The sequence below is a fragment of the Anolis carolinensis genome, chromosome 3 (genome assembly GCF_035594765.1).
Source record: "Anolis carolinensis isolate JA03-04 chromosome 3, rAnoCar3.1.pri, whole genome shotgun sequence".
Taxonomy (NCBI): Eukaryota; Metazoa; Chordata; class Lepidosauria; order Squamata; family Dactyloidae; genus Anolis; species Anolis carolinensis.
Window position 1 is genome coordinate 139,151,463 of NC_085843.1, and position 72,089 is coordinate 139,223,551.

General features: G+C 40.0%; 2 protein-coding genes across 2 annotated transcripts; both read right to left on the reverse strand.

The window, feature by feature from the left end:
• Window positions 1-10,291: 10,291 nt before the first annotated feature.
• Window positions 10,292-11,364, reverse strand: oxgr1 (oxoglutarate receptor 1). Its single transcript, XM_003218670.4, has one exon. It carries the CDS (start codon window positions 11,342-11,344, stop codon window positions 10,385-10,387), a length of 960 nt encoding a protein of 319 aa, XP_003218718.3. The 5' UTR covers window positions 11,345-11,364; the 3' UTR covers window positions 10,292-10,384.
• A 24,119-nt stretch (window positions 11,365-35,483) lies between these two features.
• On the reverse strand, window positions 35,484-37,431 carry LOC100559920 (2-oxoglutarate receptor 1). The gene has a single exon (XM_003218671.4). It carries the CDS (start codon window positions 37,429-37,431, stop codon window positions 36,391-36,393), a length of 1,041 nt encoding a protein of 346 aa, XP_003218719.1. The 3' UTR covers window positions 35,484-36,390.
• Window positions 37,432-72,089: the final 34,658 nt, after the last annotated feature.

Genomic DNA, 72,089 nt, shown 5'->3' on the forward strand with positions numbered 1-72,089 from the left:
GTAATAGATCGTGGTTTATGGAACTGCACTGTTGCTTGCTCCAGTCATTTATCATGCATCAGAGATCTCATCATATATGAACTATAAGACAAATAATTGATACTCTGTTAGGAACTCTTTCTGACATTTACTGTTCCTAGTTGTAGTTATATATCTAATTTGTTTCTTTGATGTTCAGTGCAATACTTCAAAATATTGTACTTCTACATGAGTGTGGTTTACTGAAACTGCTTTGCCTAGCCCTATACAATATATTCTGTTGCTACAGCCAAAGGGCTGGGCTGTGGCACAGCTGGTTAGTAGCCATTTGCAATAAATCACTACTGACCGAGAGGTCATGAGTTCAAAGCCAGCCCGGGTCGGATTGAGTGCCTGACCATCACAATACTCCTAGACTAGGTAGTAAGTAATATGTACCAAAAACAAACCATCACAATACTCCTAGACTGGTAAAGGTTTTCCCCTGACGTTAAGTCCAGTCATGTCTGACTCTGGGGGTTGGTGCTCATCTCCATTTCTAAGCCGAAGAGCCGGCGTTGTCAGTAGACACCTCCAAGGTAATGTGGCCGGCATGACTGCATGGAGCGCCGTTACATTCCCGCCGAAGCGGTACCTATTGATCTACACACATTGGCATGTTTTCGAACTGCTACCGTGTTTCCCCGAAAATAAGACAGTGTCTTATATTAATTTTTGCTCCCAAAGATGCACTAGGTCTTATTTTCAGGGGATGTCTCATTTTTCCATGAAGAAGAATTCACATTTATTGTTGAACCAAAAAATGAACATTTATTATATACTGTACAGTAGTTGTCATCACAAACCAGCATGATCAGACAAACTGTGAATCCTATATAGAATTTCTTGTTACTACCAATATTTCCATGTACAACACTCTATGGTACGTACATTTACCGATCCTGCATGCTCTGGTGTTCTGTTTGATGGACATGTTTCCAAACTTTGCTAGGTCTTACTTTCGGGGGAGGCCTTATATTTAGCAATTCAGCAAAACCTCTACTAGGTCTTATTTTCTGGGGATGTCTTATTTTAGGGGAAACAGGGTAGGTTGGCAGAAGCTGGAGCTAACAGCGGGCGCTCACTCCGCTCCCGGGATTTGAACCTGCGACCTTTCGGTCTGCAAGTTCAGCAGCTCAGTGCTTTAATACACTTCACCACCAGGGCTCCATAGACGAGGTAGTAAGTAAAATGTACCAAAAACAACCCGCGCTAAACTGTTACTTTTAAAAAAATACTCTCCAAACTTTGATCTGATGGATTGCATGCTCAGCAATTAATTCTAAAATAGGATTGGCTTTGGCTTTGGGCTTCTGTGGCTTGTTTGAGACTTCAGTGCCTTTTAAAAGGTAGCTTGAGATCAGTTCTGTGATAGAAAATGCTTTTTAAATGTAACTTTGAAGATTATTCTCTGACTGACCTTTACTACAACAGCTTCCATCCCTTGCATTTTAACCAGACCAATAATAACAAGCGGAGACTAGCCCAGGCATTGGACAAATGTGATATTTGCAGGGGATGTAAAATGGCAAGTTTTCAGATGTCCTCTTCCTTTCCCAACCTGTCTTTCCAATTAAACTCAAAAATATGGTGATGGGGGATAAAACATGAGTAGTCCTTATAGGAGAAAAGGAGATAAATTAGGAGTTTCCTAATAACAGAGGCCTTTTCCACACTGCCCTATATCTCAGAATCCGATCCCAGATTATCTTCTTCAACCTAGACAATATGAATCTCCACTGCCACATAATCTGGGATAATCAAATATCTGGGATCAGGTTAGAATATAGGGGCAGTATGGAAGGGGCTTAAAACTAGCCTTTATCTGTATAGGAAATATGAGTCAAAAATATGAAATCCTGCAAGACCTGCAGGGAAAATGAAGGTAACGGAATTCTCTGCTTTTTTCCCAGATTATCTCTCAATAGGGAGGGTACAGTGAAGATTCACCTTTACCACAAACTAGAGCATTGAAAGAATAATCACAATTATTTCATTCTCAACAAAAAAGGATGCATCAGCATAGATGAGTCTCAACATATATTTGAGGCACTTTCTCCCACTGTCATGATAATTTTCTCAGTTTAGGAAATTCTTTTGCAAGATAGCTTGTGCAAAAATCTTGGTGTTTGGAGGTGGGGGTGGTAAAAATGGACGATCACAAAATAAGTATGCACTCCACAAAATATACTGTTTTCTGTGCAAATGAACTGAAGGGTACACAAAACACAATTTTTGCCCAATTATATTTTTCAAAAAAAAAAGTCCTCAAATACGAACATCATTTTAAAATATGTGAAAATCCTTCAGTAATTTTGTCCAGCAAGAAAACTTTTGAAATTGTTGGTTCTTCCATGTGGCAAGCAAGACCCTTCCCACCACCACCAAAACTCACAGGGATGCCAAAAGCGATAGAGCACACATGATCCATCCAGAAGAAATATCATTTCTCTTAAGGGAATGTGCTAATTCATATGTATTCATCCTGGTTGTCTTGGAATAGACGAAGTCCAAGTCTTTGAACAGCTCTCAAAGCAATTTATTTTTCCAGCTGAGGTTGGATTGGAGGTTGCTCTTTCTTCTTTCTTTGTTGTTGTTGTTTTTATAACACAAATGTTTATTCAAATGACAGCCTGCAGGTTGCAAGGTGAAGATGAATGGCTGTGTGACAGCTTTAACGTGGTTTGGCCAACCACATCACCATCCAGGATTGTGTAAACAGGATCCCAAAGGAGTCCATTTGTATGAAGTCATAATTGGGGTGGACGCGGAAATATGCTGTTGAGAGATGTGCTTACAAAAGGAAACTCGACAAGTGACTATGTTTGGGTCAAACCGTCTGTGAGATAAAAGAGTCTCTTTGCAAATATACATTTCAGGCTCAGCACCTCCTTTCCAAATTGTTATTCAGACATGAACGAGCAATAGTTTTCAGATCCTCTTCTTCGTACCTTTTAATGCTCTAGTCTTCTTAGCAGGGGGTTGGACTAGATGGCCCATGTGGTCTCTTCCAACTCTACTATTCTATGATTCTATGATTCTAGTCTGCAGAAAAATCACCACATTTACATCTCAACGTATTAAGTTTTTTCCAGTCACAATATTGTGTGGCACCCTTAACAATATTTTGTGGAACTGTAGTTGAGAAAACCCACTTTAATCTGTATTCTTCCAAGGTCTGCAATGCAATTTTCCAAAAAAGAAAAAGATAATTGAGTGGAGAAGCTCTTCTAAAAATGGGAAAAGTCCACACAAAACAGCAGTCATTTGATTTGGGGTGAACAAAAATGCATCATTTTTGAAAAATATTCTAAACTTCAGAAAAATGTCCCCTTATTCTGTGAGAGGTTTTGTTAAAAACAATATTATTTAAAAGGTTGCATAAAATGAGGACATTTTAATACCAAAATCATGCAAAATTCATACATTTTGGTAAAAATTGGCTTTTTTTTTCATGTCAGGAGCAACTTGAGTCACTTCTGGAGTGAGAGAATTGGCCGTCTGCAAGGATGTTGCCCAGGGGACGCCCGGATGTTTTTGATGTTTTTACCATCCTTGTGGAAGGCTTCTCTCATGTCCCCACATGGAGCTGGAGCTGATAGAGGGAGCTCATCCACACTCTCCCTGGGTGGGATTCAAACCTGGCAGCTTTCAGGTCAGAAACCCAACCTTCAAGGCACTTAGTCCACTATGCCATCTGGGGCTCCAAATCATATACTTTTCTATGCAGATTGAGGGGGGAAATTTCATTTTGGTGCAGAAAAAGAATGGAATGAACTTAAGCGTGGAAAAGCAAAGAAGTGAGTAAAATCAAGCTTAACAGATGTGCCCATTCCCTGGCTAAACTGATGCTATTTTATGCTTTCATAGCTCAAAAACAGAAGAGACTTGTAAGGAATAATGAATTAATAGAACCATAGACTAATAGAGTTAAAAGAGACCACATGAGCTTGTTCATCCCCCTGCTACACAGGAAAAACACATTCAAAGTATCCCTGACAGATGGCCATCCAGCCTCTGCTTAAAAACCTCCAAGGAAAGAGCTTCCACCACACTCCGAGGAAGAGAATTGCACTGTCGAACAGCTTGTATGGTGAGAAAGTTCTTCCTGATGTTCAAGTACAATCTCCTTGCCTGTAATTTGAACCCATTGCTCCGAGTCCTAGTTTCAAGGGCAGCAGAAAACAAGCCTGCTCCCTTTTCCTTATGGCACACCATCACATATTTATACATGGCTTTCATGTCTCCTCTCAACCTTCTCTTCTTCAGGCTAAACATACCCAGTTCTTTAAGACACTCGTCATAGGACATGATCTCCAGACCTTTCATCGTTTTAGTTGGCTTCTTCTGGACACCTTCCAGTTTGTCAATTGTTTAAAATAGAGTGGACACCGCCTGTGGAAATCAGCAAGCAAACTTGTACATATATATTAGATGTTGTACAATTGTTTATTTATCTTTTTAACATCTATATCAGGCAACCCCCCCCCCCCCGCAATCTGACAGTATGCTGTGAGATCTCCCGGTGAGGCATGAATGATGTAATGATTTGATCCTAGCGTCTCTGTATCTGTCTCCAAAATCTCTTTCATGCTACCTAAGCTTTTTGGCTAATACATCATCAGCTTAAAATAATCAGATGTAACATTTCTTGCCCATCTTTCCAGTGGGCTCACAATGTTTTATCATACCTTTCAGGCAAATTTAGACAATCAAATCCTTACATAAACTAAAGGATTTGTGTACATACACACCATCCATTTTTAGTCTACAGTATTAACATTGGACCGTATAGGCAAATGAAAAGCATTTCCATGAATGCACTATGATCCCTCTAGGCAGATGTTAACCAATATTTTAATATGCCTAAACAAATAAGAGCAACCAAAAAATAAATATCCAGGGGCAGCTGTGTTGGCCATGCAGCAAAATAAAACAAAATCCAAAGTACACATTGTGGTTATACCTGTATTGGGCTAATCAAACGGCATAAAAGATATTGCAGTGTAGCTCATTGTCTTCTTCATCAGGTGTTGAATATGATATAGGATAAGAAAGGAGGCAATGTCCACAAGAGAGCAAAGGAGTGTTATTTGTAGCTGTTAGACATGTTATTATATGTCTATGATTAGGATTAAGTGCACAGGATCTTTGAGATGGCTTTGTTATTTAGGTGTACTCAGGACTATTACAAAACCAATGCCAGCTCTTTTGAGATGGACATAAGGAGTACATTTTTAACCATTTGTTTTGTTTGGGACAAATAACTTTACATGTGTGAACAGGCAATCTTTGATTGTGGGCAAGTTGGCAAAAATTATTGGCTAGTCTACGGGTAAAGGAAAGATCTAGCCGCACCCTGTCCTTTCCTCTCACTGTATGAAACTCAGGCCCCTTCCCCACTGTCCTTATAGCCCAGGATTCTCTCTCTGTCTGTCCTCTTTGCCCCATCCGTCTTGTGTATGAAGCCATGCTCACTGCTGTTCCTTAGGTTTTGTTTATGTAAATCTGTCACCAACCAGCGCATGGGGCTAATGCCCAATCTGCTTGTTTAGTGCTGCAAGGATCTGTGGTGCCAATGAATTTGTGTGCAATAATAGCCATATATTTGCATGGAAATCATTCTTTTATGTGCCTTATTGACACTAGCCCTTTGCAAATATTGTGTTCTGAAACAACTCTACAGTATTTATCTGTAGTTCTGGTTGATTAGGATAGTATACAGAAAGTTTACAAGCCTTTGGAGGTTTTCTTTAACCTCACAAAAGAATGTATGCATTTTCTCGCTGAAACCTAGCAGTTAGTTCCTATTAGAGTAGATCTATTGAATATATCTAATCTCAGTAGGTCAACACTTATATAACTTCCACTGGTTCAAGGAGTTCATTCTATTTGGGAATAACAAGTGTATATTGATTGGCTTCTGAAAAGTTTCATGGGTTTGTGTATCCCTAGGAGGGTATCAACCTTCTTATGTCTGTGCATACTCATTTCAGGGCTAGCTAGACAGTTGCCCACAACCCATGAGTTATTTCAGGGATGCTGCACATACCCATCTGATTTAGTTCCATTTGGAAAGAAGTAACTGCAGACTTGTTGCCATTTTATCTAACATAATGTTTCTTTGGACCTTAGAATCATAGAATCAGAGTTGGAATAGACCTCACAGGCCATCCAGTCCAACCTCCTGCCAAGAAGCAGGAAAATCACATTCAAAACATCCCCGAGAGATGACCATCCAGCCTCTGCTTAAAAGCCTTCAAAAAGGAGCCTGCACCACACTCCGGGCCAGAGAGTTCCACTGCTGAACAACTCACACAGTCAGGAAGTTCTTCCCAATGTTCAGGTAGAATCTCCTTTCCTGTAGTTTGAAGCCATTGTTCTGCATCCTAGTCTCTAGGGCAGCAGAAAACAAGCTTGCTCCCTCCTCCCCTATGACTTCTCCTTACATATTTATACATGGCTATCATGTCTCCTCTCAGCCTTCTCTTCTACAGGCTAAACATGCCCAGTTCTTTAAGCCGCTCCTCATAGGGCTTGTTCTCCAGACCCTTAATCATTTTAGTCACCCTCCTCTGGACACCTTCCAGCTTATCAACATCTCCTTTCAATTGCGGTGCCCAGAACTGAGCACAGTATTCCAGGTGTGATCTGATTAAGACGGAACAGAGGGGTAGCACGGCTTCCCTGGATCTAGACACTGTACTCCTATTGATGCAGACCAAAATCCCATTGGCTTTTTTTGTCACCACATCACATTAACTTATAACTTCTGTTATATATCTCTGCGTTACTCCCCCCCGAACATCTATCCTCTAAACTGCCCCACTCTCATATGTCCCTGTCCACATTGGAGTACCCCTCTGTCCCTCTCACTCCGGGTTTTATCTTTGTGTTCATGCGGCCTGCTCTTGTCTTACTGTTTCTTGATTTCTTGATGTGATGTCTATTATGATCTATTGTATTACTTTTAATTATGTTATGATATGCTGTTTTATATTTTACTAGCTGTGCCCGGCCACACGTTGCTGTGGCGAAGTATGGTGGTATGGGAAATAAAGTATTGAGGAATTGGTGGTAGTTAAGGTCAAGGGTAAAGGTTTTCCCCAGACATTAAGTCCAGTCGTGTCTTACTCTGGAGGTTGGTGCTCATCTCCATTTCTAAGCCGAAGAGCCGGCGTTGTCCGTAGACTCCTCCAAGGTCATGTAGGATGACTACATGGAGCGGCGTTACCTTCCCGCCGGAGCAGTACCTATTGATGCACTCACATTTGCATGTTTTCGAACTTCTGGGTTGGCAGAAGCTGGGGCTAACAGTGGGGGCTCTCTCCGCTCCCCCAATTCAAACCTGTGGCCTTTCGGTCCAGAAGTTCAGCAGCTCAGCGCTTTAACACGCTGCGCCATCAGGGGATATTATTTCCTAAAGGTTGTGAATATACAATATTTCTGATTGGTTTTTGTTTGTTTGTTGGAGGCAAGTATGAATGCTGCAATTAGGAAAAATGATTAGGATGTAATGGCCTTGCAGCTTTAAAGCCTGGCTGTTTCCTCCCTGAGTGAATTTTTTTGTTGGGAGGTGTTAGCTGGCCCTGATTGTTTCCTGTCTGGAATTCCCTTGTTTTCAGAGTGGTGTTGTTTGCGATATTTTATGTGCTTCTACTGTCTGTGGCCCTGAGAAAACAGAGGATTTTCCAGACTTTGATGATGGGAATACTTTGTTGGGAGGTGTTAGCTGGCCCTGATTGTTTCCTGTGTAGAATTCCCCTGTTTATTTACTGTCCTGGTTTTAGAGATTATATTGTTCTACATTATTCTATCCCAGTAATTATTTCATATTAAAGAAGAATCTCACTTATCCAACATTCGCTTATACAATGTTCTGGATTATCCAACGCAGTCTGCCTTTTCATAATCAATGTTTTTGTAGTCAGTGTTTTAAATTCATTGTGATATTTTAGTGGTAAATTTGTAAATACAGTACAGTAGAGTCTCACTTATCCAACATAAATGGGCCGGCAGAACGTTGGATAAGCAAATATGTTGGATAATGAGGAATTAAGGATAACCCTATTAAACATCAAATAAAGTTATGATTTTACAAATTAAGCACCAAAACATCATGTTAGACAACAAATTTGTCAGAAAAAGTAGTTCAGTACACAGTAATGCTATATAGTAATTACTGTATTTATGAATTTAGCACCAAAATATCACGATATATTGAAAGCATTGAATACAAAAATGCGTTGGATAATCCAGAACGTTGGATAAGCGAGTGTTGGATAAGTGAGACTCTACTGTAAATGCTACATAGCATTACTGCGCATGGAACTACTTTTTCTGTCAAATTTGTTGTATAATATTATGTTTTGGTGCTTAATTTGTATAACGATTACCTAATTTGATGTTTAATTGGCTTTTCCTGAATACCTTCTAATTATCCAACATATTCACTTATCCTGCCGGCCTGTTTACGTTGGATAAGTGAGACTCTACTGTATATTTCTAATCTTATATTGTCTGCTCAGAACTGGATTATATGAGGCTCCTTCTTCACAGCTGTATAAAATGCACACTGAAGTGGATTATATGGTAGTGTGGAGTCAAGATAATCCAGTGCAAAGCAGATAATATAAGATTATAAATGGGTTATATAGCTGTGTTGAAGGGCCTTGAGTCTACACTGCCATATAATCCAGTGCAAATTAGATAATCTGTGGAAGAAGTCTAAGTGAGGCCTAAATCTGCCTGTCCCCTAACTGAAACCTGGCTGTCACTTGGTTGCTAGGCAACCAAGTGGGCAGAGATTAGCCCTCTAAACTGGCAGCAATTGGATAAAAAAAATTATTGCTCTCCCTCTAATTAGGACTTTATTTTTCTTTTCTTTTTGTTGTATCAACCTTGAGGCGTGGATGATGGGTTGTGTTGTCAAATTTTGAGGTTGGGGGGCCTGTACTTTTGTTGTTTTGTGAATCGCCGTGATGCCATCACTCTTTTATATATATAGATTATATTGTATTGCTTTGGGCATGGCCCCATGTTAGCCGCCCCGAGTCCCCGCTGGGGAGATGGTGGCGGGGTATAAATAAAGTTTATTATTATTATTATTATTATTATTATTATTATTATTATTATTATTATTAGCTCATGTTTAACTTGTCCACAAGGACTCCAAGGTCTTTTTCACACGTAATACTGTCGAGCCAGGCATCTCACATTCTGTATCTTTGCATTTCATTTTTTCTACCTTATCAGAAAGTCCAATGGATTCACCATGCATTGTGGAAAATTGTGATCCTGGTGGGGGGCGTGGAGGACGCATCGGCATGGAGCCCAGCCAGAACTACACGTGCATCATTTAGAGGGCTCCGTGCTGAAAGAGGAGAACAAGTGGTGTACGACAGCAGCCCATCTGATGAGGTCAACAATGGGCAGGATGAATAGAGGTGACATATTTTATATAAAGCACATTACAATCAATGTCTAGAGCCCTTTGATAATATCTCAGCTCCCCAGGAACACAACCCACATATTACTCTGCTGTTCCCTTACAACATATATGGGTAAATTTCAGTCTGTGTTTGAGCCTTGGCTGACCTCAACACAGCTGGCAGGTCCCATTCCCCACTTCCTATCTGAGCCCAATCCCATTGCTCTTTGATGGAGAGGGTCTAGAGCTGAGAAGTTACTGAAACTCTTGATCCCAAGACACCTTCCTACCACTGTCCACTTATGAGTGACTTCAGCATGTCATTTTATTTCCTTTTTTAAAAAGTACCTCTCCAAGCTCTACTCTTCTCCAGCCTCATGCTATTCCCAGAGAACTGCGTGTGGCTGGCAAAAGAGAAACCCAGTCTTGTCCCCGGGCCACAGGGAAGGCCTTTGCGGGCCACATTTGCCTTCTGAATTGTATATTGTGCAGGCCTGCTCTAGATATTCAGGAATTGATCAGTCAGCAGTAAAGAGGGTGCGAGATCATGAGAGAAAGAGACAGTTTTTCCATGTTTGAGTGTAACAGAAAACATGCAAAGGGGAGTTATAATTTAACATAGCCTTTAGCCTTCTCTGCCTCACCAAACTACAAATCCCAGGATTTCATGGCATGGAGACATGGTAATTAAAGTAGTGTCAAAAAGCTATAATTCTGCAATGTAGATGCATTCTATGTCAGGAGAATAGGAAAAAAAAACCAATATGATGAATGTCAAGAACCTAATGCAATGTAACACATTTGACATCTTGAGAAACAAAAACAAAAAAAGGAGAGGTTAAAATTTATTTCTAGGAACACCTGAAAATGACAGACATATGCATGAAGCCACATATATAACCCTTCTTAGGCAAGCAACGCCATTTTACTCCAGATCTATTTCTTATGTGATTTTATGAGCAATTTACAGATTGAAAGAATGGCCTGTTGGAAATTATCCCCAAGCACAACATAAAGGAGTAAATTGCCAAAGGTATTTAATGATGCTAAGGATGTAGTCACAATAAACATGTCACGAACAAGCTTCATTGTGCTGCAGTCTACAGGATGGAGCTTTAACTCAATACGAACTCCTCGAAATATGTGAAAAGGCAAGAAACACACATAGAAGACAGCCAGAAGGACAATGGCTAGCATACGGGCCTTTTGCTTGTGATTGGTGCCTGTGTGGGGCCCTTGGGCCAATGTGTAGATAATCACAGCATAGCAAAGAGTCACAGCTATTAAAGGCAAGAAGAAGCCAAATATGGTTAGGATCCAATTAAACCACCTTGCAGAGTTCAGGGGTTCAGAATTGGTTAGATCTGTGCAAATTAACCTGTTAAAGCTTTGTTTTGTTGTGACCAAGAAGGTCATTGGGCTGACAGCCAACAACGAAAGGACCCAGACTGCAGTGCAGGCCGCAATGGCCCATCTCCGCTTCTGAATGGAAAAGCAACTCATGGGATAGACGATGACAACAAAGCGGAAAAGGCTGAAACAAGTGAGAAAGTAGATGCTGCTGTAGGTGTTGAAGTAGAAGTTGAATCGGATGAACTTGCACATGAAGTTTCCAAAGATCCAATCTTCTCCATTGATGGCATAATGGACTAGGAATGGAAGACAACAGACGTACAGCAGGTCAGTGACAGCCAAATTGAACATAATGATTGTGCTGCTTCTCCAAGGCCTCATTTTGAAGACATATACAGAAATCACAAAAATGTTCCCAGGAAAGCACACGACGAAGAGAGCAATATAAATAAAAGACAAGTAGGTGTTCTGGAAAGAGCTCATTTCATCACTGCAGTTTCTAAAAGTATTTGTAAGGTTTTGGAAAGTGGAGAAATTGGCCATGTCTTCATATTTGGTATCCACCGGTGCCATATTTAATCCTTTGAGAGGGAAAGGAAAAGCAGTGGTTAAATTGTACATTACATGGTGATGCAAATGCACTCGAATCTTCTCTATATAATTATAGCAGCTGTACTCTATTAGTGGATGGCCATCTGATGTCCAGCCAGAGCTTGGAAATGTTCTTTTCTGGGACTACAACATCTGGAATCACCCAACCATGAAAACAGAATATACCTTTAAAAACCCTACATTTAACCTAGTCAAATGTCATAAAGTAGATTACATGGCTTGCATAAGATGTGTAATGTTGGGAGAAGATTTTTTTTTATATGTTAACAGGATTAGGTACAAAGGTATTCATAATGAATTTTCTTGTCATTTAGGGTCAGCTTTTCTCAGAATTCCCAGATCTCAAGGCTCAAACTCTATTCTCTAAACTTCAGGATGAACTGGGGAGAGGGGAACAAAGCCAGGGCAGGAGGGGTGTATTGAAGCTATGTGTTTCGTAGGTTGTTGTTTATTTGTTCAGTCGCTTTCAACTCTTCATGACCTCATGGGCCAGCCCATGTCAGAGCTCCCTTCAGCCATCAGCACTCCCAGATCCTTCAAGGTCAAGCCAGTCACTTCAAGGATTGCCCTTGGTCGGCCCCTCTTCCTTTTCCCTTCCATTTCCCCCCAGCATTATTATCTTCTCGAGGCTTTCCTGTCTTCTGTATTTTGTGTACTCTTGGTGTTCATATTTGTATGTAAACCCATTGCAGCTATGGCTGATGCTTAATGCATCATTCTTCAGTATAGCACAAGTATGTGTTCCTTGTAACATCACCCTTATGGCATTATCAAGACCTGTTCCTTGTAATATCTCGGGGGTGTGGTTGTCTGGTCTTGGACCCCAAATCTTAGGGCCTGGAAACCCTAACCTTTTAAACTGTTGTAAGCTGAGCTTGTTAAATCTGTTCCACAGATAAATTTGATTTTGCCTTTCTCTCTAGTTGGGAAGCAGGAAGGTTTACAAGGAAGAGGTTCAGAATCTGCGCCAAGGATTGGTCTTAAAATCACCAAAGGAAAGCAGGGATTCTGTACTGTGCTACCCTATTTCAGAAAGTCATGCATTCACATGCTCCTATCCTCCCCTTTCCATTTTATCTTTCTTGTTCCATTCTTTTTTCTTTATAATCATACATTTAAAATCTAGCAAAAGATGGCTAAGATCCTATATTTGAAGCATTGCAGACACACACACACACACACACCGGTCACAGCCAATTCTGAAACACCAAAAAATGGGCATTGAGTAGTATTGGTGTATCCAGCCAGCTCTGGCTATGGGGTGTACTGAAACACAGAGCTGAATTCCCCGTAAGTTTCTGAAGAATACTTGGGAATGGCTGTGCAACTTCAGAGGTAGGATTTGGGGGGGGGGGGGGGGTTGTCTTACAATACTGTAAGTACCGAAAAGATTCCAGCCTAATTATTTTAATGACTGCGTAAAAGACCCCCAGAATACGCTCTTAATTTTGCCAGATGGAGAATATGCACCGATTGAAATGTCCTCTGTTAATTCAAGAGCCCTTTCCTTATTTGCATGTGGTTGCTCAGTCTGAGTATGAGCTTGACAAATTTCCATTCAAATTTCAATTCAGCCACACACTCGGCTTTACTGCTTAAAAAACAAATACAAAAACCAAGCCTCCTGCTTTTAACAGGAGCATGGATCACAAAGTAGGTAAGTGAAGCTTTTCCTTGCCTGAAGAAAACAATGAAAAAAAAAGTGCCTTTTTGATTTACTGTTAGAGGAGTGTTTACCTGAGCTCTCAAACATATTTCCAGGGCATATTATAATAAGGGAAAGAACTAGTGATTTCTATTTTCACATGCTCACTGAATGCTGTATCTGTTCAGAAATATCCAGATCTATTTATTTGTTTACAGTATTTATATTCTGCCCTTCTCATCCCGAAGGGGACTCAGGATGGATCACATTATATACATATAGGGCAAACATTCAATGCCCATATATACATAGAACCGAGACAGAGACAGACACAGAGGCAATGTAACCTTCTCCTGAGGGGATGTTCGATTATGGCCACAGAGGGGAGCAGCTGCTTCATCATCCACTGTGACGGCACTTCCTCATTCCAACGTCGTAAATTAGTTAAATTTGCCTCCCCACTTTATAAGTGATACCTTATTTCTTACTTGATAGATGCAACTATCTTTCGGGTTGCTAGGTCAGCAACGTGCAGGAGCTATTCTTTATTTTTTAATTGACGGGTGCTCACCCCGCCATGGGCTGGCCTCGAACTCATGACCTCATGGTCTGAGTGATTTATTGCAGCAGGCTGCTCACCAGCCTGAGCCACAGTCCGGCCTCTAGTTCTAGTTCTAAGCCAAGGCATAGTGTGAGCAACAGCAGACCCACCAAATCACTGAGAATGCCTGAGTCTACCAAAGGGTTCTAACCCCTGGCTCAATAGGTCCTGAAGGTTGTGATCTTCCTTAGAGGAAGGTGTTGTTCCCCTGAAATTCATGATTACTTGAAGACAGCCACTATGCTCTTATCTCTCTTTCGATCAGCCCCAACAATCAAGCACAGTTTGAAGTTACAGGAAGATCAACTATACATCCTTCTATTCTGGTGATCCCTTGGTATCTCATGGTCAAGAAAGCGATAAGCATTCACGCGAAATCCCAGGCATTTCACCGTCTCATTGCAGTTGGTTTCAGAGGCTTTGAATAAAATATAGTCAATAGTACCATTGAAGTCACTGGAATTTTAGAAACTTAAAATGAAATAAATCTCACGGATTTAACTATATTTAAAAATTGCTTCTCCTATGACACTTCCACTTTACTTGAGGCATGGAGCACGCTGCCTCCCATCATACAACATCGATGTACTTCTGGTGGGGTTTGTGCTTCAAGTGAAGTGGAAGTGTTGCAGCACGTGGTGGCAGCAACACGGGAGGCTTGCCATGTTGCATAGGAAACAATGGGGGGAAACTGGGCAGCAACACTTCGCCTGATGGGATGAGATGATGGGGAAGGTAGGGGATTCAATGTGATGGGTTTCCCACGAACCACACCCATCCCCGCCGTATTTGACACAATGTGTGGCGAATCCCAGCCTTAATTTGATGAGATTCCTAGTCAGAGGTTTGACATTTGTTTTTTAGCATAAAGCTCAGGTAGTGCCCTAGCCAGTGGTCACACTGGTTGTGGGTTCTGGATTTCGTAGTTCAAAATTTAACTTTCTGCTCTACCTTTAGTTTATGGGGACATTTGGTATAAACAGTCTTTCCAGAATTTTGACCTTATTCGACGCAGAATTTCCCTCCCCCTCCCAGGTTTCTACACAATTTAAAACCAGTTTAAAGATGGAGTCTTATGGAGCCCATTATACCATACAAAACTACTTCCAGATGTTTCCTGTGGACACCATCTTAAAAATGTGCTTAAAATGTGTAGAAACTGAGGTTTTAAGAATTGGGTAGCAATCATCTTCAGAGCTCCCGGATCGCTCAGAAATGGGTAAGGACACTTATTTATATGTGGGATGAGAACTATCAGATTCCCCCATGTTCAGTCATTTTAGTGATGCCAAAGAATGGGTGTTCCTGTGGGCGGTCTCTAAATGAGCACCAATGCTCCTTTTCTCACCAATAGTCTTCTTGCACAAAACTTTTACAGTAATTTTCTTTAAAAAAATTCTTCAAGAATTGTGCATTTTTGATATGTCACCACTTCACTGTGGCTACGTTTCCCCATTTTAAGACCTAGGTTTCAGATTTCTGTAATTGCAAAGTTTCCTTTTGTTATGGTATGTAGATAATTCCTCCCACTTTCCCCGCTTCATGGCTTGAGGTCCTAGAAAATGGACATCAATGCACCGCTGTAGTGGGATATGATCATAATCCTAGTCCCATATATAAAACTGTGTCCTGAAGTAATGACAATTTGTGTCCCATTTTCAAACATCTGTGGTCCCTTCTCTATGTAAGAGAGGGATTACATACAAGCATACCCATTGTTTACAGTTCTGCCTGGTGCATAGTCTGTGTATTTCTCCTGCAAGAAACATGAATTTACCATTTTCTGCCAAGTAGTTCCTCTGGTGCCTCTGACCAACTACAACAGGATGTTGCCTTGGCAGTTAAAGTGAACTATAATACTGTAATAATACCAAAAGGTGCCAGGTTCAAATCCCGGGAGCGGAATGAGCGCCCGCTGTTAGCCCCAGCTCCTGCCAACCTGTTCGGAAACATGCCAATGTGAGTAGATCAATAGGTACCGCTTCGGTGGGAAGGTAACGGTGCTCCATGCAGGCATGCCGGCCACATGTCCTTGGAAGTGTCTATGGACAACGCCGGCTCTTCGGCTTAGAAATGGAGATGAGCACCAACCCCCAGAGTCGGTCACGACTGGACTTAACATCAGGGGAAAACCTTTACCTTTTTATAATACTGTAACAGACTATGACAACACGTCAAAGGCAAAGGGGTAAAGCCTATTCCCTTGTGCACTCTAGTGTCAGTTTGTTTCACATCCTTCACTATGACCCTTGAGCCCATTATTTATAGTGACCCCCTTGGTATATGATGGGCTTTGGTTCCAAGAATCCCCGTTGATACCAAAATCTGTGGTTGCCAAAATTCCATTATATACAGTAGCATTGTAAAATGGTGTCCTTTAATTAAAATGGCAAAATCAAGGTTTGCTTTGAGGAATTTTTAAATATCTGCAAGCCACAGCCGGTTGAATCTGTGGATCCAGAATCTGTGGCTATGGAGGGCCAGCTGTATGTTTAAATTCAGCTTTGCAAGGGCCTCCAAATCTGAGAAAGCTTTGAGAAGGGAGGAAAATCCTAAAGGGGTGTTACTTTAATAAGGACAAGCAACACAAAATAGGCACCCTTATTAGTAAACAGGATAAGAATAGAAAAGAGTTTCATTTCAGAATTTTTCAAAATTCAAGATTTTAACAAAGTTTAGAAAATTGAATTGTGGGAGAAAGCAAAACTGACAGTAAAAGTATATAAGGAAATCACTCCTCTCTCTGTTTTTCATTTATTAAGCAGGAATGGGTTCCTACATGCTTGTTGAAGAAAACTTTAAACAAGCAACTTGCTATGGAGTTAGTCACTTTGAAATTAATGGGCTTTCCTTTAGATCAAATGCTTAAAAGCATGCTATGGATAAATGAATTTGATTCTGGAGTCCTTACACTGTTATATATATATATTTTTAAAAAATCAAATACTTCTTTTTTAGCTTGCTTTTAAGAAGCAGAACTGCTAAATCAAAAGAAATATGCTCTTTTCCATAAGACCATAAATTTGCTTTGTTAAAAAGGTAGTATTTCCAAGTTACTTTGAACCAAATTAAGACTTATGTGAAAAGCAAAATTGTTCTTTTTCTCTCTAGCTTCTTCTTGTTCCTGACACGTATTATAAGTAGAACCTAGGAAACATTACCCTTTCAGACCCCAGAATTGTTTCCTGTCTGCTATATATATCTATCTCATTAACACTCTAAGCTCTTCACGGTCGTACATTATAAATACCAGACATTAGAAACAGAGAAAGAGACTAGTTACCTGGATATCCATAATGATTTTTCTTTAAACATCCATTCTTTTAGCAAGATATTATCAACCACAAAAGTTTGATAACTCATGCAATCACAGGGGTTTTGCTACCAGCCATAATCACAATGTACTGACCAAGATGCCTGTAAAACGAGAGCTCACAAAAGCCCTGTTTGCATGTAGCTTAGGGTTATAAATCAACACCTAGCCCTGCCCATTCTTTGCATGTTTTCTGCCATCTAACTCTCTGCCACCTTCAAGTTCAGAGGCATTGGCTGCTGATTCCTAAAGGCTGAGAAGGAAACATGTGAAAAAATAATGCCTTCACAACTTATTTCTGTGCTTTCCAGAGACATCTATTTGATGATCCCTGTGAAAAACAGGACATTGGATAAGACTGGATCTTTCCCATCATTTAAAATGCCTCTTTTTTTGGACTGTCACTCCAAAAGTCCCATAGCTGCCATAGCCAGTGGGGAGTTCTTCAATGTACAAAGTATAATTTCCATCCCATATTTATTTTCCCTACCTGCTTTGTCTATTTGATGTATGTTCTGTTTCTATACAGACACTCTTTTTTATCAGTTTGATTTTTTGACCGTTTATGTCCATATTGGACCTTTTAATGCTGTGGATGATTGTTTATATTTCCTGCTCTTAATTATGACCTTAATTATGACCTGTTTAATTTGTTTTTAAATGTGATGCTTGTTGTTTTAACTGTTTGATTTTATGATGTTATGTGATTTGTATTGGGCTTTCCCCGTGTGAGCCGCTCCGAGTCCCCGTTGGGGAGATGGAGGCGGCATACAAAAATAAAGTTGTTATTGTTGTTGTTGTTGTTGTTGTTTTATTTTATGACACAGCAAACAAGATAGATATGCTGGATTTCGTTTCACAAAATCACAAGTCGAACACTTCCCAAGTGTCTAGGACTGTATGATGTATTTTCGGATGATGTGCGCAGATCCCAGTAGGGTGGCCTTTTGCAGTTGGCAGATCGTAATTTTGTCAATGTCTATTGTTTCCAAATGCCGGCTAAGATCTTTTGGCACAGCACCCAGTGTGCCAATCACCACCGGGACCACCTGAACTGGTTTCTGCCAGAGTCTTTGAAGTTCAATCTTGAGGTCCTGGTAGCGACTGAGTTTTTCCTGTTGTTTTTCATCAATGCGACTGTCACCTGGGATGACAACATCAATGAGCCAAACCTTTTTCTTTTCCACAACTGTGATGTCTGATGTGTTGTGTTCCAGAAGTTTGTCAGTCTAGATTCGGAAATCCCACAGTATCTTTGCGTGTTCATTTTCCAATACTTTTGCAGGTTTGTGATCCCAACAGTTCTTTACTGCAGGGAGGTGGTACTTGAGGCATAAGTTCCAATGAATCATTTGGGCCACATAGTTGTGCCTCTGTTTGTAGTCTGTCTGTGCGATTTTCTTACAGCAGCTGAGGATATGATCAATGGTTTCGTCAGCTTCCTTGCACAGTCTGCATTTATTATTATTATTATTATTATTATTATTATTATTATTATTATTATTATTACTTTATTTTTGTACCCCTCCTCCTTTTCCCCAAAGAGACCCGGGACGGCTTACATATGGCACAAGGTGCCTAAAGCAAAGCCTAAAATAAACAGACAATACAATACAAAATAAAACCATGAGTATATAAAACAACAATTTGAACTCAGAACAGTGCCCAATAGCATATAGTGTCATCTGTCATAAAACATGGCCAACTGTAAACATAAGAAAGGAAAGAGATAGTAGCTAAGGAACAAGGGAATGGGATAAAAATGCTGTGCTGTATCATAATTGCAGACCATTGGGTTAGACATTCTCAAAGGCTTGTCTAAACATCCAAGTCTTCCATTCCCTCCAGAAGGGAGATAGGGTGGGGGCTCCCTGGGGAGGGTGTTGCAAAGCCAGGGGTCCACCGCCGGGAAGGCCCTCTCCCTCGTCCCCACCAACCGTGCTTGTGACGGTGGCGGGACTGTGAGAGCTCTTAATGCTCATGCAGGTACATTGGGGGGGGGGGGGGGAGGAATGCGGCCGTGAAGATAAGCAGAGCCCAAACCTATATTTTCCAAATCTTGCCTTGTTCACTCTTAAAATTAAGAACATCAAGCAACCCTCTGGCCCATAGCAATCCCAGCATTGTAATGAGCAGTTAGGAATCATTTTCAAATATTGAAAATTGGCATATGTCCATGCTGCTTTTCAGCAGAGACAGGATACATCATGCCTTATCATTGGTTATACTGACTGTACCTGAAGTGGATGTAATTCAAAAACAACTGAAGCTGCCCATGCTTGCTTAATATTCCATTAGATGGAACCTTGGCAATAAATGTGGCATCCAACTGCTGTTAATAATTGTTTCTAGTTAATTGCTGTTGAGTTGACTTTGACTTATGGAGCCATTATGAATGAGAGACCTTTGGCTCACACTGATATCAACAACCCTACTCAAATCTTGTGAATTCAGAGCCTTTACCTCTTTCAGTGAGTTTATCCATCTGCAGTGTGGTCTTTCTTATTTCCTGCTGCCCTTTTCCTTACCAAGCACTACAGGCAGTCCCAAGTTACAAACAAGATAGGTTCTGTAGGTTTGTTCTTAAATTGAATTAGTATGTAAGTTGGAAAAAGTATATTTTTAAGTATAACTCCAGGAAAATATATATTATTTACCTTTGGATAGCATAGGGAAGGGTTAATGCCCATGTGGTGTTTGTTTTGCTGTATGCGCCCCATTCAGAAAATTTCCCCTCATATTCTGTCCATATGATAATTGGATTTTGAAAAATGTGGCTTGTTGTGGAAACAAGGATTGGTGATAAAGCTTCAGTGGAGATACTTTTCCCCCATGATAGCTCTTTAAGGAGTGGATTTCCCTTCCTAGGAGTACATTTCGCCTCACATTCTGTTGTTTCACCCCATTCTTAACTATGAGTCATTTGTAAATTGGATGTTTGTAACTTGGAGACTGCATGTATTGTCTTTTCTACTGAATCATGTCTTCTCATAACATGGGAAGTTGGACAGTTTCAGCATAGTCACCTTGGCTTCTATGGAGAGTTCAAACTTGATTTGCTCTAGAACCCATTTATATACTTTTTTGCGAGTCCATGCTATCCACAGAACTCTTCTCCAGCACCACATTTCAAAGGAGTTTATTTTCTTCCTATCCTATTTTTTCACTCTCTAGATTTCAAAACTATACATGGAAATTAAAAATATGATGACACAGACAATCATGACTTTATTATTCAAAAGATTTATCTTGGCACTTCTGAATCTTGTCTAGATCCTTCGTAGTTGCCCTTCTATACCCTGCTCATCTTCAGATTTGTTGACCACAGTCTCCATTTTGATTAATAAACATGCCATAGTATGTAAAATCTTTCAACTATTTCAATGTCTTCGTTGTCTACTTTAAAGATATGCAAATCATCTGTGGTCATTCTTTTTTTGCTTTCTTAATATTCAAATGTAAACCAGTCTTTGCACTTTCATCCTTGACTTTGCTTGATAATGATCCCAAAATTTTGCTGTTTTGTGCAAAGAGTCTAAATATCATACATTTTTGGTATTCCTGCCTCCTATTGTCTGTTACGCCTCCTTTCTTTGAGTCTAATTCAGTTTCAGATAAGAGTCCATATGCAAATTAAACAAATACAGAAATAAAATGCAGCCTTGACTGGCCTCTTACAAATTAGAAATCATTTTGTTTCCCCATATTCTGCCTTGACAGTGGCCTTTTATCCTACATTCAGGTTACATATCAGGATAATCAAATATTGTTGCACATCTACTACATAGTCAGTAGAATCCTTTAAAGCAGCGGTTCTCAAAGTGTGCTCCAGGGAGCCCTTGGGACTCTGTGAAACGTACACTTTCCTCCTCCCTCTCCAAGCTTTCCCTCCTCTTTCTTGCTCCTCCCCCTGCCTCCCTCACCCACAAAAGCCTTTCTTTCTTGCTCCCAAGATCCTTTCCTCCTCACCTTGCTTGCTTATTTCTCTCCCACCGCTCAGAGGATGCTTCGATTGTGCTTTTCCTGCATGGCAGAATGGGGTTGGGCTGGATGGCTTCTGCAGCCTTCCACTGAAATCATGTTAAGTTCATGTTGATTAAAATTGTTCTTCATTTAAAATATTTTATTGTTCTTTCTTTTTTTCTCACTACAAACAAGATATGTGTATTGTGCATATGAATTTGTTCATTTTTTTCAATTATTTCACACAAACAGTCTCCATCCATCTGCCACTGGCCCAGCCTGTCTGTCAAATTTTTAAAACACAATGTGTCCAAAAGTTTGGCCATGTCTGATACATACATATACACACACACACACACACACACACACACACACATTAAAGTGCTTGTCATTATCTATAATCCCTAAATGGTTCAGACCCGGACAGGTTTCGAAGTCCACATCTATATATACAAACCAGCTCAAGCACTGCGGTCGATGGGGGAGGCCCTGCTCTCGGCCCTGCCCCCTTCTCAAGCACGGTTGGTGGGGACGAGAGAGGGAACCTTCTCTGTGCTCACCCCTTTCCTCTGGAACTCCCTCCCTAAAGAAATAAAAATGGCCTTCATCATCCTCTCCTTTAAAAAACATTTAAACATTCATTTATGCACCTTATACTTATGGAGGGGAGGAAGACTAGCACACCTTTATATATTTTCTCGCATAGATATTGGATACCTACTTCAGCCTGTGGAAATTGTGTGTGATGGGTCATATTAGGTTTAAGTTCAATTACATATTATTTTTTATTTAGTTTTATAAATTTATTTTGAGATTGTTTTATTCACTGTTTTGATTTGATTTATCATTGTTTGTTTTCGGCATTGAATATTTGCCATTTTGTTACTTTTGTTAGAAACTGCCCTGAGTCCCCTTGGGGAAAAAGGGCAGGGTACAAATAAATTATTATTATTATTATTATTATTATTATTATTATTATTATTATTATTATTATTATTATTATTATTAAACATTTCTTGGAGATCCACAAGAAAATTTTGCTTCAAAAAGGGCTTCATGGCTGAAAAGGGTTGAGAACCCCTGCTTTAAAGCAAGGACTGGGTTTCATTTAGATTTCTTTGTTATGCTACTTTAGTTAATGTATGCTTTCAATAAGGTCTCTAGTGCTGCTTCCTTTTCATAACCTATCTTAGACATCTGGCATTTTTGGCTCTGTATAAGGTGAAAGGTTTTTTTTTTTGGTTTTTTTTTTTTTTGGTAAAAATTAGAATCACCTTGCCTTCATGAGAGATTAAGGCAAAGATCTGGTGATTGCTGCAATCTCTGGTGTTCCCTTTCTTGGGAATTGGAACGTATTTTGACAATTTCCAGATGGTGGGCCATTGGTTTTTTTCCCCCATATTTGTTGGCAGATTTCAATTAGAACTTGAATGATTTATGTCTCTGTAGCTTGAGCCTACTTTATTAGGCTATAATAGTAGTAGACCAGTGTTCCTGATGATTTATTTCTCTGAAGTGAATTGAGTGCAGCCTCTACTCACTTTCTCAAATTGTAGGTTCATTTTCAAATGGTTTCTCTTTGAATAAATCTGTTTCTCTTTGAATAAATCCTCATCTCCTTTATATATTCATTGTATTATTTCCATTATTTAGTTGTGTATTTTCCTGTTGGTTGTATAGCACCCCCACTCCTACATAGGTTTATTAATGGAATGTATATGTAGACTGTGTTGGGGAAGTAGTGCTGGATTATCTGAAGCCACTTTTGCTGTGAGGACTCCATTGAACATAATCCTGAGATTTGTAGCTCAGTGAAATGTCTTGCCCTTTTCTGCATGACAACATTGCTAGGCCTATTTAGAAGAGCAAAGTCCATCAACAAAGTCCCTCAACCTGTAAATCCCAGGATTCTGTGCCATGGACCCATGACAGTTAAAATGGTATCAAGTTTGTATAACTATGTAGTGTGGATACACCTTGTATTCTGGAAGAAAGTGGAAGATGTTGAAAGGGAGGACTGTAAGAAACGAATCACAAGATAAGATAAAATTGGAAAAGGCAGTAGCAGTTGTTGTTATTGCTTGCTTCTTGTTGTTGAGTCTCTTTATAATCCTAAACTTCAGGATTACTAATCTTGTATTTAAATCCAGAGCCGGTGCTGGCTTCTTAGCTATGCATTCTTCCTGTTATATTATGGGAGTGGGGGAAAGTGAAATCCCATGTTTCAGAGTGAAACAAAAAAAACCCTTGTTATAATTTTTAAATTCTCATTAAGTGAAAGATCAAGCTTAGGAATATCATTCTTAGCATAGCAGGTACAAGACATACTATCTCGATTATTGCAAATACCTATTACAGTATATTCAGAATTCCAAAAAAGCCAACATCGCCCTTGTTAGCCTCCAATTAAGGTTAGCTTTTGTCTATATGCCCTCTGCATTGCAGTTGATAACTTAATGAGGCAACTAAACAACTAACACTTCTGCCATCATGACAGAAGGTTCTCTGATTGTTGGTTGCTTAATTGCCAAATTAGTTGACTTTTGCAGAGATGCAGCACTCCTGGAACATCTAATTAAAGCAAATCATGCCTGAACAAGAATATAATGTCCTTAAATTTGAACTCCTAAGGAAAGAAAAACTTCAGTGAAATGACAAGATAAACAACCATCACACAACAACTTCCAGGTGAGTTCCTTTTGCCACAAAGACAGTTGGTATCTCAGAGATTTACTGTTTTTTGTGGACTTCAGTCTATTTCACCATAAAATCATAGCGTTGGAAGAGACCAACTGGATGAGCCATCCAGTTCAACCCCTGTCATGCAGGAAAAGCACAATGAAAGCACCCCCAACAGATGGCCATCCAACCTCTGTTTAAAAGCCTCCAAAAAAGGAGCCTCCACCACACTCCGAGGCAGGGTGTTCTGCTGTTGAATAGCTCTTGCGATCAGGAAGTTATTCTTAATGTTCAGATGGAATCTCTTTTTTTTCCTGTAATTTGAACCATTGCTCTGAGTTCTAGTCAGGGCAGCAGAAAACAAGCCTTCTCCTTTTTCTTTGTGACATCCTTTCAAATGTTTAAACATGGTGATCATGTCTTCTCTCAACCTTCTCTTTTGCAGGCTAGATATACCCAGTAATTTAAGCCTCTCTTCATAAGGCATGGTCTCCAGGACTTTTAGTCACTCTCCTCTGGACACATTCCAATTGTCACATTCTCTTGAAATTGTGGTTCCTAGAATTGGACAAAGTGTGATTTAAGGTGAGGTCTGACCAAAGCAGAATAGAGGGGCACCATTGCATCCTTTGATGTAGACACCATACTTCTTTTGAAACAGCCCAAAATGTCATTGGCTTTTTTAGCTGCCACGTCACACTGTTGGCTCATGTTCAACTTGTTTTCCATTAAGACACCCAAGATCTCTTTCACATTTTGTCACCCATCCCATATCTTTGCAATTCATTTTTTTCTGCCTAAGTGTAGTATCTTACATTTCTCCTTGTTCAAATTCATTTTGTGAATTTTGGCCCACGTCTGTAATCTGTTTGTTGTAGAGCCACAACACCCCCTCCCCAAAGTTTGATAAAGCCATAAAGAGATTCCATGGGGCCCCGGTGGCACAGTGTGTTAAAGTGCTGAGCTGCTGAACACAAGGGCCAAGAGGTCACAGGTTCCAATCTGGGGAATGGAGTGAGCGCCCGCTGTTAGCCCCAGCTTCTGCCAACCTATTTATTTATTTATTTATTTATTTGCAACATTTATACCCCGCCCTTCTCACCCGAGGGGACTCAGAGCGGCTTACAAAGTTTATTTATTTATTTATTTATTTCAAACCTAGCAGTTTGAAAACATGCAAATGTGAGTAGGTCAATAGGTACCGCTCCGGCGGGAAGGTAACAGCGCTCCATGCAGTCATGCCGGCCACGTGACCTTGGAGGTGTCTATGGACAATGCCGGCTCTTCGTCTTGGAAATGGAGATGAGCACCAATCCCCAGAGTCGGATATGACTGGACTTAACGCCAGGGGAAACCTTTACCTTTACTAAAAAGACTCCAAGCAAAATTTATGATGTGTTGTCAAAGGCTTTCATGGCCGGGATCACAGCGTTGTTGTATGTCTTTTGGGCTGTGAGGCCATGTTCCAGAAGTATTCTCTCCTGACATTTCGCCCACATCTATGGCAGGCATCCTCAGAGGTTGTGAGGATGCCTACCATAGATGTGGGCGAAACGTCAGGAGAGAATACTTCTGGAACATGGCCACACAGCCCGAAAGACATACAACACAAAATATATGATTTTTCTTTATTTTAAAAACGTTTTCCACAGCTCCAAAGTTGTGAAATGGCAAAGGCTCCAGGATGGACTTAACAGCTGCTGCACTCTAAAAAACTCTGTCAAACCTAACCCTTTAATAAAATGGATCAATTTGATGATTTATGTATAACTTTTATCATTGATATTTTGTGTCAATTTTTAAATATATAAACTGTATCAAATGTATGTATCAAAATGAATGCCTTCAATTTACATAATCCCTTAGGACTCCCTTTTCTTCCCTTGAGAAAAGGAGGGAACATGTCCAGACTGCATTTCATTCCAACTATGTCTCTAGAGGCAATGTCAATGCTGCCTCTATCAATTTCTCCCTACACTTAAAAAAAAACTAAGAGGTCATTAAACCTTTTGTTGTGCCATCTAAAACGGCATTCACTAACACTTCACAAAAATACGGTAATTGCTCTGAATCCATCCATTTGATGTATTTTAAAATATCACTAAACTTTCTAAACTAAATAGTTTTTTAAAAACCTACTGTATTCCACATTCAGGCATAATGGAAAACTCTGTTTTGCTGAAAATTTAAAGTAGATGTATGTTGATCTCCTGTGGATTGAGAAAGAAAAGGGGACACAGGGGCACAAGGGTTACTGAGGCATGTAATAAGAAATTGTTGTTTCCAGATACATCATAACCAACCCTGTCTAAGTTTAGAGTGTAGGTGTAGTATAGGTTTCATCGATAGAAAGTACAGAAAGACAATTTATCAATTCACAATGGCAAAAAGTTGCCATAGGAAATCATGTTTTGGGTTGTTTTATCAGCTTCCTAAGGTGATTCTTTGCTGCCATCTTCTGGCTTACAGAAATATTGCATGTACTAGAAAAAATATCTGGGTAATGAATACAACAAGCTCTAAGGCCCCTTCTGCATTGCCATATAATCCAGATATCAAAGCAGATAATCTGGATTTTATGTGACAGTGTAGTAGGGGCCTCAGTATCTTGTTTACGGTGAGCTTTCCAGGATATATAGCCATGTTCCAGAAGCATTCTCTCCTGACGTTTCACCTGCATCTATGGCAGGCATTCTCAGAGGTTGTGAGGTCTGTTGGAAACTAGGCAAGTGGGGTTTATATATCTGTGGAATGTCTAGTGTTGGAGAAAGAACTCTTGCCTGAGGCAAGTGTGAAAATTGCAATTGGCCACCTTGATTAGCATTGAATAGCATTTCAGCTTCAAGATCTGGCTGCTTACTGCCTCGGGGAATCCTTTGTTGGAAGGTTGGAATATTTTTAAAAGATGTTCATTTCTGATTATTGGAAGAGTCAGGAATAAAAATAAAAGTTTTGGTAGGACATTCATTTTTATTATTGCAATTCTGCCTAGTAGTGATATATTTAAATATTTCCATTTGTCTAAGTCCTTTCATATACAATTCCATTCCTGTTTGTAATGATTTTTTAATAGTGTAGTATTGTCAAAGGCAAAGAGATAATGTATTCAAATAGACTTAAGAACTGAACAAACAATTGGAACCGAAGAGAAGAAAAGGGGACAGGTTAAGTAGGACTGACTAAAGGAAGATGAAAAATAAAACAACACAAAGACGAAGAATGGAAGCCAAAAATTCCCCCCTCCTACCTTTTTTTCTTTTCTCTCTCTTTTCCCCTGTCTTTTAAATTTTTCTTCCCTCTTTTTACCCATCTTCATGCCCCCTTTTTCTCATCATTTAACTCCCCACTGCTTTCCCTATACTATTTAGATATTTTATTCACTATGGAAAAAATTCAATAAAATTATTATTTAAAAAAACCTCTAACCCCATCTACAGTGCTATATAAAATCTGGATTATCTGCTTTGAGCTAGATTATATGGCAGTATAGACTCATATAGGTAAAGGTAAAGGTTTTCCCCTGACGTTAAATCCAGTTGTGACTGACTCTGGGGGTTGGTGCTCATCTCCATTTCTAAGACAAAGAGCTGGCATTGTCCGTAGACATCTCCAAGGTCATGTGGCCGGCATGACTGCATTGGAGCGCCTTACCTTCCTGCCGGAGCGGTACCTATTGATCTACTCACATTTGCATATTTTTGAACTGCTAGGTTGGCAGAAGCTGGAACTAACAGCAGGTGCTCACTCCGCTCTCCGAATTTGAACCTGGAACCTTTCGGTCTGCAAGTTCAGCAGCTCAGCACTTTAACACACTGTACCACCAGAGGCTCCACAGACTCATATAATCCCGTTCAAATCATATGATGTGGATTCTCTGCTTTGATAATCTGGATTATATGGCAGTGTAGATCCAGCCTGTATCTTGTTGTGGGCTTCAGAACTGAAATATTCCGGACTTTACTTCTTGCTCTTTAAAAACTGAAACCAGAGTTTTCTTTTTCTCTTCTTTGTAAATCTAAGAACACTGATGCTATCCATCTTGCAAAGATATCATTCCCTGGGGAGTGTTTTTGGTATTGGAGATAGCGGCTGTTGTGGAAACATGGCTTTTGGAACGAGATTGGAAGAGATAACTGCCTTTCAACTCACCTTTAGAGCCTCGGTGAATGCAGATTTCAAAGCAGGTTGTGGGTGCTTCTGCTCAATATTCCCACGTTGTCATTCACAGGGAGTCAAAACTGTGAAACTTTTTGTTCAGAGCAGTATGTTGCAGATGGCTTTATATATCTTCATATGCATTCTTCTCAAAAGTAACCTCCCAAGCTCTAGTTTTTGTTATGTTTTTCTTGTAATGAACAAACGCCATTTGCTTAAACACACCAAAACAGTTAAGCAGATGCCTATGGGAAGTCAGCACACACACCTGAATGCTACAACACTCTTGCTTACGTTCTCCAGCAAATGGTACTCAAAGGCATATTGCATCTGACACTGGAAGTGATGAATTACCATTATGACTTTTCAATGTATGCTGTATCCACACTGCAGAGTTTGTGGCCATTTTACACACTTTAACTGCCACGACTCCATCCTATGGGATCCTGGCATTTCTACTTTGTTGTGGCAATAGAGATCTCTGATGGAGAAGGGTAAATATCTCACAAAACTACAAATTCCAGAATTCCATAGCACTGAGCCAAGGCATTCAATGTGATATCAAACTGTTCCAAATCTGTAGTGTAGATACAGCTGAAGGTAGGCTTAAACCTCCATTAATTTGCCTAGCACCATCTTTTAAATCCACTCAAGTTCTCTACCATTGCAATGGCCCCAGCTGTATAAAATCTACATTGAACTGGATCATATGGCAATGTGGATTGAGATAACCCAGTTCAAAGCAGATATTGTGGATTATATGGCTGTGTAAAAGGGTCCAATCTCGTGTGGTAGTGAATTCTACCATTCAGTTATGCAATATATGAAGAAGTACTTCCTTTTATCTACCAGTCAGGCATGTAGCCCGGGGGGGGGGGGGCGCTTGAGGGGCTTCACACCCCCCCCCCCCAAATTCTCAGGGTGGTCCACGAGAAGGCCTTACTTTTGTGCAGAGGAAGAGTTGCCTCTTAGAGGAGATGTAGACAGTGGTCCTCTCTCCTTGGAAAAACCTTCCAAAAAAGATGGGAAAATTCGAGCCTTACTACGATTTAGAGCATGTTCTGGAGACGAAAATCTGAGACATGTTATTAACTGCGGCAAAAATGCTACATACATAAGTCCCAAATACAGAATGAGATAATTTCAATCAGTTTCGGTTTAGTGACAGAAGAGATTGTTGCTAGAGTCAACAAGTCTGATTGCTTCTCCATTCTGGCTGATGAAACTATGGATGTATTAGCAACAGAGCAGCTTTCGTTATTTCTTCGCTATGTAGATTTAAAGGAAAAATTACCAGTCATCCGAGAAGATTTTATAGGATTTATACCCATATACGACCAATCGGCAGAAAATGTCACTAAAGTTATCCTATAAAAGTGCAACATATTGAAATTGGACATGAACAAGTGTGTCGGGCAGTGCTATGATGGAGTTGCCACCAAGGCTGGCCATCTAACTGGAGTTCAAACAAGAATTCGAGAAACATACCCCAAAGCAAGATATTTTCATTGTGCAAGTCATCGACTGAACCTTGCATTGAGTGATACATTTTCAAACTCTTCTGTCAGAAATTGTCTTAGAACAATAAAAGAAATAACAAATTTCTTCAGAAAGAGTTCAAGTGCTAACAATATTTTGCAGATTAATATTAGCGTTCATGTGCCAAAAACAAAGAAAAAAAGACTGACATGTTCAAGTGAGATTCGTTTCATTGAGAGGCATGACAGTGTATTGACATTTGTTGAACTATTTAAGCCAATTGTAGTTGCCTTAGAATAAATCTCAGAGAAACCATGGAAAATCTCTTCTTCAGCTTCAAACTTTTTGACTGCAATTGAAAAAAGTGATTTCATTGTTAGCTTGTTTGTTTGTGAAAACTCTTCAGCCTTACTTTGCTCCTATCCATTTTTCTTCAGGAAAAATGTCTTGATATGGCATCTGCCATAAACCACACTAAGGCACTATTAAAGTCTTTAGAAATTTTGAGAGCAGATGCAAAAGATCATTTTGTAAAACTCTTTGACTTAGCTAGAACAACATCTGAAAAAATATTTAAAAGCAACTTGATTCTTCCAAGGCAAAGTTCAAGACAGGTACATGGGGCAAATCCAGGGATTAATTCTGTAGAAGATTATTTCAGAGTTGCGGTGTTCATACTATGTGTCGATTCACTCATACAGAACATTACTGAAAGGTTCATGTCAAATGAAGACATTTTAACCAGTTTCCAGGTTCTCCTCCCTGGGTTTTCAGGTCTAGACAAAAGTTCACCATATGGAACAACTGTCAGAATACTTTGAAAATGATGCAGCACTTGCTGCCGTCAAGGCTGAGTACATAATGTGGTGTAATATTACAGCATCGATTAAGAAAGATACTGAGGTACTTAAAGTGTTGGAACTGTGTGACAAAACCTACTATCGGTCAATAAATTTCCTTTTGACTGTGTTAGCTACTCTACCAGTAACGACGTGCAGTGTGAAAAGATCGTTTTCAACCATGAAGAGAGTGAAAAGTGTATCTAGAAGTTTCATGACAGAGACTTAGTGGACTAGCAATGATTTCCATTTATCGGGACATCACTATCAAATCAGAAAAAGTAATTGACAAAATGTCCGGGGAGAAGAAAAGAAGACTGTTGCTGTAAAGTAAAAAATAAGTCAAAAAGTATTCTAAACATTTTGTTAATGAAAGTAAATAAATATCGTATATATTCAAAGATAAGCCCAGTTTTTCAGCCCTTTATATGAGCTGAAAAAGCCTCCTCCGGCTTATAATGGGGTCAAGGTCAAGGCCGGTAACGGAGCCTGCAGGCTATTGCTTGCAATATGTGATCTATTTCTCTCTTCTCCTCCCTTATCAGTGTGTTTTCTTTTGCGAAGACTCCCTTGCTCTTAATCAAGGGAATGTTTTGAAAAGAGAAAGATGCCCTTGCAAGTCAGGAAGAAGAAAAATATATATTCATTAATCTTATAAAAGCAGTTTCCCCTGTTAAACTCTCCTACAGATATATAGGCATTAACCCCTTGCAAGCTTTTGCAATCTCTATGTACTTTTATATTTGTATCTATCTATATACATTAATTTTATATATGAATTTTCCCCTCATATGTTTGCAGGTCTTTGCAAATCCTTTATACATATAGATCCATGTCCCTGTATATCTGTAGCCATATACATTATTTTTATATATGAATTTACCCTCATATGTTTGCAAGTCCCTGCAAATCCTATATAGATATAAATTGTCTATATAAAGAGAGATGTCTGGATAGGTATGAATATATTCTTACCTACCTATATATAGGGCTTGCAAATATTACAGGGGGGAAATGAACACACAAATATATATATAGACATGTCTAGATAGATATGAATATATATATATATATATAGTTTGCAAATATTGTAGGGGAAATGCTCACACACACACACACACACACACACACAGAGGGGATTTGCAAACGTTTCAGGGGAAAATGCATATGTGAAATTAGTATCTATAATTATAGATCTATATCTAGCTCTGCATTGTTTATATAAGCATTGAATGCTTGCCTGTTACTATGTTGGAAGCTGGCCTGAGTCCCCATGGGGAGATAGGGTGGGATTCAAATGAAGTTGTTGTTGTTGTTGTTATTATTATTATTATTATTATTATTATTATTATTATTATTATTATTATTATTAGGTTATGGTTGATACCATGTTGTTTTTGTTGTCCCTACTTTCCACTTATAGAGCTACTTTATTGTTTTTCTTTGAAATATGGTAAATATTCAAAAACATTTAACCTACTGATGCCTCGATTAATGAAATTTTATTGGTATCTATTTTTATTTTGAAATTTACCCATAGCTGCTGCATTTCCCACCCTTGGCTTATACTCGAGTCAATAAGTTATCCCAGTTTTTTGTGGTAAAATTAGGTGCCTCGGCTTATATTTGGGTCGGCTTATACTTGAGTATATACGGTAACATTTATTATTTAAACTGTTATGTTTATTCATATCATGATCTGATCACTGTGCTCAATATATCCCTGCTACCAGTATTCTTGTTTTCCACCATTCAGCTGCAGTTGACCAACACAGAGTTTAGTATTGTACTGAAAGAAATGTTTCTTCCTTTCTACCTCCTTTAACACATGGATGATTTTATTTGTATTTATTTTGCTATTTTCTATTTTCCTCCCCCCCCCCCCCCCCAATTCCAACTTTGTGAGTTTTGATTTGCTCTAAAAGTCGTTCCTATTCCAGCCGGTAAAATATTATGATATCTGGACATGATAAATCCTTATTAAATAGCATTCATGTTATGATGCCAATTCACTGATATTCAAAACAAGATAAATGGTACATACTTATCTTCTGGCAAGATTTTTTTTTATCTGATGCATTCTATTTGCTTGGCAGTTTAATGTTAATCTGATTTTGTTGGACACAATTGTTTTTATGGATTTTAAAAACTTCTTGTATTTTATTTTTATGCTATTGCTTTCTTATTTTCATGGAGATTTATCTAAGCCATCTTTATACTTTCTTGCTTGATATGGAATGGCAGATGTAACATGTGAATGTTAGTAGAAAAAAGTTAATAGACTGAACTAATTAATACTAAATTAATTTTAAAAGGTAAAGGTTTTCCCCTGACATTAAGTTTAGTCATGTCCCTCTCTGGGGGTTGGTGCTCATCTCCATTTCTAAGTTGAAGAGCCGGCGTTGTCCGTCGACACCTCCAAAGCCATGTGGCCAGCATGACTACATAAAGCGCCGTTATCTTGTAGAATTAAATTTGTGCGACTTGATTATGTTTAGACAGGTGTATCTTTGAGATAAAAAGTGTTTCATAAACCAAATGACAAAAATTGTATTACAGTAGAGTCTCACTTATCCAACATAAACGGGCCGGCAGAATGTTGGATAAGTGACTATGTTGGATAATAAGGAGGGATTAAGGAAAAGCCTATTAAACATCAAATTAGGTTATGATTTTACAAATTAAGCACCAAAACATCATGTTATACAACAAATTTGACAGAAAAAGTAGTTCAATACGCATTAATGCTATGTAGTAATTACTGTATTTACGAATTTAGCACCAAAATATCATGATGTAGTGAAAACATTGACTACAAAAATGCGTTGGATAATCCAGAACGTTGGATAAGCGAGTGTTTGATAAGTGAGACTCTACTGTACGTTTTTAAGATATTTGGGGTGGGATATTTTGTCATTACTTAAAATTGTTTTTAAGTGTCTCTACAACTTTCTCAACTCCTGCAGATGTCATATTCTATTTATTTATTCTAGTTTCAGTAATTTGGATTTTTCATTATTTTTAGAAATGAGGTAGCAGATCATTAACTGCTAACATTACTGTCTAATAACCCAGTTGATTCCATTGGTAAATAGAATCCTGAGTAAATAGAGTGTTGGAACCCAAATCTTGTAATTCTTCACTGACAAGGAACTAACAGAAAGCAATAAATCGCTTTACAAAAATCTAAGGGAATTAGTCCTTAAGGATAGAACCATCTGGTTAAGGTTGCCAGGCAGACTTTTTTATGGGGTGGGGACAGGGGGAGCATTTTTCATGTGACACGCTTGAGGGCTAGAGGTGACACACTAGTGTGCCATGACACACAGTTTGGAAAGCTCTAAGTTAGTTGCAGACATGAGAGGTACTGAAAATGTAACCCTTTTTTTTTTACAGATTGTATGCCAAAGAGATGCATACTAAATGTAAATTAGGCCAGTATTTATTTGCAAAATTCTGAAAAACCCTGTTTAGTTTTATCATACTGGAAGATGAAAGATATTGGCTTTTTGGTATGTTTTCAATCCAGAAAAAGCTTAGAAGTTCTTAGGCATCCATACCGTAATTACTAACATATACAAACTGTAGGATAATGCTGCACTGTAATCTATTTAGATGTATCAATGTAAACTATTATGCAGGTATACAAAAAGAATTTAACTGACAGCTACACACTGTCAACTTTAAAGGAGGTCGTGATGTTTCATAATCAGTTATATAATTTCTATTGGTAGTAAACATCATTATTCAACCTTTTTTTAGGGGAAACAATTGCATGTGCTAAAAACAACAACACTGACTCAAATATCCTAAAAACACCAGATCCCATCTGACCTTGGAAAGTAAGCATTTCCATTCTTAGATAGGTGCTGCAGGCTACATTTCAGAGGATGGAACTGGCAAAACCGCCTCCGAGTATTCCCTACCTAAGAAAACCCCATGTAATGAATGGGGTCACTGTAAGTTGACAGGTGACTTGAAGGCATACACACACAAATATCAACTGCTTTTGCCTTTGCTATGTATGGAAAGGATGAGTCATGCAGGTGCAAATATTGAAAACACAACGGCAAGACCCATGGTTAAAGGGGAAGGAGAAGGCAAGGCAACACATAGCCGCAACATCAGACACAGATTCTGGTATCGGGCAACCTGCTTGCTGTCTGATGAAGCTGCAGGACAGCAGGAATTGGATTGGGATTCCAGATGTGTGTAAACCACTGTCAGTTCGCCCTAGCAATTGGGCAGTAAGCTGATCTAACATTCCCAAAACTGCTGGCTAACTGAGAGTCTACAATAATAGAAATACATGGATTTACTTATTTCTCTCTTCTCTCCAAATCTGAAGACCCATGATATATTTTAACCAAATTGTTTTGCAATTTAGGATTTTAAATCTTTAGTTAAGTCTTAGTAATCTGCAGCAACAGAAGATATTTTAAGGAGGGTCCATGGTAAAGAAAAGGTTAAAAAATCACTGACTTAATAGATTGAGTTCCCCCCCCAGAAGTTTTGTCTTTGATGGAGGAAGTCTATATATTTCCCACAGGTTCTCAGGGGCAGAAAACTTGTTCTCTGAACGCATACACACATGCTGTAGTGAATGATCCAGGGAGGTTCCTTTATACCGTGATGTGGAATTTCTTATTAAAGTGTAACACTTTATACTTAAGTTTCGTTAAACTTCTCAACAGACATTTACCCTGTTTCCCCTAAAATAAGACATCCCCAGAAAATAAGACCTAGTAGAGGTTTTGCTGAATTGCTAAATATAAGGCCTCCCCCGAAAGTAAGACCTAGCAAAGTTTTTGTTTGGAAGCATGCCCACCAAACAGAACACCAGAGCATGCAGATTGGTAAATGTACAACGTAAGAGTGTTGTACAAGGAAATATTGGTAGTAACAAGAAATTATTGATAGGATTCACAGTTTGTCTGGTTATGCTGGTTTGTGATGACAACTACTGTACAGTATATAATCAATGTTCATTTTTTGTTCAACAATAAAAGTGAATTCTTCTTCATGGAAAAATAAGACATCCCCTGAAAATAAGACCTAGTGCATTTTTGGGAGCAAAAATTAATATAAGACACTGTCTTATTTTCGGGGAAACATAATGTACCATAATAACTACTGGATTGACCTCTCACCCCCCCTCCCCGGCTGCTATTTTAATACAGTATTGACTTTAGCCTGTACTTTTAATTCTAAGATACAACAGAAGCTAGCCTGGGAATGCATGTAAACAACAAAACTACCCTGGGTGCTGACATTTGAAGTCCACCTGCCTTGTAAAAAGTGTTTTCAGAGGTAACTTAGGAATTCCTTGGCTGATATCCTTTGTTTTCCAGGAGATGGGATGAAGTACCCAAGGTAAGTTGGTAGAAACAGCAAGAAGTATTTATTTATTTATTTATAGTATTTATATTCAGCCCTTCTCACATCGAAGGGGACTCAATGCAGATCACAATGTACACATACATGGCAAACATTCGATGCCATATGAACATGGAGACAGAGACACAGAGGCAATTTAACATACTCCAGATTCCAGCTTACTGGGGGTATGCTCGATTTCGGCCACAGGGGGAGCAGCTGCTTCATCATCCAGTGTGGCACCGAGTCCTTGATGGATACTTCCTCATTCCAAACACTGCTGGACAATTTTTATGGTGTCGTAAATTAGTTAAATTAGCCTCCCCGCATAAGTGGTACCAAAATTTCCTATTTGACAGATGCAACTATTTTTCGGGTTGCTTAGGTCAACAACGAGCAGGGCTATTTTTTCATGGTCAGGTGCTCACTCCAACACGGGCTGGCTTCGAACTCATGACCTCATAGTCATAGTGATTTATGCAGCTGGCTACTAACCAGTTGCGTCACAGCCCGGCCCTCCACAGTATCTCAATTTGCTGTCAATTGTTTAATGTGCTGTTATTCTTCTGTGTCTCCTTTGATTAGGCACAGAGGAAGAGGAGTATGCAACAACATTTTAATACAAATTTTAAAGCAAAGTCCCTGGGGGGCCCTTGGGCCAAATAGAGCATTTCATGGTTGTTGTATGTTTTCCGGGCTGTGCGGCCATGTTTCTAGAACATACAACAACCCTGTGATCCTGGCCATGAAAGCCTTTGACAACACAGAGCATTTCATATTTCTGAATGAAGACATTTATGATTTCCATGCTCTTTCAAAAGCTCATGAATGGATCCATTTTACTCATTCAATAATCTCTCTGTATAAAGGCAACTTTTTCATTAGGGGAAAATCAGAGCTGGGTGTCCTAAAGAGAAATGCATTAGGTCATAACTTGAATATTTCAGTCTTTTTGAAATCAGTACCAGTTGCTCTTGGTTGTATTATGTTGCTTGACTTCCATCGTAGGAGACACTGAATGGCTTGTTGGAAATTATCACTGATCACGGCATAAATCAATAAATTGCAGCATGTATTCATGGCAGCCATCGGTTTGGAGACAACATACATAGCATGAACATGGGTCTCAACATCACACCTCACTCGGTGTATTCTTAATTCAATCTGAATTATTCTAAAGACATGGAATGGTAGGAAGCACACATAAAAGACTAACAGAAGTAGAAAGGCAAGGTTGCGAGCCTTTCGTTTATAACGGTTTTGAGTGTGGAGTCCTGTTGCCAAGGTATAGATTATGGCAATGTAGCAGAGAGATACAGTTATTAAAGGCAAGAAGAAGGCTAAGCCACTTAAAAGCCAGACATACCACCTGATAACATCCACATCATCAGAACGAGAGAGTTCAAGACACATAGATTTGTTCTCGTGGTTTTTTGGGGTAATAAAATAGTTGATAGGGCTCACAGCTAACAGTGAAATTAGCCAAGATGCACAACATGCCACAATAACCCATCCCTTTTTTCGAACAAGGACACACCGTATTGGGTGGACAATTGCAAAGTATCGGAAGATGCTGAAGCAGGTTAAAAAGAGTATGCTGCTGTACAGATTGAACTGGAAGGTGAAGCGGATGAACTTGCACAGGAAATCTCCGAAAACCCAGTGTTCTCCATTGGCGTAGTAGTGAATCAGGAAAGGAAGGCTAATTAAGTACAGTAGGTCTGTGCAGGCCAAGTTGAACATGATAACAGTGCTGCTTTTCCAGGGCCTCATCTTGAAAGTATACACCCACAGTGCCATAATGTTGCCCAGGAAGCCAATGAAAAAGATCACACCATAAAAGGCCGGCAGGTAGGATTTCATGAATGCATGGATGTCATCAGTGCAATTTACATGAACGGCTTCATCATAACTTGGCAGTGTGTTGGTCAAATTTGCTGTAGACACCTCTGTGTTTGTTGATATCATTGTGAGGCTTTAGAGAAAGAGAAAAAGGAAGGCAGTATTAGTTTGGCATACATGAGTTTAGATCTCTGGTTCCCAATATGGGGCAATTTGAGATTGAGTTATCAGCATTGAGTCTTTGCATTTCTTATGGTTCTAGGGGCCTCATATATAGTATAGAAATATATATTGTGACACATACATTTTAAACATTAAAATCAGAATGGACAATGATGACAATGAAGAGGGGGAAAGGCCAAAAATAGAGAGGGGGTGGGGTGAGAGTATAGAGTTAGCTAAAAAGGGCATGAGCACAGAAGAGTGAGGCCACTTTCATGCTAAACCCTCTCAGTGGTCTTGCAACATTACAAGCTATACAAAAATTATTTATTTATTTATTTGCAGTATTTATATTCCACCCTTCTCACCCCAAATGGGACTCAGGGCGGATCACAATATACATATACATGGCAAACATTCAATGCTATTAAACAAATGACATATATAGATGACCACATATAGACAGACACAGAGGCAATTTTATATTCCAGCTTCTGGCTTCATGAGGGTAATGCTCGATTCCGGCCACAAGGGGAGCTGCTGCTTCATCATTCACTGTGACACCAAGTCCTTGATGGAGTACTTCCTCATCTTCCGCACACTGCTGTAGATTTTATGGTGTCATAAATTAGTTAAATTAGCCTCCCCGCAAAAGCGGTACCTAAATTCCTATTTGACAGATGCAACTGTCTTTTGGCTGCATATGTCAACAGCAAGCTGGACTATTAATGGTCAGGAGCTTAACCTGACCCGGGTTGGCTTCGAACTCATGACCTCTCTTGGTCAGTAGTGATTTATTGCAGCTGGCTACTAACCAGCTGCACCATATTAAAATGACTTTTTGTTCTGCATATGAATGTAGCAAGAAATCTTTGAAAAATTCCAAAACATCATTATTACTTTCATAGGTAAGTCAATATTTTTGTATGAAAAAACAAACCATAACAAGATTATCAGCCGTAAGAAAATTAACATCCGGTGACTGGATATTCTCACATATATACGCAGTGAAGTTGGACACTTAAATTACCCTGAATTTGATGCAGAATACTCAAATCAATGTGTTCTTTTACTTTTCTCTTTCATTGATGCCACACTCTTTGTAATCTTGTTTAGACCAAGTTAATAGCCTTTTCGGCTTCCTCCGCGTGGACAGGAGTTCACCTTTTGAATAATAAGAATTATATGTCCTGGTGGTGGGGAGCATCAGGATTTTAGAGATGCTTAGGTGGGGCATGGCCAAAAAAAAGGTTGGGAACCACTGGTTTTGACACAGTGAATTCAGATCCATTGAACTCAATGGGACTTAATTTAAATCTGGGTCAGACCTAATCTGTTCAGCTATTTTGTGATAGGGTCGTGATACATGAAAAGAGAGAGAGATTACTATTATGGGGAGTTTTCATTTTAATCTCTTGCCATTCTTATTCTGAGCCTTTCATTACAGAATTTCTTCAGTATAATGTTATTGGCTTTCACTTTATGGCACAATAATCATAGCTGAATAATCAATCATGGACTCTCTACACATAACATAATTTTAAACAATTTCTGAGGAAAGATTTTCCCTATGTAATTCAAAAATGTATGCACTTTTGTTATTTTAATTTTGTGTATGTTGACTTTTTTCAACATACTTTTGTCAAGTTTTCGGATGCCCAACATTCAAGCTTTTATGCACATGTTAACAACTAGATCTGTGATACCATTGAGGCTGCCGTATTTAGTAGAGCTATGCAGCACTTTTGGCTAAATCCCAAGCAACAAAGGGAATTTGCCTGATTTGTACCAATGTATACAAATTCTGGACTGGATTAGATTTGCCCAGTGCTGGAATAGAGAGGCATAGAAAATTCCCAGCAGTCAGAAAGTAGGAGTAAGATCGTAGGCATCTCTAGAAGAGATGGGTATGAGGAGTATGGGGCAATGTGTGGGTAGTTCCCAGTGTCAGTCCAGATCACCAAATGCCTTAAGGGTGGAATTGTGACACAGAGCAGTTGGACCGCTATAAAAGCATTGTCTTCTCACTCCTATTTCCTTATGTGTTGTCATTGAATCTCATCAGTTGGACTGAAAGAACAAAGTAAAATGCACCTTCTCTTTAATTAGGCTGTTATTTCATCAACATCTATCATTATCCCATGTCTTGGTAAAACATTAATAGATTTTATTGTCTAATACTCTAGTGCAGTGATTCTCAACCTGTGGGTCCCCAGGTGTTTTGGCCTACAACTCCCAGAAATCTCAACTAGTTTACCAGCTGTTAGGACAATGCTAGGAAAAAGGAAATAATTGCCAGGGGAGGAAATAGGATACTTTACAGGTGCCAAACAAAAAACAAAGAATTTGCAATTACAGTAGAGTCTCACTTATCCAAGCTAAATGGGCCGGCAGAAGCTTGGATAAGCAAATATCAGATTGGATTTGATTTTCATTGTTTTAGACTAGTGATTCCCAAACTGTAGTCCCTCCAACATTTTGGACTTCGACTCCCAGAATTGCTGAGTACTGACCAAAATGGGAGATTAAATCCAAAGCATGAGGAGGACTACAGTTTGGGAATCGTTGATTCCAGTCAGGATGTGTGTAATAGACAGTTCTAATATTTAGTGGCCCTATTCATTATTTTCATATTTCATTCTTGGTTGTACCTTTTAGACTGCTAAGTGACCAGAGTTCTTCTCATGAAGGACTATATAGAAAAGTATAAAATATATAGATTGGAATAATGTAGAAAAACAAGATAAAATAGTACTAAAAATAACTAAATACTAAAATAAATTATTATTATTATTATTATTATTATTATTATTATTATTATTATTATTATTATTATTATTATTATTACATCATTTCTACCCCGCCCTTCTCACCCATCAGGGGACTCAGGGCTGCTTACAGTATACATCAAAAACACAGTTTACATCAGATTAAAAGTCTTCCAAGATTAAAAAATTACAATAAAATTAAAATATACATTTAAAAACCTGTGTAATTGTACATTTAAATATACATTTCAGGCGCTTTTGTCCAGGTGGGGGGTCTGTCAATGAGTCATATATTCATATTGCAATTCTGCTGCTACTCGTGCTTAAATGCCTGCTCCCATAACCACATTTTTATTCCCTTTCGGAAAGACAAGAGCGAGGGAGCCTGTCTAATTTCGTTTGGGAGGGCGTTCCATAGGTGGGGGGCCATCACTGAAAAGGCCCTGTCCCTCATCCCCGCCAGCCGTACCTGTGAGGCTGGCGGGACCGAGAGCAGGGCCTCCCCGGAAGATCTTAGATTCTGTGATGGGTCATAGCGGGAGACACGTTCGGACAAGTAAGCTGGGCCGGAACCGTTTAGCGCTTTATAGGCTAAAGCCAGCACTTTGAATTGTGCTCGGTAGCTGATCGGCAGCCAGTGGAGCTGATGTAGCAGAGGAGTGGTACGCTCCAGTTAACAGCATGGCAGCCTCCCGTTGGACTAGTTGAAGCTTCCGAACAGTCTTCAAAGGCAGCCCCACAAAGAGTGCATTGCAGTAATCTAGTCAGGATGTAACAAGAGCGTGGACCACCGTGGTCAGGTCCAGCTTCCCAAGGTACGGGCATAGCTGGCGCACAAGTTTTAATTGTGCAAAGGCTCCCCTAGCCACCGCCGAGACCTGGGGCTCCAGGCTCAACAATGCTTGTAGGATCACCCTCAGACTGCGCACCTGCGCCTTCAGGGGGAGTGTGACCCCATCCAGAACAGGCTGTAACCCTATACCCTGTTCGGCTTTCCGACTGACCAGGAGGACCTCTGTCTTGTCTGGATTCAATTTCAATTTGTTGGCCCTCATCCAGCCCGACACAGCGGCTAAACACCGGTTCAGGACCTGGACAGCCTCCTTAGTGACAGGTGGAAAGGAGTGACAGAGCTGGACATCATCTGCATAGAGATGACACCGGACCCCGAAACTCCTGATGATCTCCTGATGATAAATAAAGTCAGTAGTAAAATAAAATAGTGCTAAAATATTAAAGCAGTGAAAATATTATCTAAATGCCTGGGAAAATTAAAGGCATTCAACTTGTGCTGAAAATACAGTAATGCAGGCATTCCTTAAGCATTCCTTTCAAGGATGCTGCTACTTGAAGGGCCTTCTATCTCTTGTAATCCCCCATGTATCCTTATCTAGAGGATGGCCTTAGGATCTAAAGGCAGACATAAGCCCAAACTTGCAAAAAAGTAGTTTTTGATATAGCTACAGATAACTATGTTATGTCAGCTCCACTGGTTGCCAGTTAGCTACCGATTAAAATTCAAAGTGCTGGCTTTGGCCTATAAAGCTCTAGATGGCACCGGCCCGATCTACCTGTCCAAATGCATCTCCTTCCATGAACCACCGTGGAGATTAAGATCTTCCAGGGAGGCCCTGCTCTCTGTCCCGCCACTGTCACAGGTGAGATTGGAAGGGACGAGAGAGAAGGCCTTTTCAGTGATCGCCCCTCAACTATGGAACTCCCTCCCAGGCAAAATTAGATCAGCCCCCTCTCTCCTGTCCTTCAGAAAGATAGTAAAAACTTGGCTTAAATAGGAAATTTAACCCTGCTGACTGGAACTTGGCATCGCTGACCTGAGATGGTTTTAAACAATTGATTTTAAATGGAGATAACTGTATTTAATGTGTATGTATTTATAGCTTATTTTATGTTCCTGCATTGAATGCTTGCTGTATATATGTTGTGCTCCGCCCTGAATCCCCTTTGGGGAGAGAAAGGCGGAAAATAAATGTTTTAAATAAATAAATTAATTAATTAATAATAGCAGACAACATATCAGATAAAGTCTCTCTTCTCTGCAGTTCAAAAATCACATTTTAGACTATAGTTCCCAGAATTCTCTATCCAACATCATTATGGCTAGAGGAATTCTTCAAATGATGGTTCAACAAGTAATGTTTCTCAAGTTTTTCCCTCATACAGGATGGAATCCTTCTTCTAAATCACTATGATTTCTTCACATGCAGATTACAACTAAATGTTTCTTACTACCTTGCTTCTTGCATGAGCCATAAAGTCTTCACTTGTATTTCAAATGAAATGATCCTTACTATTATGCAGTCCTATAGTACTGCGGATACACTATACTTTAAAATCCGCATTGACTTTAGGGCTGGGCTTTGCACATTATTTTTATGCTGATTTTATACTTTACAGTCAAATGGGGTATTATAAACAAGTTCCAGCTTGGCTTTAGACATTAACTTTCTGTGGATCATTTTAACATCAGAAAATTCAGTGTACCTGTCAGTTGTGTGGATCCTTTCTGCTGCTCTTCATGATCCAGCCCAAAGGGCAACTGATTCAAAGACAGTCAGCAATGGCTGGATTGCAAGGAGTCAGTTCTGAGATTATATCGATATCTGTTTCCAGGATTGCTGAAAAGACATAAAGCATGCTCTGTAATCTAGAAGGGGAGGAGATCTACCCAGTGTTAACTTCTGTACAAACTGGTGGAACTCTACATGTTTGTTTCTAGTTTTTCCTTTCCCACCCTTAGCAGCAGAAACTGCTCTCAGCCTGTCTTATTCGGTTTTCGAATGTCTGCCAGGCCATGTCTCTTGGGGGAAAGGTGAGTAAGCTTTTCCTAAAGAGGAAAATAAGCTGTGCAGAAAACATTTTTATCACAGGCTGGCCCTACCAGTGTCTGTATCAGGAGTCAGATGCCAGGGGTGATGTAGGGTCCTTCCACACAGCCATATAACTCAGAAAATTAAGGCAGGAAATCCCACAATATCTGCTTTGAACTGGGTTATCTGAGCCCACACTAGCATATATTTCAGTTCTAAAAAATCTAAAAATCTAAAAATAAATAAATATTCCAGTTCAAAGGAGATAATGTGGTATTTTATTCAGCTGTGTGGAAGGGGTCGTAGAGCTGCCAGATAGAGCTCTGTGTGCCATGGAGCCTGCCATGTACTTCTGAAAGCTTGCCTGCTGCTCTCAGATACCCTTGTGGATGTTGATTTGTCAACACTATCTTCTGACCTTCCTGTGATATAAGTACTGTTGAGGACTCAAAAGAGTAAATCCTGTGCAGTTCACGGTACAACCTGCCTAGAAGGTCATTGCGTTCAGTGGACTATATCCTCAAGTCAATGTATGTATTGTTGCACCCCATGGCGTTAATTCTATCCAGATATTTTTCGGCTCTTAAACATTAGGGGCACTTTGTTTCCAGAACTGCTGCAGAAGCATTGGTGCAGAATAATTGCCCAAGAGCAGGGCTAAAGGTTTTGTAGGCCTTTTGAGCTAGAAAGAGGAGCCATTGATTTCAAGAATAGTTTGGCAGCTTGTGCTTTCACATCTTCTCAGAGATACTTATGTGTGCCCTGCAGTATCAATTTAGTTAATGACTAGAACTGGATAAATCACAGCAGTGGAAGTAAGCAAAGCATGCTCATTTACCCATCACAGATCTTTGTGTTTTCACTCAACATCCCACTCTAGGGATGACATCCATACATTGAAATCCCTTTTGATTGATTACTTTCAGTTATTTTAGCTGTCTTAGCTATTCCTTTCAATTAAGGTAGCTTTAAACATATTCCTTTGATTTTGAAGGTACAGGCATGGATAATTCTGCCTTCTGCGGAGAGTGCTCACATCTGTTGAGTCCAACTTACAATGTTTCAATGTGCTTCCTTCCTACTTCTTTTCTAAATGCATCTTGGCTCTTTGTATAATGATTTATATTTGTTTCCCTGTTTTCAGTATTATTCTCTTCTCTACTTTTATCTCATGTATATCAGTTTGCCTCTCTACAATGTCAGCATTAGTGTGTGTTTTATATATATATTTTTTTTAATCTTTTATTTATGCTTTTAACATGTACATAAAATGAAAAAACATAAGAAGAACATAATGGAAAGAAAAAGAAAAGAAAAAGAAAAAGAAAAAAAAAAATAAGACGAGCAAGACCCATTACCACTTCCAGCTCCTCTGCATTGTCTTATAAATCAGCCTTAGAACATTTATTATTTTTGGCGTACCGTTCTATGTAACTTGAAGTCTAAGAATTCCTGTGTCATCACAGTTCTGTGTTATTTCCTAACAGATATTGACTAAGTTTGTTCCAGTCCGTCCCTTGCCTTGGCGAGATGTTCTTTGATACTTTCTGTGTTAATAAATCCATATTTTTGATGTCGATTAATTTCAGTGTCCATTTCTCTATTGTAGGAATTTCTTGCGTTTTCCATGCTTTGGCAATACATAACCTGGCCGCTGTTGTCATGTATATAAAAAGTTTTTCCGTGTTGGAGTCCATGTGAAAATCAACCATACCTAGTAGAAAATAATCTGGTTTTGTGTTAAGTTTGATTTGCAATATTTTCTCAATTTCTTTCCTTATTTCTAGCCAGAACTTTTTTATTTTTTTACATCTCCACCACATATGCATGAAGTCTCCATTATGTTTTTGGCATTTCCAGCACCTCCCGTCTCCTTTTCCCTTGCTAAACTTTGCAAGTCTTTCTGGGGTGAGATACCATCTATAGAAGACCTTAAACCAGTTTTCCCTAATTTCCATTGCATATGTGAGCTTTTGGTTCTTCATCCATATCTTTTCCCAGTCTGAAAACAAAATCGTATGACCTAATTCTTGAGCCCATTTTGTCATTACCGTTTTTACCTGGTTATCTTCTGTATCCCATAGCAGTAATTGTTGATATAATGTTTTTATTATTTTTGTTTCTATTTTTAAAACCCTGTCCCAGCATGTTTCCTTTAATTCAAAGCCTATTCTTCTGTCCTCTAGGAAAATACCTCTTATTTGCCAATAGTTAAGCCATGTTAGTGTGGGATCGATTTCTTTTATCTCTTCGTATGTTTTAAGATTAACTTCTTGGTTTTCTATTCTTAATATTTGCCTATAGGTCAACCAGGTTTCCCTTGGTAATTCTCTCATGTGCTCCGCTTCAAGGGGGGAGCACCACATTGGAACTTTTTTATAGAATTTTATTTTATACTTCTCCCAAGTTCCTATGAGTGCGGCTCTTAGGAAGTGGTTTTTAAAATTTCTTTCTTTTATGGGTTTCTCTCTACATAAGTAACTGTGCCACCCTTTCCTTAGATCTTGACCTTCCAGGGCTAATGTTTTCCTTTTGTTTAAGGTGGACCAGTCCTTGACCCAGCTCAGGGCAGCAGCATCGTAATAAAGCTGGAGGTCCGGAAGGCCCATCCCACCTCTCTTGGGGGTGTCCTTTAAATTTTTGAACCCTATCCTTGCTTTTTTCCCTTCCCATATAAATTTCTGAATATCCTTCTGCCACTCTGCTATAATCTTTTTGGATCTTAGAATTGGTAAGTTCTGAAATAAAAAATTTACTTCAGATAATATCTTCATTTTTACTATGGCAATCCTCCCAAGAAGCGACAGTTGTAAGAATCTCCAGTTCTTCATTTTTTCTTTTATCTCTTTCCACTTCTTCTCGTAGTTGTTTTTAAAGAGTTGGGCATTACTTGAAGTTATTTCTATCCCTAGGTATCTGATTTTTTTTACCACTTCTAAACCTGTGACCCTTTGAAGTTTCTCTTTTCTTTTATGTGGCATATTCTTGGTTAAGATCTTGGTTTTTTCTTTGTTTATTTTTAGTCCTGCTACTTCTCCAAAATTCCGAATAACCTCCCACCATTTGTCAAATTGGTCTATTGGGTCTTCAATTAAACATACTAGGTCGTCGGCAAAGGCACGTATTTTGTAACTGTAATTTTTGGTTCGAAGGCCCTTCAGTTCTTTGTTTTTTCTTATAGCGTTCAGAAGAACCTCTATTGTCAAAATAAATAGGGAAGGGGACAGGGGGCATCCCTGCCTTGTCCCTTTATTTACATTTATGGTGTCAGATGCCTGGCCATTTATTATAACCCTTGCTGTTTGTTGAGAGTAGATAGTTTTTATGGCGTTCGAAAAGTAGAATCCGGCATCCATTTCCCTCAAGATTTCAAACATAAAAAACCAGTTGACATTATCAAACGCCTTCTCGGCGTCTAGGAATAGGAGGGCTATCTCCTTCTGGTTGTTCTTATCATAGTATTCTATAACATTTAGTATATTTCTTATGTTTTCCTTCATTTGCCTGCCGGGTAGGAAGCCAGATTGTTCCTCACCTATTATGTCTTTTGATACCTCTTTTAACCTATCTGCTAAGATGCTGGCGAAGATCTTATAATCTGAGTTCAGAAGCGATATTGGTCTATAATTCTTGACCTGCGTATTATCGGCCTTACCTTTAGGTATGACTACTATGTTGGCATTGTTCCATGTTTGCGGAACTTTCCCTTCTTCCAGAATTTTGTTCATAACTTTCTGCAATGGTTTGATAAGAATATCCTGAAATGTTTTATAGTATAACATTGAGAACCCATCAGGTCCTGGTGCCTTGTTTGAGGGGAGTTTTTTAATTGCTCTACTTATTTCTTCTTCCCCGATCTTCCTATTTAACTTTTCTCTTTGCTTTTCCGAGATCTTTGGGATATCCTGTCTCCCTATGTATTGCGTAACATTTTCTTCGGCAATCCTGTCCGCTTTATATAGTTTCTCAAAGAAGGAAGTAAATTGTTGACCTATCTCTTTATTACTATGGTATGTTTTCCCATCCTCCTGTATTTTGTTGATATATTGTGCCTGCTTTTTTTTGTTTATTTTTCTGGCCAACCATCTCCCTACCTTGTTCGCGTTTTCGAAATGATGTTGTCTAACGAATCTTAACTTCTTTGCCATATCCTCAACCAGTAACGTTTCTAATTGTTTTTTAACAATATCTAAACTGAACTGAGTCTTCTTGTCCTTAGCGTTGTTTTTGAGTATTTTCTCTAGCCTGGCTATTTCTCCTTCTATCCTCTGGCGTTCCATTCTCCTTGTCTTGTTTTTCCTGGCCCCTTGTTGAATTATCTGCCCTCTTATATAGGCTTTGCTGGCATCCCAGATAACTTCTATTGCAGTGTCTTCCTCTCTGTTGAATTTGAAGTATTCTTTCAGTAATTCCCTATACCTTTCCTGATCCTCCTGATCTTTTAACATTAATTCATTTAGCCTCCATCTAAATTCTCCTTTACTTAAGTCTCCCTTGACCAGTGTCGCCTCCAAGGGTGCATGATCGGAATTTATTCTTGGTAATATTTTACAGTCTGTTATCTTGTTCGCAATCGATTTGTTCCCCCATATCATATCTATTCTAGTCCATGTCATATGTCGATTAGACAGAAATGTATAATCATGTTCATTCCCATGTATGTTCCTCCAGATGTCAACCAGGTTTAGGTCCTCCTTCATTTTAAGAAAATATCTGGGTAGCTCTCCTCCCTTTGTGTTTTTTGCTTTCCCTTCTGATTTGGATTTATCTAGTACAGTGTTCAACACTCCATTGAAGTCTCCCATTACAACTAGGTCGTCGTATTCCTGCTCGATTATCTTTTGATATAATCTTTCTACAAATTTTAATTTGCAACCATTTGGCGCATATATGTTACATATGAGAAGTATCCTATTATCTACCTCTACTGTGACTCCTAGCATCCTTCCCTCGTGGTCTTTGAATGCAATTTTGGATAGCAACTTCTCACTTACATAAGTCACTACCCCGTTTTTCTTTTCTGGTCCTGATGAATAATATACTTTTCCCAGTTTACTGTACTGTAGATGGGATACGTGTTTGTGTGTAATATGCGTTTCTTGGAGACATATTACCTCGTATTTGCCTTTTCTTATTTGTTGCCAGACTTTGTTTCTTTTATTAGGCGAATTAAAACCATTTATATTGTTAGAGTACAATTTAAGCCTCTGAGCCATCATTCAGGTTATCCTCCACTCCCTTTACCTTTTCCCCTTTTCCCAGATCCATTAGATCCAACAGATCATCGGGCGATTTTTCTCTAAGTCTTTTTTTGTGTCTGTTCCATTCTCCATCTGCCTCTGATTTCCTATCCTCTTTTCTCTCCTCACCTTCCCTCTCTTTTCGATAGTATTCCCCACTCTTGTTCTCTTGCTTTCCTGTGTTTAAATATTTCTCATAAAAGGCGTGTGCTTTGGGTTCACTTGTGATCCAGTGCTTGTTACCTTCCCATGTAAGCATCACCCCCTCTTTTTTATCCCATTTAAATCTTATATTTCTTCTTCTCAGTTCCTCTGTCAAGAAGAAGTATTTACGCCTCTTTTCTAGAACTGACATGGGGAATTCTTTAAGGATTGCGATTTTTTTTTCCTTAGAATATGATGGTATTTTGGCGTTGCCCTTAAGTACTTCGTCTCTTAGACTTTTTTTATTGAAATGAACCACTATATCCCTGGGCGTGTTGAATTTTCTTGAATAATTTGAATGGATTCTATAAATTCTATCTATATTTCCGTCCACCATTTCTTTAGTTCTCTGCGTTATGTTTGTTATGATTTCGGTAATTTGGTCTCTTAAATTTTCACCTTCTGCCTCATGTATATTACGAAACCTAAGCTGAAATTCTTTTTCTTTTGTTTCTAATATTTCTTGTCGGGCTTTGATTGCATTTATTGCTCTTTCTAATTCGCCTAGATCTTTTCTTATTTCTCCTTGTTGCGATTTAATTATTGAATTTTCATTAGATCTTTCCTTATTATCCTGTTTAATAAATTCTATATCTTCTTTAATCACTCTTATCTCTTCCTTTACCAATGTTTGAATTTCCGATTTTATTTCATCTTTCAGACCCTTCATCTCTTCTCTAATTTGGGTATATTGTTTATCTTGCTTTTCTTGTATCTTAATCACCTCAGTTTGTAGTTTCAATATTTCCAGCATTACATCTTTAATGCTGTAGTCTTCGGGTAACGAATCTTTCCTGCCTGTCCCTCGCTTCTCCTTTTCCTTGTCCATCTTTGCTTTCGATGTGTTCATCTCCGTCTACTCAATCAGTTTTATAAATCGCCCCTTACACTCTTATAACAGATATCAAATACAATTTCAATCGTTCTAGCTTAATACATTGATACCTTAATCAGAACTAGAACAGCCCCTACATAGGCAAACTTAGGATGCTGGAATAGTAACAACAGAATGATGATGTTAATAGTTAATTATCAGTTGATCAATTCGGTCAATTAATCAAAATAATTAATTGCTTAAATAATTGATAATCAATCAACTGATAATCAATCAACAATAATTAATCAACAATCAATCAACCATCAATAACCAGTCAATTAATAACTAATAATCAATAATCAATTGAATCAATCAAACTATTAATACTCTATCAACAATGGTTAGTAGCACCTTACAAAGCTGGACCCCCTTCCCCCTATATTTTTTTTTCCTATTTTTATCTTCTTTTTCTTCTTCTTTGCCTATCACACTTTCTGCTCCCAAGCACAGAAACCTGAGCCTGCTCGAGAACTAAAATGAGCTCTAACCTATAGGTACAAATAGATCTCCTTCTAGTTCTGAAGGTCAAAATCAGAACAATGGCCAATTGCTCCAATCAAAATAACCAAATAACCAAATCAAAATAATGTCCAGTGTCCACTGACAAATGTGTATGCAGATGGGTTGTGGCAGAAAGCATGTAGAGCTGATACTGTAGATAATAATAATAATTGTTCCACAAACCCTTATATTCGGCTAATCCTTATTGGCTGTCCATGGTCCTAGATGGTCGCTCCGCCACGGTGTTTCTCCCTTCCTCCTTCTAAGGTGCTCTGTTGTGGATCTCCTCTGGCTGTGCTGTCATACACCTCACGGGGCGCCTCCGCGTGTGCGTCACCGCGTATGCGTCCGCTCTGCGTCCTCTCTGCGTCCGCTCTGCGTCGCAACGTCGCTGCGTCGCCGCAACGCTGCGTCGCCGCGTCTCCGCGCCGCTACGTGCGTCTCCTTGCCTTTGCCTTTGCTCCACCGCTCCGCCGGAGCCCCGTTCTTCACACCAGCGCACCGCCACACGCTCTCCGAGACCGGTCGTCCCAATCCGGCCGCCAATCCACCGAGGGATAGGCCGTCCGTCCACCTGCTTTCAGGTCTCGTCAATCAGAGTAGCCTTTCTGTTTACACGCCTTCTCCCCTCGCTCTCCAGGCGGACGTTCTTTTGTTCTTTTGTTCTTAGACTTCTCTAGCACTCTGATATGCCAGAACTGTCTGTCTTTCTCTTACAATGCATGCTCGCTTTTCTTCTCTAGATCTTTTCTTCCCACTCTCTTCTCAAGGTTTAAAAATAGTGGCGGCGTTCTACCCTGGCCGTAGCTAGGGGACCTCTGCCTCGCTCTGCCCACCAAGGATTTCCCCTGCAAAGGTAGTAAACGGGTTCAAACTGGCCGTTCCAACGACCACCCTGAGGGGAGTCCTATAGTTTTGCAGCTCACCGGTCTAGACCGAGTGTGTGTTTTATATTTATCTACCTATCTATCAGAGAGGGGGGGGAGAGAGATGGAATATAATGGGGTGTAATGTGTACTTTTGACATTAGGATCCCCCCAATAGATAAATCTGACATGGGATATTTTGGCATGAGATATTGTCTGTTTTGATAAAACAGCTACAGCAGATTTGAGGCACAAGCTCTCATGGAATCATGATGGGTGAATAGAATTGGCAGGGAGTGGACTACACTCGGAAAGTTACATCAATTTAGTCTCCAAATTGTTACTGTATTTTTGAAAAATTCTTTGCAGAGGAGAGGCAATTATTGGGCTGGCCAGGCAAAGGAGACTAAGCAGCTCCCATCCGTCATTGCCATGGACATTCCTCCTCTTCTCCTTCTCACCCATTGCAGTCCTTTTTTTAGTCCAGGATGAGACACACATACATACACATGCATGCAGAATTTGTGACATCACTCCTCTGTGTGTGTGTGTGTGTGTGGACTGCTTGTGGGTGCACATATACATATAAAATTGCACACAAATTCATGCATGCAATTGCATACATAATATGTGTGTATACATATACACGGAAGCAGAGATTTAGTAGCCTGCTGCAGTTTGCTGATAACAATTCTTTTCTGTGAACTGCCAAAGGCCAAAGGCAGTTTCTTTATCACTTTATAATCTGATACAGCCAACAGGCTCCCCTCCTGTGAAAGTTGTGTAGTTTGGTGCCAGGTTAGCCTGGTATATGAATTCACCTGACAGACTGCAATTGTCAGTGGATGTCTTTGCACAATTAAGGTTCTACTTTTAGATTGTCTTGCCTCACCTTGACCCCAACAGTTCTGCCCAAAACACCAACCCAAGATGCTTAGCAGGGAGGCATTGCCTTAAACAGAGCAGGGGCAAGGAGTCAATAAAACTGTAGTGTAGATTGCAGAGCAGATGAAAGTTGGTATAGGACATGCATGAGACCGATCCAATGTGATCTGTACATTCCTGTTCTCTGAGGCTCTCATGAAAGTTTATCCCTGTCTGACTCTCTGTGTCTCAGTATTATCATCTCTATTCAGCTTCTTCTGCCTTGATGTGCTTTTAAGACCTCTAATTTAGATCATTATATTATAACCTTTGTGGAATGGGCATGTCCAAGATATTTGGTTACTTGGGGTAAAAAAACAAGATGATGGTCTCTCACATTTCATATATACAAAGGCCAGTTGGACTGACAGACGAGGCTTCCTTCAACACTAACAATTGGCAGTGTTCTTGTGTACCTATGGCAGAAGGCAAAAGCAGCTAGATGTGCAGGGCAGGTTGTGTGGCACTCAGCTCTCTATCCGATGCTAGATCTGTTTTTGCCAATGGTACATCTGACCCTATCAAGCATGAGAGACATTATAGTCTTTGTGTTGTGAACTTCAACCTACTGAATTTCTGGACTATTGTTGTTGTTGACATGTCAATGGGGGAAAGCCAAAACGTAATTATAATTTTTAAAATACAATGTCCTTGCTCCACTGTTTGATGCTTTGTAATGTTATGAGAAAAGGGAAGTTGTGGAATGCTAGCACTGGATTGGTAAACACTTAAAAGGCCAATTATAGCTTTTTATAGTGATGTGCAAATATAGTATAAAGAGCCCGGCTTGTATACATATCTATGATTCAGTTTATCTTCTAATTTAATTGTACTTTAAATACCTTCATTGACCTATCCAGCTGGTTTAGTATTTTGTTCCCTCTTATCCCTTCTATTTGCCAGTGTAAGAACTTGAATTCCAGTTTATTAACATTCTCTGAACACTTAACAGTGATATAGAGAGATATAGAGAGATATGCTAGTGGTCTAAATTTTCATAGCGAACAACCCTTGGGAATGACGTTATAAAATACTGAATTCACTAATCATGCTTTCTCTACCTAATAATGGTTTTGCAGTGATAAACGTTTTGTTTGTTTAGAGCAGTGGTTCCCAACCTGTGGTCTGTGGACCACCTGTGGTCCCCAAGAACTAAAATATGGTCCACGGCCTCACCGTTACTACTCTGTTGCAATGAGAGCAACTGGTCTCACGAAACCCTCTTATAGTGCAAGGCAACGGGGATGTCGGGAGGGGAATAGGCTGACTACCCACGAAAGGTGTGACAACAAGCCTCCTGACTGCTGCTCCTCCTCCTGCTCCCTCCTCCTGAGCGGAGCCGTTCCAAGTGGCACCTGGAAGCAGAGGCACCTTGGTGTCTTTATTTTAGGCCTGTTCCTGGGGTTATTTGGGGTGCTTATTGAGAAAATTGCATTGGATAGACCACATCAGCTCTAGATTATTAAATATGGTTTTCTGTGGGAGAGCAGATGGCTTCTGCTGGGTGGCATATATTCTGTGTCAGAAACTAGAGCTGACGTAGTCTATCCAATGCAATTTTCTGAATCAGCATCCCAAATAACCAAACTGAATCTAAAGTTAACCAAAAACTGATTCATAACCCTTTTGGTATTAATGTTGTAGAGTGGTCCCTGGTCAAAGTGGTCCCTGGTCAAGTGGTTCCTGGTCAAAAAAAGGTTGGAAACCACTGGTTTAGAATAACTAATAGGAATGGAAAGTGCATTCAGAAATATGCAAATAGAACAAAATTGGGGTGTCAAAACACCCCAGTGAGAAGAATCCTGAACTGAAGAGAATCTTTATAGTTTGGTACTTACTCCACAAAAATGCACGCAATTGTTTTGTTCAGAAATCTGTATTTTCTAGGTAAAAACAGCATTTTTGTGTAAAAAATAGTATTTCTGAGTGGACAATTATGTCCCCATGTCATTTTCTATGTAAAACAGCCATGTTCAAATTTTGTGACTAATAAGTCCTGAATTGTGAATAGGCTTCAAACACCACATAATTTTCAAATATTTGATAGACATCGTTGTGAACAAAATGCTTGTCTTGCCACATCTATTGAGCAAATCTAGACTCTAGTTTACTTTGGCTTTAAAAATATTTTAGGAGATAATTTTCACTACAATAAAAAGAAATTACACTAGAGTCTCACTTATCCAAGCCTCGCTTATCCAAGCCATTTTTGTAGTCAATGTTTTCAATATATTGTGATATTTTGGTGCTAAATTCATAAATACAGTAATTACAACATAACATTACTGCATATTGAACTACTTTTTACATCAAATTTGTTGTATAACATGATGTTTTGGTGCTTAATTTGTAAAATCATAACCAAATTTGATGTTTAATAGGCTTTTCCTTAATCCCTCCTTATTATCCAAGATATTCGCTTATCCAAGCTTCTGCGGGCCCGTTTAGCTTGGATAAGTGAGACTCTACTGTATATACAAACAAAAGGAAAGAAAAAGAAAAAGAAGAAAAATAGAAAGAACACTGAAGAGCAGAAAGAAAGGGATTTATATTTAATTTCCGACTTTCCTAATGATGGTTAAATATCTTACTATGTAAAATAACTTTCCCATCTCCAATAATTACTACTCATATACTACTACCAGATCTTTTAATTATCAAAATATACATCTAACATGTCACTCTTTCTTTTTCCTGCAAAGAGACATTCAAAGATTCCAACTCTTTTAAAATGGTTGCCACTGACTTCTCTGTGATCAATATGGATAATTTGAACACCTCAAATTTCAACTATGCTGATGATACTGAGAAATATCCTTCTTTCATAGCTTTTGCCAATGAGGCTCTGGATGCTTTAAATCATTCCCTGGACGCATCATCTCTGTTGCCATGGCAAGCTGAGAGGTAAAAAACAAATTATTTTTCAAAACCCCACTAATATTGCAATTGTGCAGTAAAACTGTGGCAACATGATGCTTTATATATTTACCTATATGTATAAATTTATAGAAGGCCCATATAAACCAGGCATAGGCAAATTTGGGCCCTCCAGGTGTTTTGGACTACAGCTCCCACAATTCTTAACAGCTGGTAGGCTGTTAGGAATTGTGGGAGTTGAAGTTCAAAAGACCTGGAGTGCCCAAGTTTGCCCAATCATGATGTAAACGGTTAAGAACAGATTTGGGCCATGTTTTAGCTAGGGCAATATCACCCCCTCTCCCCACATTTAGGATATTAATATTTTTTAAAAGTGTCCTTGATGGTGCTAAAGCTTTGTTGATATTATACACTTCCTAGTCATACTTTTCCTTTCTGCACAGTCTTTCCTGGTGAGGAGGTGTTACTCATATGACCAACCCTGCAACACTTTAAATACGTTTAGCACTTTGTATGCCAACACAGTCCTCTATTTACTGAATCTAATAATAATATTTACATTTATATTTGCTCCATGCTTATAGGCAAATTGGCACCTGGAAGATGAGTTGTGCCGTCCAAGGACCTATTCACACAAGTGTGTTGGAGCACGGCAATGACAAGAGCTGCCGTGCTCCATCACACGATGCATGGTAGGTGCCCCCCATTCCATGTTCCAAAGTGGAGGAGAAAAGTGTAGTTTGGGTAGCTCCCACAAAGCTACCTGCGCTTTCCTCCCCTTTTTGCCATGTGATGGCAGAAAGGGTGTTGCCGCCCTTTCTGCCATCTGATGAGACCCCGCCCCTTCTCTCCCACCCCTCCATGTGATAAGGACCGCCTTCCACCTGGAAACCAATGTCTTCATTGTGGAAGAACATGCGGGTCAAGAATAGGGCCCCATAGTTACCTACGTACCAACCACCAAGACATTACACTTGGAAGGTCATCATACTCAGACAACAAGAGATTGCCTAAGTAAAGTAAGGAAGGACGAAAGTAAGTGAGTATAAGGCTAAAACTCAACAAACAAGTTTAAACTGGGGAAGCAGGAGGGAGAAAAAAAATGAAAAATTACCTTTGCCATTACCTTTTTTAGCCCCCAACTTGAAACTGTCCAGTATGCACATTTAATAACCTTCATCCGCTATATCCAAAAATCTTGAAATGTTTATAAAATCAAAGGGGCTGGAATAAAGAGTTGCATCTGTTGCCTCGATTGCCACCAAGTAGTCCAGAATAAGAAAATGGCATTTGAAATTTTAAAAAACAAACTGCGAGAACTCCCATCTACAAAAGCTGAAACCTTGCTTGCTTTCTCCCAGTGTCCTTCATTAGTCACTGGCTAATTTATTTATTTATTTATTTATTTACATCACTTTTACCCCGCCTTTCTCTCCGAGGAGACTCAAAGCAGCTTACAGTAAATAGGCAAAAATTCAATGCCTAAAAACAATGTAAAAACAACAATTCATATAAAACAATCTACAAAACAACAGTTCATATAAAACAGGTACCATTACAAAATAAAATCACATTATATAAAATTTTAAGAATGTCCAAGATTAAAATCCATTCATCCAGAATCCTCAAGTCTTCGTACAGGTCATGTAAAGTCCATGTTCTTATTCATTAAAAGCTTGTGTGCACAGCCATGTCTTTAAGGCTTTCCTGAAGCCTAGGAGAGTTGGTATCTGCCGTATGTTGCTGGGGAGGGTGTTCCACAGCCGAGGAGCCACCACCGAGAAGGCCCTGTCCCTCGTTCCCACCAGCCTTACCTGCGAGGCTGGTGGGACCGAGAGCAGGGCCTCACCCGATGATCTAAGAGTTCTAGAAGGCTCATGGGGGAAATACGTTCGGACAGGTAAGATGGGCCAGAACCATTTAGGGCTTTGTAGGTCAAAACCAGCACTTTGAATTGGGCTCGGTAGCATATTGGCAGCCAGTGGAGCTGGCTCAGCATGGGAGTAGTACGCTCCCTGTAAGCCGCTCCTGTTATTAGTCTGGCTGCCGCCCATTGTACTAGTTGGAGCTTCCGAGCCGTCTTCAAAGGCAGCCCCACGTAGAGCGCGTTGCAGTAGTCCAAACGAGCTGTAACCAGAGCGTGGACCACCGTGGCCAAGTCAGACCTCCCAAGGAACGGGCGCAGCTGGCGCACAAGGCGGAGTTGTGCAAAGGCTCCCCTGGCCACCGCCGAGACCTGGGGCTCCAGGCTCAGCAATGAGTCCAGGAGAACCCCCAGACTGCGAACCTGTGTCTTCAGGGGGAGTGCGACCCCATCCAACACAGGCTGTAACCCTATTCCCTGTTCAGCCCTGCGACTGACCAGGAGGACCTCTGTCTTGTCTGGATTAAGTTTCAATTTGTTCGCCCTCATCCAGTCCGACACAGCGGCCAGACACCGGTTCAGGACCTGAACAGCCTCCTTAGTGACAGATGGGAAGGAGTGACAGAGCTGGACATCATCTGCGTACAGATGACACCTCACCCCGAAACTCCGGATGATCTCTCCCAGCGGCTTCATGTATATGTTAAACAACATGGGGGACAGTATTGACCCCTGCGGGACCCCACAAGTCAATGGTTGTGGGGCCGAGCAGGTGTCCCCCAATGACACCATCTGGGAACGACCCTCCAGGAAGGACCGGAGCCACTGAAGAACAGTACCCCCGAGACCCATCCCGGCAAGGCACCCCAGAAGGATACCGTGATCGATGGTATCAAAGGCCGCTGAGAGGTCCAGCAGAACCAGCAGGGACACACTCCCCCTGTCCAGTTTCCGGCGTAGATCATCGACTAAGGCAACCAAGGCTGTCTCGGTACCATGTCCCGGCCTGAAGCCAGACTGCGCCGGATCCAGAAAATCAGTATCTACCAAGAATGCCTGGAGTTGTGCGGCCACCACACGTTCCACGACCTTGCCCAAAAAGGGGAGATTGGAAATAGGCCGATAGTTCTCCAATTGAGTGGGGTCCAGTGATGGCTTCTTCAACAGCGGTTTGATCACAGCCAATTTAAGGCTCGCTGGAAATATGCCTTCCCGAAGGGAGGCATTCACCACCACCTTCACCCACTCGGCCAATCCCCCTCTGGCTTCTCTCACCAACCAGGATGGGCAGAGGTCTAGGATGCATGTGGTCGCCCTCACCTCTCCAAGCACCTTGTCCACGTCCTCGGGCTGAACCAATTGAAACGAATCCATCAAAATAGGACAAGCAGGTGCACTTGTTACATCCTCGGAGACTGCCGTTAATATGGTGTCAAATCCAGAGCGGATCAAAGCGACTTTGTTCGCAAAGAACTGAGCAAATGCTTCACAGCGGGCTGCCGAGTTGTCAGGGATCCCGTCTTGAGGGACGGGATATAACAAACCTCTGACAACTCGGAACAGCTCCGCCGGACGGTTCTGTGTGGACGCAATATTAGCTGCAAAGAAAGAGTTCTTTGCAGCATCTATTGCCACGGCATAAGCCTTAAGATAAGAGCCCAGCCGTGTTCGGTTTGACTCGTTCGGTTTTGAACGCCACACGCGCTCTAGTCCCCTCTTCTTTCGCTTCATTGCTGCCAGCTCCTCAGTAAACCAAGGAGATGGTTTAGCTCGGGTACTCAAGAGGGGACGTTCCGGAGCGATCGTGTCTACTGCCCTAGTCATCTCCTGATTCCAGAGAGTGACAAGGGCATCGACAGAATCACCAGCCGAGGTGGCGGGAAACTCCCCAAGAGCCATCAGGAAACCGTCCGGATCCATGAGCCTCCTGGGGCGGACCATTTTAATGGGTCCTCCACCCCTGCGGAGGTTAGGGGGCGCAGCAAGTCTAAACCTGATCAGGTGATGGTCGGTCCATGGCAACGGAGCGATGGTAAGCTCCTCCACACCTCCATTTTCCTCCCATCCCTGACAGAAAACCAAGTCAAGCGTGTTCCCAGCTCTGTGAGTGGGACCAGATACTCGTTGGGACAGCCCCATGGTTGCCATGGAGGCCATGAAGTCCTGAGCCACGCCTGAAAGGTTGGTTTCGGCATGGACATTGAAGTCCCCAGAACAATGAGCTGTTGGGACTCCAATGCCAGGCCCGAGACCACCCCCGCTAGCTCAGGCAGGGAGACTATAGTGCAGCGGGGTGGTCGGTACACTAGCAGAATCCCTAATGTGTTGTCGAAGGCTTTCATAGCCGGGATCACAGGGTTGTTGTGTGTTTTCCGGGCAGTATGGCCATGTTCCAGAAGTATTCTCTCCTGACGTTTCACCTGCATCTATGGCAGACATTCTCAGGTATATACGTCACAACTTCTGAGGATGCCTGCCATAGATGTAGGCGAAACATCAAGAGAGAATGTTTCTGGAACATGGCCATACTGCCCAGAAAACACATAACATCACTGGCTGATTCTTGTAAGTTTAAGAGTTTGACACTAGAGGGTACTGTTGCCCAGTGTTTCAAGATACTTTTTACAAATGTATTCTGCTTTATAAATTTTTCTAATATGAATGAAAAATGACCCTGTCAAGGGTCTATGGATATTGCTGAAAAAGTGAAAACTTGGTGTTAGAGAGATGAATTTGGCAGGCTGAGGAAGAAATTGGTGAGCAAGAGGCACAACAGATGTCTGTGCATTGATTTTGAACTAAATTCTCCCTGCCTGTATTACACATGTGTAAAGTGAATGAATGAATGGGGCTGGGTAAGGGGTTTGTACCCCCCTCCTTCCTATCTTGCCTGTGCTTATTCAGCATAATGTCACCAGAAAAGCTACAAGTGGGTAGCAGTAAATGCACAGGGTCTTGTCAGCACAATCTCGACCCTGATGGGACATATTTACATGAAACACTTATATTCGTTTATGCCCATTTAATGAGACCTAAATACCCAGAAGGTGTCAGATCCTGTCTTGAAAGCTATGCAAGGTCAGAACAAAAGTCAGAACTAATGTACTTGGAAGGGAAACCATAAAAGGAATCCTGAGGCTTTATTCAGAGGAAGACACTTTATCATTGCCTCCTTCTCAGTATAGCCTTCAAAATTCCTTGCTTAGGTAAACTCTCTGAAATTCATGAAATCACCATATGTCATTAGGATACCTGAAGGCATTCTCTTTCTTGTTCTCTCTCTCATTCTCTCTCTCACACTCACACACGTTTAAGTCTTTTCTGACCCCCCCCCCCCAAAGTAGTCCTGTGAATTGCACCATGATTTGTATTGAGTTTCATGAGATTTTTGTTCCCTACCACTCCATGTCCATTGCTACAGAGGAACAGTGCAGAAATCTAGGCTAGGGAAGTTGCCAGCTTCCCAAAGATTACTGCACCTGAACATTGCATACAAAACATCCAGCATGCATGGGGACTGATTTTCTTGCGCCAGTTTAGGTCCTTGGCATGTTTTAACCCTACAGTGGAGATGGGACCAGTTTCAATGAATACCATATTTGTCTTCCTCAGAGGCTGAGAGATTGTGACTTACCCAAGGTCACTTTTTGGGTTTCATGGCCAAGTGAGGATTTGAACCCTGGTCTCCTGATTTGTAACCGAATGTCAAACTATTGCACGCTGGCTCCCAGCTTCCTTTTTTGCTTGAAATGAAATAACACTTTGTTGTATTTGTGTGTACCCTTCCTGCCTAGTTTGAAGAAGTATGTACTTTTAAAAGTCAGATTTGATTATTGTGGCTTGTAGTAGCAAACCTGGTCCAGTAAAAGATACCCCCTCACCCTTCCAATTAACTGTGAACATTTTGTTTTCATCACTCATCACAAACCCTGTTTTCAGCATGCAACGTATTTCTAATCTTCAGCTTCAGAAGACAAGGAGAGAAGGGTGATACAACCTTCGCAAATAGGTTAAGAATAGCACTTCACTTGTGGAGACCATCAATAAAGTGTTCCCCGGCTGTATAATTATCTTATTAATTGGAACATTATTTACAGGGAGAGCTTCCTGCACAGCATGCACCTCTTTTCTGAAATGCTTAGAGTCCCCAGCAGGCTGCCAGCATAAAGCTCCAGTTAAGGAAATAACAAAATGGTCGGTAAGTGCTTCTTAATGAATTGAGTCCTTGCAGCACAAAGAGAAGTCCTTTTCAATCTGAGAGGGAGGAGGGTGACCCTTTCAAGGTTGCGGAGCCTGGTGACTGTGAATGCACCCTCGCTGCTGTTTGTCACTCACTTGTAAAGTTTGCTTTTTTTTTTTAAAGGAAGGATGACAAGCAGAGGCGATTTAAGAACTACATCACGCTAGATGGTGTACATGGAAAGAAAATTAGTTCTGTTTTAACAATTTTAAAATAAGTATGTATTTTTTGGTTCCATAAAATAGCTCATGGTGGGGTTAATATTTAAATATACAGGTATATTTATATGTGGCATTTAGAATTTTTTTAAAAAATTGGTGTGATTATATTTGGTGTTCTTTGCTAAAAACAGTTAACAAGTTGGAACAATATTATCTAATCAATATTCCTATACACATTTAGCAAATATAATTAAAACTATATTGACAATGTTTTGTGAAAGATTTGCTTAGAAAACAAAGGAAAGCGAGAGTGTGGTCTAGTGCAATGTTTTTAACTGTTTTTAAAGTCAAAGGATTTGTAAACGTAGGGGAAAGAGTATTTACTCTGATCTCTTGACATCCAACAAAATGTTTTTAAACATTAATTAAGCATACATGATTCACTTCAAATGTTTATCCATGTGATCACTGAAGCTGCTTGCTCGTCACAACTTTTCATGTGTTTCACTTTTTCAAACATAATAGTGTAAAAGACGTTGAACTGTGAACAAAACTGAGAGGTTTGTTGTTGATGATGCAGCGTATGAATCAAATGTCTATTTTAGCTACAAAATTTCAAATCTTTAAAAAAACTGAAAATGACTCATAATTTGTAATTTAGTAGTTATAAAAGAATACTACAATGCCATTTAGAAACATTTGAAAACTGTCTCAATACACTTTCGACCTCATCTGGTGCGGGACACCAGAATTGCCAGACATTGTGGCGAATCCAGCAACCGTTGTTGGAGGGTGTAGGGAACCTGTGGCCCACACATCGCCAGGCTGATCCCACGGAGGAAAGCATCGACTGAGCTCCCCTCTAAATTGCTTCCTGCACAACACAGGAAGCTTCTCCTATTGCCGCTGTGGAAGCATATGAAGGCTCCATTCTAGATGACCCTCAGAGCCCTGCCGGAAGTTCCTCTGCATTGTCAGATGGATGCTGCTGAAAAAAAACCCTGTATGATGATGTTGGTTGACAGAAATCAGGCTCCATTGATAAACTTTGGTGGACACTCAAGAGTGCAAGTCCAGTCAGTTTTTCTTGCCCCATTGTGCTAGTTATGTGTGTTTTCATTACTTATGTGTGGCCTTTCATTTGTAGCTGTTGACATTGTCAATGTTGCAGAAATCTGAAGAAGTTTCTACACCTTTGGAAAAACTGTCTATCACAGACAGGATATACTTCCAGTGCATTTGATGGTTTTTCTGCAGGTGTAATATTTTTTCATTTTCTACACCAAAGGACAGACACTTCCATCAGTGTGTCAGTACCTCGAAGACATTCGTTGTAAAGTTCTGTTGGGTTTTAAATGGCCACAATTAATAGGGAGAAACAATTGCAGTTCCTGAACTTCTTCCCTGCTCCTTGTAAACCTTTCTTGAAGCTGACTGCAAAAAAAAGTCCAGAAATGGGATGTGCATATTTAGCCTATAATATTCCATTGGTGTTGGTAAAGTTGCTTGGATGTTGCTTTTACAAGTTTGCCTTGAATAGATGTGAGGAATCCTAACTTAAGATCAGCCAACCCTCACATTCTCTGGGGTTAGGGGCACAGAACCTTCACAAAGGTGAAAAACTACAAATAATGAAATTGCTATTTCTTTTAACTTGAGAAAGCACATATCTAAAAATATCTGTTTTCTCAAGTATGATTTTATGGTTGTCTTTCGATGTATCGTATCTAGATATCCTCCAGTATGTCTCTATGATCAACTTCTATGTCTCTATGACTCAACCATAGAGTCCTATGACTGTCCTGAAAGTCCTAAAAATTCCTTGAGAGAAAATTTTAATCAAATCTGAAAATAATCTAATATGCAAAAGTCAAATCCACAGATGTGAAGAGCCGGCCACACTTGGTTTTCTTACTCTTTTGTTTTGTTTTGTTTTATTGCTTACTACTAGATTAGCACTCTTACTTACATACTCTTATTCAATATAGAAATGTCTAAATAAACAAAGACTATGTTTTTATATATTCAAATAATCCATGATAACAGATACTTCAGCATACTACTTGGCTCTTAAAATAACTATGCTGGAAGTATTACAGTTTGTAAAAGTTCATTACATGCACAGAGTAAATGTTTTTGCCTTGCCTCATGCCAGAATCCACAGATGGTATTAATTTATCAAAGGAGTTGTTAACATTTAGCCATCGTTTACTCACAGAAATATATTGTATCCTTGACTGTTTCAGCCATATCTTATTGGCCCTGCTTTGGTCTCTTTCAACTGAAATTCATCAGTTGAAGTGTGTGCATGCACGCGCATACATATGTTGAAATAATTACCATAATATCCTTACATAGATGCCATCTGGAAACACATGAGTGTTTATATAAATGTGTGTGTGTGCGTGTGTGTTGGGACACCTAGAGAGCTGCACAAAATGTTTACTGAAGAATGTCAGCAGTTGTAGGAAGGTGGGATGGATGTATACACACAAAGATGTATGTGCGGTTTTTAAACACATTTTCTCACTAAATTTTAGTGAAATGTATAGGTACTTATTATATACATTTACAATATTCTAAATATACATTTTAAAATTATAAAATAATTATAAAATTTTAAAATAGACACTTGGGAAGTGTTCGACTTGTGATTTTGTGAAACGAAATCCAGTATATCTATCTTGTTTGCTGTGTCATACAATAATATAATAACAATTGTGCGGTTTTCTGGCATTGTATATTTCTGCCGCTTCTGTGACTGTTCATTTGTATTTTAATTCCATAGCCCACTTGTCTATGGATGTCCAGTATCAGCAGCATCCATCATGGTCCTTTTTATCCTGGGCCACGACCGAGCCAGTATAGACTTCGTTTTGGTTTGATTCTCCATAATGCTAATGGGTTAGATGCTCTTAGTTCTACTCCTCAGCTGAGACCTCTCTGGCTTGGTTGGACCTGCCAGAAGTTACACTACCACCAGCACAGTTCTCAGTCATCACTGGAGTAGTTAAGCCCCCCCCCCCACCACGGCAAGGTGGCACCTACCCCTACGTAGGTGCCAACTGCACCTAGGGGGTGCAGTTGGCACCTACGATCTGCCAACTGCAAAAGGCCACCCTACTGGGATCTGCGCACATCATCCGAAAATACATCACACAGTCCTAGACACTTGGGAAGTGTTTGACTTGTGATTTTGTGATACGAAATCCAGCATATCTATCTTGTTTGCTGTGTCATACAATAAAATAATATAATAATAATAATAATAATAATATGCTTTGCTTGTACCCTGCCCCCTTTCCCCGAAGGGACTCGGGGCGGCTTACAACAACCAACAGATACAGAAAATTATATAAGCAGAAAATAATATAAGCAATAAACAATAAATAGCAATAACGAATATCATTTCATATAGTCCAGGAGGACCCCCCACTGCAGACCTGTGTCCTGAGGGGAGTGTAACCCCATCAAAGCACGGATTGCCACCCAATATCCCAATCGGCCTTGCGATTGACCAGGAGGACCTCTGTCTTGTCTGGATTAAGCTTCAATTTGTTAGCTCTCATCCAGCTCGTCATAGCTGTAAGGCACTGGTTCAGGGCATGGGAAACTTCCTTGAGTCAGGTGGAAAAGAGTAATAGAGTTGTGTGTCATCTGCGTTCAGTTTGCACCGAACTCCAAAACTCCAGATGACCTCGCCCAGCGAACATGGGGGATAAAATACAGAACAGGTTTTTTATTTCAGCGTTTTCTGTGTATTGTTTCAATTTTGATTTAGAAATATTATTTTATATGCAAAAACTCTTGTTTTCTGCATAGAAAATGTTATTTTCTGCACAAAATGACCATCTGTGAACTTTGCATACAATAAATCCTGAACCTCAAATATTATTGTTAATCAAGGGTTCTTCTCATTGTAGTTTTTTAGTACTTGAGAAAAAAAAAGCATTTCAAGTATTGTTTCCACCCCACCATACTTTGTCAACAGATGCCAAAGTGTTTTGCAATTCTTCCATCGGAATTGCATATCTTTTTTTTTGGGGGGGGGGGGGGGCTCTCTCACCTCCTGAAAAGGGTTGCAGATCTACAGATTTGCATGATACAACGTAAATCTAACTGTTAGCCTCAACTGGAATAGACTTTTGAATCAATGGGGTTTAGATATTTGTAGATTTAGCATGTTCTTAGGATCGGTTCTTGTTCTGGGATTAATAATTTGGTTTGGATTCCTATATTTAAAGTAACAGGTTTTTTAAAATAGGCATGGATACAATCATGTATTGTTTCTTACCTTTCTGTTTTGTTTTGTTTTGTTTTTGCTGTATGCAGAGGGACAAGATTGTTTGCTCACATTCAGCATGCCAACAAATAAAAAATTCAGCAGGTGGCAACCTTCACCTAGAATTGGCTGGTAGCTTGTTTTGCTTTGGGAAAACCAATATTATTACATTGGTTTTATAATAAATAAATAATTTATATAATTTAGGCAAATAATTTCAGTTAAGGCTGGAAAAATCTAACACAGGGATAGAGAAACTGAAAATTGCTCAAAATTGTCAAATGATATCTCCTGAAGTGGCAGGTTATTTAAAAAAAGGAACTGATCCTTCTATGATTCTATCAAACTACAGGAAAGGAGAGTCCACCTGAACATCAGGAAGAACTTCCTCACTGTGAGAGCTGTTCGACAGTGGAACTCTCTCCCCGGGGCCGTGGTGGAGGCTCCTTCCTTGGAGGCTTTTAAGCAGAGGCTGGATGGCCATCTGTCGGGGGTGCTTTGAATGCGATTTCCTGCTTCTTAGCAGGGGGTTGGACTAGATGGCCCATGTGGTCTCTTCCAACTCTACTATTCTATGATTCTATGATTCTATGATTCTATCCTTAAATGAATGAAATGGAGAATGGGCGGGCTGTGGCGCAGACTGGTGAGCAGCCTGCTGCAATAAATCACTCTGGTCATGAGGTCATGAGTTCGAGGCCAGCCCGTCGTGGGGTGAGCACCCGTCAATTAAAAAATAAAAAATAGCCCCTGCTCGTTGCTGACCTAGCAACCCGAAAGATAGTTGCATCTATCAAGTAGGAAATAAGGTACCACTTATAAAGTGGGGAGGCAAATTTAACTAATTTACGACGTTGGAATGAGGAAGTGCCATCACAGTGGATGATGAAGCAGCTGCTCCCCCCTGTGACCAGAATTGAACATCCCCCCAGAAGAAGGTTAAATTGCCTCTGTGTCTGTCTCTGTCTTGGTTCTATGTGTATATGGGCATTGAATGTTTGCCCTATATGTATATAATGTGATCTTCCCTGAGTCCCCTTTGGGGTGAGAAGGGCGGAATATAAATACTGTAAATAAAAATTTTCACTGGCATTTATATATCTGGTAATGGGTGGTAAGGGACCAGGTTTTTCCAACCCTCTGGCTTTTGTCAAATCTGTTAAATAGCTATCTGGTGAAGGAGTTCAGTACAAACATATATGCAGATGTGCATATAGAGAGAGAAATAAATTGCAAAGAGAAGATATAGATATATAGCTAGACAGTAGACAGATAGAAACCCTTTTAGTAATCTATATACATAAATGAGTGATGGAATCCCGGCACCGAGCAAAACAACAAAACTAAACACCCCCCAACCTCCAAATTTGACAACAGAATCCATCATCTACGCCTCCAGGTTGAAACAACAAAACATCGGGTCAAAACCTCCACGGGATCTAAAAAACACCAACACCCGAAACGTGCCATGTGCACTTGCGCAAAAAGGACTCCTCGCCCCAACATACCCATCACACTCTGAGCAGGGGAGCTTCTTTCCCACGTAATGGCACCTTCCAGGCTATTTTACACCCTCCCTCCTCAAAAACAATGCCGGCAGACGGAAAGGGCACTTTCCACAAACCTCCATCCACTCACCCACACTCCTCCAAAACAAGGGCAGGAGAGGGAATGCCCAGCTTTGCCTTTCCCCTCTATCTGCTACCCCTCCTCCCATGACGTCACTCCCTGGCCGACAACGGCCGTTCCCTGCGTGCGCTCTGCTCGCAAGCCCCACCCCCCTGGGAGCCGGAGCCACTGCTTCTCCTCCTGGCTGCCTCCTTCCCCTCACTCGCCGCCATCATCACCATCATCTCTCACCAGAGCACCCTCCTCAGCTTCTTCCCCAAGTCAGGGAAAACACCAGGCAACCACACCGACAACGAGGAAGTCACAGGTACCTCCTCCAGGCCAACTTCAATACCATTGAATAGCCTTGCAGCTTCAAAGCCTGGCTGCTTCATACCTAGGGGACACCACTGTTGCCCAACTTAAATACCACTGAATAACCCTCCACCTTCAAAGCCTGACTGCTTCATACCTACGGGACTCCACTGTTGACCAACTTGAATACCATTAAATAGCCTTGCAGCTTCAAACCCTAGCTGCTTCATACCTAGGGGAATCCTTTTTATACCACCTTGCATGCCACGAAGAAAACCCCACTAAGGACTACGCCACAGCAACGCGTGGCCGGGCACAACTAGTTATCTTTATAATTCGACTGTTAGAAAACAGGTTTTGACAACAGACAGAAGTTTCAAAAATTGACCTGTTCTTCCCACTACTTTGTGTGGTTTTCTTTGCATCATCCACAACAAACTTATTTGATGTATCTATCTTATGCCAGCAAGTAATAGATGCCTTCTGCACACTGAGAATATCACACAATGAATTCTGTGAGGCCCCCCTCGACCTAGTCAACTTGTTCCACTGCCATTTAAGAGTGAACACTAGAATGGGAATGATAGGAACCATATGCTGTAAACTCCATCGATCCAACAAGTGACGGGAAGCTTTCTTGTGAGTGTGCATCATGTGGTCAGTGTCTATATTTAAGTACAGTACAAAGTGAGCCAAGGAGGTGTTTCCATTCTCTGCAGAGAGCTGAACAACAGCTGCTTGACATACCTGCCAGAAGTACGTGCTCTGTACTTATTTGAACTGTTCTGGGCTATAGTTGGCTTCATGGTTTTTCATTGGTAATTTCAGATCCGAATTCAGTCATATCCTAGAAAATGATTTTTTTAAAGTAGCTAACTAAACCAAATGCATATAACCTTATTCAGAACACACTTAAAGATGTCTCTGACCATATAATAGTGTGACTATGAGGAACAAGTTGCTGTAAGGGCATTTTTAGATCACAAAAAATACAATAACACATTGTAAATAATCTTTCTAGAGAGATTTGTCACCTTTTAAATAAAATGACTATTTTATATTGTAGGTGTGCATCTATATTGTAGAATTAATGCAGTTTGACACCTCTTGAACTGCCATGGCTCAATGCTATGGAATCATGGGAATTGCAGTTCTACAAGATCACCAGCACTCTTTGCCAAAGAGAGCTGGTGAATCACCAAATTACAATTAAAAATTGCTGTTTTTAATTGTTTTAGTTATTGTACGCCGCCATGTATACTTCTGTAAACCTGGATTGTATTGATATTTATGTTTTTTTCTGTATTGATATTATTTGTGCAAATTCTGCATTATATCACTTGACTGCTTTTGCTACGTCTCTCTTCACTGTTAATGCCACCCCATTTCTTCTTAGATTTTCATTTCCTGAGTGAAAAAGTTCCATTCCTGTCCATTTTAGCTTACTCGCCCCACAAATTGCAATGTTTTATGTTTCATTTCATGGGAGGAAGGCAACATTTTCATAGTCTTCTCATGCATCAAAATATCTTGGTTAAGTTCTCAGTGAGTGATAGGAGGAACAAAAGTTCATGGGAGGTCAGAATTTCTTCAAGCTTATGCTCATTAGACAAATATTTTCAGTCTTTCAACCTTTTGTTTATTGAAGCATTCAATGCAGGAGGAGCAACCTGTTTTTTCTCACACACATTAGATTCATCCTTACATTCTTGTTGACTGCTGCTGATCCCTGGTTTTGTATAAGTTTAAAAGATAAAATAGATGTATATTGAGACTGCGAAATATATCAATGATTTGGATGAAGGTTCTGAATGTAGTTGCAGTTCCTCTGAAAGACCAAACCTTCAGTTTGAAGGTTCTGCTGGACCACAGCATTTTCTCTGGAGACAAATCAGGGAATGGTTTACTGGCTTAGATGTGTTTCTCAGCTGAAAGCCTAACAGGAGGGAAGTGAACTAACTTAGCTCCAGATTTGTAACATGTTCTCTGCAAAGCTGCATTTAATGACAGATTGGAGATTTTGACTGGAACAGAATGCAGCTGCTTGCATTTTTGATGAGACCAGATGTTCAGATGATATATCATATATACTGTACGGGCTCCTTATCTTTATTTTTCTATTCCAAATGTGAGGTGCAGGCAAGGGCTATAAAAGCCGTAAACGTTTTGGGACCAGTTTAGTTGAAAGCCTGCTTGTTCATGTAGAAATCAATCTCAGAAGCACTACTCACAGGTCTGCCATGACAATCTGTTAGATTAAAAAGTATTAGAGGGAAAGTCTTCTGGGTAGTGGTCCTATAGATGTGAAACTGACTCTTAAGGGAGATCAATATCTTTCCATCTTTACTGGTTTTCAGACAGCTAATCTGTTAGTGGCCTAAGTCCACCCTATGTCTGTGTATTTTTTTTTCTTGACAATTGTTGAGATTGGTGTTACTTTCCTTCTACTGCAATGAGCCCTCCAGATGTAAAATTTATCTGCTGCAATCCTATCCTGGAGCAAAAAGGATATCAGAAAATCATCTTGCTATGTCCCCCAACAAATAAAATATGATAGTATCATCCACAGAGATTTCTAGAGGATGCTGGTGGATGTCAGTGTATGACGTTATCATTTTGGATCTAGCTTCAGGGATATCGTTGAATGCTTGTCTTATCCTTCTTCCTTCTAACCAGTCACAGAATGATTGGGGAGGTTGCAACGGCAATAAGCCCTCAGCAGTAAGACCAGGAGTGATGAATAAATAGCTGCAACGTAGTTCTGCACGTAGAACTATTGTGCTGCATAGTGCCATAAAGGATGCCTGCTCTTGAAAGCTTTTTTATGTCAATCTACTTCCAAAATAAATCAAAAATCAATTTCTTGGCTTTTATGTTGTCTTCAGCTGTTGCTGTTTTTCTTTTTATAGGTTCTTAATTGTAATTAGAATAGAACATTGCACTGGTAAATTTGAGCTGGAAGGTCTATTGCTTTCTCACTGCTTCTAGGGCTCTGGAAACATTCACGTAGTTGTATCCAATTTATTTTTGTGACAAGAGGAGGTCTTTCCAGTGTAATATAAAATAACAGTCTGAATAAACGACGTGCCTGATCCATCAAGGGGGACTTGTCTACCATGTGGGGGAATCATGCTCCAGTCTGGATTCAGATGGAATAAAAACAGATACAAAAACACAATTTTATGCCCATCATCTAGCACTCTGTGTGTGATTATAGTGGTTGTAGTTGTAGCTGATGATTTTCTGGATTGTGGAGTTGAAAACGATTCTTGAGACCATCTAATCCAACCTCCTCCTAGTGCAAAGATCCACCCTGAAAACACATGGTAGATGTCCATCTAACCCTGTTTGAAATAATAATAATAATAATAATAATAATAATAATAATAATAATAATAATAATAATAAGTTTATTTGTATCCCGCCTCCATCTCCCCAGAAGGGGACTCGGGGCGGCTTACAGCAAAATCAAAATACAAACAATGATAAAATATAAAACATCATGACAAAAACAAAAACCAATAAAAATATACACAATAAGTTAAAAAACAAATGAAGAAAAGTCCAATACTTTTTGGGATCCTTTGTTGCCTCCATAATGCTCTTCTTAATCAGAACCCCCTTTCTTGTAATTTGAAAGCTTTGGACCATCTGCAGCAGCAGAAAACAAGCTTGCTCCATCTTTCACATAGCTAAAGAAGGCTATACATACATCCAGCATCCTCTTATCCAGACAAAACATACACAAATACTACTATTATCTCTCATAAAATTGGGTAACCAACTCTTTTTGAATATTGGTGACCCTCCTCTGCATATTTTCCAGCATGTCATGAGTCTGTAATGCCGCAAACCAGATACAATCCTCCTGATGTGGATTGACATTAGATCCGTCTTAACCATGGCCATATTTTTTAAACAGATGCTCGTGCTCCATTCTGAGCAGAACTTGGAAATGTTACCTTTTTGGGGGACTGCAAGGTACCTTCGTAGCTATTGACTGTATTGGCAGGAGCATCCTGGGGCTGTGGTCCAAAGCAGTTCCTTTTCTAAGCTCTGGTTCCAAAAACACTGTATGTATCTATAAAGGGTTGTTGTTGTTGTTGTTGTTGTTGTTGTTGTCTGTCTTCAGATCATTTCTAACCTACAGTGACCCTAAGGTGAACCTATTGCAGAGTTTCCAGAGGCAGACAGTGTGTGACTTGCCCCAGGGTTACCTGGTGAGTGTCCATGGCCGAGGAGAGATTCAACCTTGGTCTCCGGAGTCATAGTCCAACACTCAAATCGCTATGCCATACTGGGTACTTCAACAGACTTCCTATGTGAATGGTGCAGTGAGATATGTGGCTTTCACAGACCATCTGGGGAGTGTATGCAAAGTATTCTGCTGACTGCTGCATGTGTCCATCCATCAGGCTCACAGTATTGTCACCATTGCAACCCAGACAATAGTCCAAAACAAAGCTACAGTGTCACAAAGGTAAGTATTGTGTATGTGTGTTTATTTAATAAGTGGTTTTGATTGCATTGATTGATTGTGTTCTGGATATAAAAACCCGTGTAGACAGCAAATTACATTAATGTTACTCTCTTTCCTTCTTTGCCCCATATGCAAAAAATCTGTTGGTTTGTTTTGTGGTCTTTTTAAAAATGTGGTCAGATCTTCATTAGAAACTGACATATTGAAACTGCAGTGGGGGAGAAGCTATTGCTGTGCTTCCAGCTAGTATTTGCCCAACGAAAGCTTCAGAGTTGCTAAGCGACATCTCCCCCTCCGCCCTTTATTCCCAGCCTGGTTGCCATAGCACTGTCTGCCAGAACTATCAAATTACAAAGAGGAGGCATTACTCATTAAAAATTAGAGCTACAGAGGCAAATAAACATTTTGAAGCATTTCTATTTAATTCCTTTTCCTTTCAACTGGAATAATCCGGCTACAAGTGGCATTGTTCCATTCTTCCTCTCAGTAGCACAATTGTTTTATTGACTGTTTGATGCGTGTTGTTTGTTTGTTTCCCTCTTTTAAAATGATCAATCTCAGTTCAATGTCCGATTTTAACTGTTATT

Excerpts from the sequence above, each read along its gene's own strand:
- oxgr1 (XM_003218670.4), bottom strand. The coding sequence starts at position 11,344 with ATGGCCAATTTCTCCACTTTCCAAAACCTTACAAATACTTTTAGAAAC.
- LOC100559920 (XM_003218671.4), bottom strand. The coding sequence starts at position 37,431 with ATGATATCAACAAACACAGAGGTGTCTACAGCAAATTTGACCAACACA.